The sequence below is a fragment of the Ochotona princeps genome, chromosome 11, assembly GCF_030435755.1.
Source record: "Ochotona princeps isolate mOchPri1 chromosome 11, mOchPri1.hap1, whole genome shotgun sequence".
NCBI classification, from domain to species: Eukaryota; Metazoa; Chordata; class Mammalia; order Lagomorpha; family Ochotonidae; genus Ochotona; species Ochotona princeps.
This window is the reverse complement of record NC_080842.1, coordinates 58,358,402-58,429,206: the sequence shown is the minus strand read 5'-3', so window position 1 is coordinate 58,429,206 and position 70,805 is coordinate 58,358,402. Positions and strand designations below refer to the sequence as shown.

General features: G+C 48.8%; 1 protein-coding gene across 2 annotated transcripts; it reads left to right on the top strand.

Annotated features, from left to right (window-relative positions):
• The first annotated feature begins 46,807 nt into the window (after positions 1–46,807).
• Positions 46,808–70,589, top strand: SLC34A2 (solute carrier family 34 member 2). Of its 2 annotated transcripts, none has more exons than XM_058670433.1 (13): positions 46,808–47,001; positions 56,860–56,968; positions 57,053–57,187; positions 58,133–58,261; positions 59,528–59,671; positions 60,900–61,011; positions 63,196–63,391; positions 64,040–64,135; positions 64,488–64,608; positions 65,451–65,618; positions 66,557–66,673; positions 66,768–66,892; positions 68,298–70,589. In XM_058670433.1, exons 1-13 carry the CDS (start codon positions 46,888–46,890, stop codon positions 68,901–68,903), a joined length of 2,172 nt encoding a protein of 723 aa, XP_058526416.1. In that variant the 5' UTR covers positions 46,808–46,887; the 3' UTR covers positions 68,904–70,589. The 2 variants fall into 2 exon arrangements, with proteins under 2 accessions (XP_058526416.1, XP_004579392.2); XM_004579335.2 differs by lacking the exon at positions 46,808–47,001 and adding an exon at positions 55,101–55,209.
• The last annotated feature ends 216 nt before the right edge of the window (positions 70,590–70,805 follow it).

The following is a 70,805-nucleotide window of genomic DNA, read 5'->3' as shown; positions in this document are numbered from 1 at the left end:
CTTAGAAAGGAGCAGAGCTGGGGTTTGTGTGTGCTTGACCACAAAGCAGTTCTCGTTTCTCTGTCCCCACAGCACTGTCCACAAAGTCCCAGAAAGTTTTGTGACTGCAATTGAATCATAACAAATGCAGTCCTATGATTCAGTAACTTTGAGTGACAAAGTAACTCACATTAAGCCCTAGTGGTTGATAAACTCCCCTGTATTGTTTGAGCTAACCTACGTGTTTCATCCGGAATTCCTGGCAGTGCTGTTGGATCAAGTCCATGATTGGTCAGCGAGCCCACAAACATCTTTCCTGAATGCAGGGGTGACCTGCGGTGGACCGGAAACCACTCATCCCTTTTTGATTTTTATTTCTTTGTAGTAATCTGATACTGTCTGTCAGGGGTCCATGTCTTGAGTGGCCTCAACAGAAAGTGAACAGTTTGGGGGACATCAGAGTGGTACCCTGGGCCGCTGCTGCTCTTGGGACAATGTGTGTTTAGTCAGAGCCCTGTCTTACTCTGGAGCTGTAGCTCCCTGGTCACATGACCACAGTCCCTGCTATCATTTTGAAGGATGGTTCACACATTTTTTTTGCTTGTCTGTCTAGAAACCTTTGAAATGCCAGCCCCTATGGGGCTCAGGAAGTTCAGCTGGGCCCCTTGTCCCAAGAGCAGAATAAACTCTCACCAGCCATGCATAAAACATATTCATACATGGAATAGGAGTCAACTTGAAATGACCGTGAATCGGTCCTGGCAACTCACAAGAGCATCATGCTGAGAACAAAGGTAAGGTGTAGAAGAAAGCAAAGAAAATCATGATCTGTTGGGTGTGGAACTGCTTGCAGGGTAAAAACATCAAGGAATACCAAGCATCTTGATAGGGTAGGGCCTGGGGAGGTGGGAGAGGATCAAACGGCAACAAGGAAGCAGAGCTTTATTTTGAACACCTTCTGTTTTAGCCTGGGTGCTGGATACCACCAGAGATGTCCTGTTACTATCTTTACTACTTTAAAATGTCTGATAATGCAGTGTGTCTTGGTCATGGTCATGCTTCTCACCCTTGCATGCTGTACTGGTGGTCAATGGCAGACATAACTTCCTAGCTGGTTCAGGCTGAAGGAGAGTTAATAGTGTTCATACAACCAGGAGAGCCAGTGTTGTGGCACAGGGTATTAAGCCTCTGCAGATGGTGATGTCATGCCATATCAGGGCAGTAATGCACCTAATAAACCAAGTCATGGATAGCCCAAGTTGTTGGGCCCCTGTCACCTGCATGGGAAGCCTGGAAGACATTTCTGGCTCTTGGCTTCAACCTGGCCCAAACCTTGCTATTGGGAAGTGAACCAGAAACTCTCTCTTTGTTTCTCTCTGTCCCTACCTCCTCTCTGCATTCTGTCTTTTAAATAAATAAAGAAAGAAATCCTTAAAAAGAAAAAAAGAACTAGGAGGCTGAAGGTGGTAGGTAGCCTGAGCTTTCCAGAACAGCGTTCCCTGCAGAACAAGTGTCAGGAAGCTATGGGATCACTACCTTGTACCACCGGGACATGCCACTTGAGCTGGGAAGATGCCATGGAGAGAAACCAGACTCCATGGCAACAGCACCTGCTAGGGGAAACTAGTGCCGCTGGAGGAGCTGCCTCTGCCCGCTGCTCCCTTCCAAGGGGTGAGCCGCAGGGGCCTCTGTAGACCCAGAACCTGGGAGCTGTCATTCGTCACATTCCAGACACGGGGTGGAGGAAGACAAGAGGTGCGCATGGAGATGCTGATGCCCACAGGTCTCAGAGATGCCTTGGGCTTTCATTAACCCTTCTCTTATGCTACATGCCACCTGGCCCAAACTTCTATCCCCACTTTAAACTCTCACCTCCTGCCCTTGTAATAAATAGGTGTTGGCCTGCCAGTTCTAATCCCGGCTTCTCCACTTTCAATCCAGCTCCCTGCTTGTGGCCTGGGAAAAGCAGTCGAGGATGGACCAAAGCCTTGGGCCTACACTTGCATGGGAGACTCTGAAGAAGCTCCTGGCTCCTGGCTTTGGATCAGCTCAGTTCCGGCCATTGCAACCACTTGGGGAGTGAACCAACAGATGGAAGATCTTCCTCTTCTCTGTCCTCCTTTCTGTTTGACTTTCCAATAAAAATAAATATATCTTTAAAAAGTAAAATAGATTGGGATTGGCAGTTCAAGGGACAAGTGAAATTTACATGCAATTCAGTAGGCCTGAACTGCAGGTTTTAAAATGGCATGCTGTTGCATGGGTGGAACAAATGAAGGTGATCCAGAAAAATATCAGAGGCCACAGTTCTGGAAACAGAACTGACCCAGCAGTTGCAACCAGCAGCATATGCGTAAGCTGGTTGGGGCAGTGGATTGGCAATGGGACCCTATACTGGCAAGCACACACAAGAAGCATTCTGGGATCACCTCAAATGAAAATCTCTGGAGATTCCTCCAACTGAACTGCTGAACTCAGAACCCCAACCACGAAGAGAAGTGCATGTTCATGGTCTGACCATGGAATGCATGTGTCAAGGCTGAACCTCCTCAGTGGCTCAGATGGAGCAGTGAACAGCATATTCAGGAGCGGATGGAGGATATGGCAGTCCATTGGGACCTGCAGAGGACACCTGGTACTACAACAGATGTCGGAGGGAAAAACAAACTGATCAACTACCCCAGCCATGTGCTGCCAGTGAAAATCTGGGCAAACAGAGACTCTAAGGTGGACTATGTCAGCCAGTGGATTCTGGAGAGATTTCATCCTGCTTGGAATGGAGAGATTGGCAGCAATTCAGAACTGTTGAACTATCAAAACCATTGGAACAGGACCCTCAGAGCATGCCCCACATTGGGGACCCTGGGATGGTTGGGAGGCTGGGTGTGTCTTCTCCCTTTGTCTCTCCCCTTTCCCCAGATACAGAAAAGAGAGAGAGAGAGAATATGGAAACAATGGTCTTACCCACTTTCCTGTAGCCCTTAGCCCTTTGTGCCTTAATCAACTATGTAAAGTTCACCAAAATAATAATAATAATTAAAAAAAAGATATCAGAGGCTGAGTAGATGAGTCGGTTAGTGGTCCCAGGGTAGGCAATAGCATTGGTTGGGAAAGGGCTTGACTCTGAGGGCCAGTGTTGTGGCACAACAGGTAAGGCCTCTGTCCGTGCATGTCCAGCATCCCGTATGACACCAGTTTGGGACCTGGCTCCACTTCGAATCCAGCTCCCTGCTAGTGCCTGAGAAGGCAGTGGAGGACGGCCCAAGGGTTTGGCCCCAGGTCGCATGTGGGAGATTTGGATGAAGCTTTTACCTAGCCCAGCTCTGGGGCTTGCAACTATCTGGGGACTGAGCCAATGGATGAAAGGTCTCTCTCTCAGTCTCTCTGTCTCTCATCTTTCATCTTCTTCATAAATCTGACTTTCACACTAAGTAAATACATAGAAATTATCTGCCTCAAGCCCTTTTTGAAGGTCTTTCCCCTTATCAGAGGCCGACCTTGGCTAAGTTCCTTAACTTTTCCTTTAGTTTTATTATGTGCAAAGTGGTGGTGCTGATGGTGATGATGGTGGTGGTGGTATCAGCCCCCTCTCCTGGCTAATGTGACGTGTTAAATAACAATAGCACACACAGCAGTGCTTGCCATTACCCAGGTACCACAAGGCAAGTAATGTATGAAGAACTTTCCCCCAAAATTTAAGAGTATTTGACCTGCTTAAAATAAATCCTTTTGGGGCCCGGTATAGTAGATTAGAGGCTAAAGTCCTCGCCTTGAACACGCCACCAAACTCCATATGGGCACAGATTCTAATCCCAGCAGCCCTGACTCCCATCTTGCTCCTTGCTTGTGGCCTGGAAAGGCAGTCGAGGACTGCCCAAGGCCTTGGGACCCTGCACCTGTGTGGGAGACCCAGAAGAGGCTCTGGGCTCCTGGCTTCGGATTGGCTCAGCTCTAGCCGTGCAGTCACTTGGGGAGTGAATCATCAGACGGAAGATTTCCCTCACTGTCTCTGCTCCTCTCTATATCTGACTTTGCAATAACAATAAATAATTTTTTTAAAAAAAATAACCTTTCCTCACCTGTTACAGCAGTACTCTAAGTTCATGCTAGAAAATTCTGGAAATATATCTATCCATTAGTACAACTCTGCCCCGAAATACTAACTATGTGGAAATTAACTCCTATTAATGTTTTGTTATTCCCCCTGTTTGGATGTGTTTATATGTCAATTATATAATTTAAACAAAACTGAGCTTATATTACATATGTTCTCTCACATAGTTCTCACTTAGCATTACATTGTGCACATTTTTTTAAAAGATTTTATTATTATTGGAAAGCTGGATATACAGAGAGGAGGAAAGACAGAAAGGAAGATCTTCCATCCGATATTTCACTCCCCAAGTGAGCCGCAATGGGCCAGTGCGCGCCAATCCTGATGCCGGGAACCAGGAACCTCCTCCAGGTCTTCCCACGCGGGTGCAGGGTCCCAAAGCTTTGGGCCGTCCTCCACTGCTTTCCCAGGCCACAAGCAGGGAGCTGGATGGGAAGTGGAGCTGCCGGGATTAGAACCGGCGCCCATATGGGATCCCGGGGCTTTCAAGGCGAGGACTTTAGTCGCTAGGCCATGCCGTCGGGCCCTGTGCACATTTTTTAAATGTACGTTCAAGGGACTGGTGTTGTGGCGTAATGGGTGCTGGTTCTTTTCCTCACTGCTCCACTTCTGATCCAGCTTCCTGCCAATGCCCTGGGAAAAGCAGTGGAAGATGACTCTTGGGCCCCTGCCACCCCTATGGGAGATCTGGAAGAAGCTCTTGGCTCCTGGCTATGACCTACTCCAGTTCTGGCCATTGAGGCCACCTGGGTGAACCAGCTGCTTGAAGAGTTCTCTCTGTTTTTCAATGAAACTGATAAATATGTCTTGGCCATAGGATGCTGAACTCTTTGCCATTGTCCATACCTACAATGTCAGGATACATTCAAATAGTAGAAGGATGGACTTAACACGTTTGAAGGACTATATTGTTTTATAATATAGGGGAAATCAGTGAGGATGAGGGGACTTGGGGAGCAGGAAAGAGGAAATCCCAGAGCCTACTGAATTGTATCATAAAACAATTAAAATAACTCTGACTTCCAAATAAACAAACTTAAAAAAAAAACCTGCATGGATGTTATAGTTTTTGCACCAGAATAAATGAATCTTCTAATTGCATTTTTTCCCACAAACTTCTAAAAGTTCCTTCACCTGCCCCAATTCACTTTGCTTCCACAGTGATGGAGATGGGTCCCTTTGTTCTATATCTTACAAATAAAAAGAATGAAGTTCAAAGCCAAGGCTCTGACTCTAGGCTCTACTCTTGATCACTCCCTGATGCTTCTCTAGGGGAGCTAGAAGTAATCCTTAGCTGTTCAAGCTAGGAGGAGCAGGGGTGGGGAGGAGAGCTGATAACAATATTCCGCACATTCAGAAGGCAAGCGTGTCTTGTTTACAGCCCAGGGGCTAGGGCATAGCTGGGCTGGGCTCCGGAAGGCAGGTGTGTTATCTGTGGTCAGGAATGTCATGGGAGCAGAGCTAGTGAAAGAAGGAAAAATCTACAGGGAAAATCAGCTTTGATTTTTATAACTCCTTAAGAGGGAAACTCCCTGTTTTAAGTAGCAACAGCCCAGCCTACTGCCCTAAATAGCAAACTAACCTATTGGGAATGGGGGTGGGGAGGGTTTGCACTGAGTAAATGCCAGAAAGTGTTCGCTGGGAAAATGGACAGGAGCAGCTGTGTGTGTGTGTGGTGGGAGGGGGGTGTTGGGGATAGGGGAAGCCGTTGGAATGAAACTCTGGAGGCCATGGCCTTGTCCTGTCCTTGACTTCTGCTGGAATCCATGGTCATGGTCCCTCTGGGAGTCACTCATGCCAACCCTTCGTATGCTAGGAAGGAGTGCCCAAGTAACCGTGCTTGCACGTGCCTGGCTCCTGGGTGGGGAAAGCAGGTGTGCAGTTCAGAGAGTTGCCCTTGCGGGGCATCTGGGCCTGTTTGCTTCTTTCTTCTGCTGACAGTGCCTGCCTGGCAAGTGCCAGGAAGTGTTAAGGACACGCTGGCACTCAAGCAGGACTTCCTTTTGCACAATATTTGTATGAGGGCACTTCAGAAAGTTTACAAGGAAATGGAATGAACAGATAAGTTTATTTTCATGCAAAAATTGCTTTTGAAAATCCAAGCCTTGGGCCCAGCACCATGGCCTAGTGGCTGAATCCTCATCTGTCATGCACCACTGGATCCCATATGGCCCCTGGTTCATGTCCCGGCTGCTCCACTTCCCTTCCAGCTCCTTGCTTGTGGCCTGGGAGGGAAGTGGAGGATGGCCCAGAGCCTTGGGACCCTGCACCCACATGGGAGACCCAGAAGAAGCTCCTCACTTCAAGCTTCAGATCAGCTTGATTCTGATGATTGTGGCCACTTGAGGGGTTGACCAGCAAATGGAGGATCTTTCTCTCTGTCTCTCCTTTTCTCTTTGGATCTGACTTTCCAAAAAATAAGTAAATAAATATGTGAAAAAAAAAAGGGAAAATCATTATTTAAAAAGAAATCCAAGCCCCCTCCCCCCTTTTTTTTCATAATATGCATTTCCATGAGCTTCTTGAAGAGCCGTGAAGCAATGACAAAATGCCATCTAGAATTCACGGATGCTTTTCGTCTAAATGAAGATATCCTTTAGATTTGAACGTTTTTATTTTTTATTTGAAAGACAGAGAAACAGAAACAGATGTACAGAGACAGGCCCAGAGAGAGAGAGAGCTCTATGTCCTGGGCACCTCCTACGTGTCCACAGCAGCCCACGGGTGCTGCTACAGTGCCAGGCTGAAGGCAGCAGCCAGGAACTCAGTCTGGGTCTGTCACACGGGAGGCGGGAGCCAAGCGCTTGTACAATCACCTGGTGCATTCCCAGGAACATTTTTGGAAGCTGAGTGAGCACCAGGGCTGGCAGGTGTTGTCACCTAGCCCGTGAGTGTGCCACCTGTAATGCTGGCATTTCCTCTGGGTACTGATTCAAGTGCATACTGCTCTGCCTCTGAACCAGCCCTCTGAAATGGCTTGGAAAAATCAGGGGGAGATGGGTCAATTGTCAGGGCACCTGCTGCCCACATGAAAGACCAAGATGAAGCTCCGGCTTCAGACCAACCCAGTCCTGGCTGTTGCGGCCATTCGGAGAGTGAGTCAGTGAATGGAAGATCTCTCTGTCTCTCCCTCTCCTTCTGTGACTCTGACTTTCAAATAAATAGGTAAATCTTTTTTTTTTAAGATTTATTTCTTTTTATTACAAAGTCAGACATACAGAGAGGAAGAGAGACAGAGAGGAAGATCTTCTGTCCAATGATTCACTCCCCAAGTGACCACAACAGACAGTACTGCGTCGATCCGAAGCCAATAGCCAGGAGCTTCCTCCCAGTCTCCCATGTGAGTGCAGAGTCCCAAGGCTTGGGGCTGTCCTCGACTGCTTTCCCAGGCCACACGCAGGGAGCTGGATGGGAAGTGGAGCAGCCGAAATTAGAACCGGCACCCATATGGGATCCCGGGGCGTTCAAGGCAAGGACTTTAGCTGCTACTCTATCGTGCCAGGCCCTAAATAAGTAAATCTTTATTTTATAAAGATTTATGTATTTTTATTGGGAAGACAGATATACATAGAGAAAGAGAGGCAGAGAGGAAAATCTTCCATCTGATGATTCACTCCCCAAGCTGTTGCAACAGCCAGAGCTGCGCTATCTGAAGCTAGGAGCCAGGAGCCTCTTCCGGGTCTCCTGTGTGGGTTCAGGGTCCCAAGACTTTGGGATATCCTCGACTGCTTTTCCCAGGCCACAAGCAGGAAGCTAGACAGGAAGCAGGGCTGCCCGGATTAGAACTGGTACTTATAAGGGATCCCAGCGTGTTCAAGGCAAGAACTTTGGCCACTAGGCTACCACACCGGGCCAATAAGCAAATCTTGGAAAAAAAAAAAGTGGGGCTGGGATGCAATCCCAGCCTCCCTGAGGTATTTCTTAACTAGTGTGTACAAGGTCCCTCCCAGAATTTATGGACTCTTGCTAATAAAGAGGTATTTGGTTAAATTTATCCATGACAATAAATTTGAAAAATATCAATAGATAATAAAAAGTATTCCTCAGTCTTCAGATAGTGAGTGCTTGGTGAACATACAAAAGAGGACAGGGACTGGTTTGTTTTTATTTTTATTTTAACATTTATTTTTTATGGATTGGAACGTCAGATTTACAGAGAGAAGGAGAGACAAAGATCTTCCATCCTCTAGTTAACTCCCCAAATAGCCACAACGGCTGGAGCTGAACTGATCCAAAGCCAGGAGCCAGGAGCTTCCTTTGGGTCTCCCACATGGGTCAGAGTCCCAAGGCTTTGGTCCATGCTTGACTGCTTTCCCAGGCCATAAGCAGTGAGCTGGATGGGAAGTGGAACAGCCGGGACATGAACCAGCACCCTTATGGGATCCAGTGGTGCTTGAAGGGAGAGATTTATCCAATCGAGCCATTGTGCTGGGCTCAGGGATTGTTTTGTCTTCATCTTGTTCCCATGAGGTAGGAACAAGGAAGGAAGACCTGAGCCATCAGCAGAGAGGGTTTGCCCCACAGGCAGTCTCTCTCCATCAGATTTGCAGGGCTCAGTGTAAAAGCAATGTGCAAGCTCCTGGTTAAAGATAGATGTAACAGTGAAGCATTAACCCAAGCGTGAGGACTTTCTGAGTGTGGGTCCTGTGTGACTGCACAGGTCGCACATACCTGAGGCTGGCCCTGCCACCAGGGATTTCCCCTACACAAGACAGAACTTCATGAGAACGGCCATGCTACCAAACCCCTTCTTCATTCCAAAAAGTCAGTGGTGCATGGCGATGCAATTTCCGTAGACCATGATAAATGGAGCCCCAAAACTTCCTACTCTCCTCCATGCGGGACACTGGATATGATGCTAATCTACCCTTCAAGATGCCTGCAGCCAAGTGAAGGAGCTGGGTTGCAAGCAGTCAAATGCAACATGAGTGCTGAAACCAGGCGATTCTAGGAAGCTTGCAGGTGGGAGAGTGGCTCCAACCGGGCCCAGGGAAGGCAAGAAAGAACCCTTTGTGGCCACTTCAAAGAGCGCTGACTTTGTAGATAGGGGTGGTTACAGGGAACCACAGGCTGGTCCAGGGAAGCCAGTTTTGGGTGCTGCTCCCTGCTCTGGAGAGGCAGGTGGGTACTGAACATCAGCATTGAAATTGGCATCTGGAGGATGGGTGAACTGTAGAGTGAGTTCCAAAATGGGATCCAGGTAGGTCAGTGACTGACTGGAAAGGGTGCAATTAGGTAGAAAGGGTGGAACTGAAGTTGAAAGGAGACTCTAAGGTGGCTGATTGGCTCTGATTCTGAGCAGACAAATGAATGGGGAGAAAGCTTGTTTGGAGGAAAAGACGATGCATGCTGTTAATAACTGTGGAAACTGCTGAAGATGCTGGGAGAGCCACAGCACACTAAATCCTTTGCCACATTCTCCACAGTGCCTCTCCTTCCGCACACAAGCAAAACCACAACGAGTCCCTCATATTTTAATAGAGACATGACTGAATCAGAAAACTAGAAAGAGAAGTAATATGAACAAACTGGTTATTTACCTCTGAAGCAATCACAATTGCTTATCTTGGGGGAAAGAAAGTTAGGATTTACAGTTATCCCTAGTTTTGTAGTCAAGGACAATCTTGGAATTTTTTTTTGTTGTTGTTGTTAAAGATTTATTGAGGGGTTGGTGTTGTGGTGTAGTAAGTTAAGCCTTCGCCTGCAAAGCCACTTATTGGCACTGGTTCAAGTTTCATCTGCTTCATTTTGAATCCAGCTCCCTGCTAATGGCCTGGGAAAACAGTGAAAGATGGCTTAGATGTTTGGGCCCTTGTATCCATGTGGGAGGCCCAGAGGATGGTCCTGGCTTTGACCTGGTCCAGCCCTGATCATTGCAGCCAGCTGGGGGGTGAAACTGCAGGTGGACGAGCTATTTATCTCTTTCTTTGCCTATTTATTTATTTGAAAGGTAGAGTTACAGAGAGATCTTCTATCCTCTGGTTTACTTCTTTTTTTTTTTTTTTTTTAAGATTTTATTATTATTGGAAAGCCGGATATACGGAGAGGAGGAGAGACAGAGAGGAAGATATTCCGTCCTATGTTTCACTCCCCAAGTGAGCCGCAACGGGCCGGTGCACGCCGATCCTGATGCCGGGAACCAGGAACCTCTTCCGGGTCTCCCACGCGGGTGCAGGGTCCCAAAGCTTTGGGCTGTCCTCAACTGCTTTCCCAGGCCACAAGCAGAGAGCTGGATGGGAAGTGGAGCTGCCGGGATTAGAACCGGCGCCCATCTGGGATCCCGGGGCTTTCAAGGCGAGGACTTTAGCCGCTAGGCCACGCTGCCGGGCCCGTTGCTGGGTTTACTTCTTAAATGGTTGTAATAGCCAGGAGCCAGGAACATCATTTTTAATCTATCCAGTGGGTAGCAGGGACCCAAGCACTTGGATCATCTTCCACAGCTTTTGCAAGCAATTAGCAGGAAACTAAATGAGAAATGCAGCAGCTGGGATTCGAACTGGTGCTCAAATAGGTAGCTACACAGGCGGTGGCTTAACCTGCCGTGCTACAATGCAAGCCCCAAGGAAGTTCGTTCTAATAACAAACTTTTTTTAATTTAATAAAAACAGTTTTCCTAGCTTTTGTCACCAGGCTATTTGGAAACTATTTTATTTACACCTTTAGCAGACTATAATACATGATTTCAGTTTGTTAAATTGAAAGGTGAGGGGGGCCTGGTGGCGTGGCCTAGCAGCTTAAGTCCTCGCCCTGAATGCGCCCTGGGATCCCATATGGGCGCCAGTTCTAATCCCGGCAGCTCCACTTCCCATCCAGCTCTCTGCTTGTGGCCTGGGAAAGCAGTTGAGGACGGCCCAAAGCCTTAGGATCCTGCACCCGTGTGGGAGACCTAGAAGAAGTTCCTGGTTCCCGGCTTCGGATCAGCACAGCACCGGCCATTGCGCTCACTTGGGGAGTGAATCATTGGATGGAAGATCTTCCTCTCTGTCTCTCCTCCTCTCTGTATATCTGACTTTGTAATAAAAATAAATAAATCTTTAAAAAAATTGTTAAAAAAAAAAAAAAAGGTGAGGGGAATGGTGGGAAAAGAAGATCCTTTTAAATTGCAGTTGATTCTTTAAAAAAAAAGTCCTGACCAGCCGAATCCCTTTATAGTCACCAGATACAAGTCCTTGTAGTGATTTACAGAAGAAAAATATGGGTGACAGCCTGTGGCATTCTCCTTATTTAGGAGGCCTTTTGGGCAGACTTCATAATGCAGTGTTAAAATAGTCACTAATCGGTTGCTGGTTTCAGGAACAGGGAGCCTATGGGAAGGCCCCGCCCCTCACCTGAGCAGTCATTAGCATTAAGCCATTCCCCATCCATTTCTCATTTCACACTTTATGGGCCCTTTAGTTCCAGCTCAGCAGTAATGGAAGGAAACTATTCAGATGCTCAGATATGCCAAATCACACCAGTTACAATCCTTGGGCGAAATAGCCCTTTGATAAAACTTAGTGAGGAAATTCTTGTACGCTGAAACACACACCTGTTTTCAGGCAATCCAAGTCCCGTCCTTTGCTCCCGGGCTGAACTGTGGGGCCCCTGCACCTTGCAGCATCAGCCCTCTAGCCGCGTGCTTTCCTGAGCTGGGCTGTGGCACCAGAGCTGCCTCAGCCACACCATTCTCTGGGCTGATTGCTTCTCCTTGTGCTGTTGGTGTGTAAAGACAGAGAGACTTTTCTATGCATCTGCTGTTGAATGCCGCCATCCTGCACCAGCAGCTCAGTGCATTTGCTTTTCAAGTCCTTGCAAGTGCGCCTTGGAGTGACTGGGAGGATGAATCCCACGGTGAGACCTGACGATATACACATTCGTCATTCTCTCCTCTCAGCCTTGGGAACCTTGGGTTTTGTCAGAGGCCAGCAGCAGTCTCATGGAGTGTGTGGTCTGAGCAGCCTTGAAGATTTCATGCCTCGGAATAACCATCCTTATTGCTTATGGGGGCACAGCCTGATGTGTTAGACCCTGCCACGCCAGACTGACCCCCGAAGACAGTGTTTCGTGCTTCCTGCTGCTGGGCCCTGCGCTAGGCACCGAAGAATAACCAGACAGAGGTGGCTTCTAGCATCTTAATCAAGCACCTTGGGAAATGAGATTACTCACATTCCTGTGACCTATGAAGCAAAACTGGAATCTATTGCAACTTTTTTTTTTTTTCTGGAGGCAGGTGGAGGTTTTATAACTGCCTTTAGGGGAAGATGCCAAATATTCAGATTTTGGAGAGGTTCTGGAGCAGTAGGAAGGGGTGGATGGGGACACAGACTGTACTTTGGAGCCAAGGCGGGACAGTTGTGTCCCCAAGAGCAATCATTGAGGGACTAGAAGAGGCTCCCCTCCAGGAAACTGTGCATGACTGAGTATTAAGCACCTTGGGACTAAAGAGCAGCCGAGCTGCTGACAGCACAATGTGGTTATTCGCTCTCCTGTGGAAAGACAGAACTATGTTACTAAAGCCCAGAGCACAGAAGGGCTTTCTCCCCTTAGGCTTTCCCCTGATGCTGATAGGGTTTCCGGGTCCTGCCCAGCCTGCACAGGGGTTGTGGCTCTTCCACCTGCTGGAACTTCCTCCTACAAGCCAAGCCTCCTGAGCTCTCACACAAAGTAATGTGGTTGTGTTTTCTTTCTTCTCCCTGGCTCAGGGAAGCTGTGAATGGCTTTCTAGAATCTTCCAGCACAAAAGAGGCACTTTTAGGATCCAGAAGGAAGAAATGGGAGTTCTGGAAGTAGGGAAGGCAATGACCTTCAATGTCTCTTTGTCAGTAAGGCCTTTTGTGATCTGGTCTAGTCATCCCTGACCGTAGGCACCCTCCACCACAGTGTTGTGATGTATGTCCATATATATTATAATATTTATTGCTATCTAAAAGTACCTTGCTCTTTAAATGTTTCTTTTTGTTTTTATTTTCTTTTTTAAATTTTCGTGTGTGTGTGTGTTTCCTTCCTATTAAATGTCTCTTACTTGTAGTCTGCCTCATCTGCAATGTGAACCCTGAGACTCACAGTGGAATTGTTCACCCTCCAGCCTCAGCACCGAGGGCAGCGCCTATCCCACAGTGGGACCTCCATTCACTTTTGTTGAGAAAATGAAGGAGTATAGCAATCCTCTGAGTGTGAACTTTCTACAGAGCCTCATACTTTAAAAATACAGACATTTGGGTTAGAGATTACTAGTGTAAGTTATTCCATTTCATACCATCTGCAGACAGAAGATAATCAGAAAATTAATCTCACTCTGTATGAATCAGAGGCATTGTCATGACACTGGCTATAATACTGGGCTATCATTTAGTTCGATTGAATCCAGGAAGTTTTTTTTTTCCTCTATAAAAATCACTGTGATTGTTCAAGCTTTGGTCCTTTCTGCCTTTTGTGTCATTTTTGCTCTCCATTTGGCTATTCTATCAGCTCTTTCCTTGCCAGCATCAAAGCACCTATGCAGCTGTCCTATTCATTGATGACCTTAAGGGATGCTGCACAGTTGATCAAATTTCTGAGAGATTAATCTAAATGCAAATTAAGTTGAAACTTGTGAGCCCGGTGCAGTAGTCTAGTGGCTAAAGTCCTCGCCTTGCACATTCTGGGATCTCATACGGGTGCCAGTTCAAATCCTGGTGCTCCACTTTCCGTCCAGCTCCCTGCTTGTGGCCCGGGAAAGCAGTCAAGGATGGCCTTTGGACCCTACACCCATGTGAGAGACCTGGAAGAAGTTCCTGGCTCCTGGCTTCTCCATTGTGGCCACTTGGAGAGTGAGTCAGCAGACAGAAGGTCTTCCTTTCTGTCTCTCCCCTTTGTATATTTACAATATAAATAAATAAACAAATCCTTAAAAAGAGTACTTGAAGCTTGGGGAAGAGGGGGTTCTGTTCACCATCTGTGTGTGCAGGAATGCTGTGACATCGCAGCAGCATTTACTGACTTAATCCAGAGCTTTTCTTTGCCCACCTCTAGTTCATGAAGGACAAGTTATGATTCTAGAAACTGATGCTGATTAGCTCAAAAAGGAGGGCTAGCTTTTGTTTAAGCCCTGTGGGAGAGTGCCTGGATTAGAAGGGTTTCTGTGTCACCCAGAAATTTACAGTCAACAACAGAAAGTTGAATAAAATCAGTTAGGGACAGTAAGAGCAGAGGCATCATCACGTTTTCCATTGAATTTTCATGTTCTTCATACAACATTTAATGAGATAGGGAGTCTGAGTGAGGGATCCTTCCCGCTGGACAGTTATTATTGAACTTTTAAAAGTAAGATGGAGTCTAAGGGGACCTATACTTCCTCTAAGGGTATTAGGATGGTATAAAAAAAAAAAAAGCCCAGGAAATAGTATAAACAGAAGAAAGGGACAAGACCCTATGCAATATTTGCAAGGGCAAATAAGTAAATCAGACCAGAGTGGAAGTTTTCCCGACAGGAGTAATGGGAGGCAGAGTTGGAAGGTAGGTCAGATCACATTAGATGGGATTATGCACATAGGGTAAGGACTTGGCGTGACAGTCACCACTGAGCAATGGACAAAATGGGACAGAGCGGTGCACTTAACCAACATTTGGGGTCTTTCTATAGGCTGAAGTGGTGACTTGCCTCTGCATCCCTTAAAATGACCCTGGACAAGTTGGCCTTGATTTCTTCCTCAGAATTCCGAAATCATATTGGAAACCTGTTATCCAGAAGTCCTACACCAAGGCATCAGCAGGGCTGGCTCCTTAGAGGCCTCTCTGTTGGCTGGCAGATGCCATTTTCATGCAATCTTCTCTCTGTCCAAGTGTCCTTTCATTTCAAGGACACCAGTCATACTTGATTAGGAGACACCCGGTGACTTCGTTGTAATCTAATGACCTCTCCGAGGCACAGTCACATTCCAAGGTATTAGGGGTTGGGACTGAGGTAGACACCTGTCAGCCCATAACAAACTGTGTCCTTCCTAGCACAATAGCAATGTTTGGCATGTGATTGGGGCCCAATAAATGCTTGTTGTGTTGTGGGGTGCAAAAGAGATCATGCCAGACACAAGTGTAAGATGCACCAAGGAGTCTTTATTAGCCAAGATTGATGATGGCAGTGTCCGCTACTCTAGGAACCACCAGCATGCTGGAAGATGCACCTTTCTAATTACTAGCGGCAGGTACTAGGCAAACATTCATTGGATGATAACAGAAATGAGCAAATGACAAGTCACCATGGCAATCCAGTCTGAATAGAAACCCTGAGAGGAAGAAAGCTCCCTGCTTATGGCCTGGGAAAGCAGTAGAGGACAGTTCAAGGCTTGGGGACCCTGTACCCTTGTGGCAGAACCAAAAGAAGCTCCTGGCCCCTGGCTTCAGATTGGCTTAGCTCCAGCTATAGAGGCCATTTAAGGAATGAAGTAGCAGATGGAAGCTCTTTCTCTTTGTCACATCTTCTCTCCGTAAATATGCCTTTCCATTAAAAATAAATAAATCTTTAAAAAGAAAAAGCTTGTAGTCTTAGGTGAAAACCAGAATAAGCTCAGATTCATTCATTCATTGTTTGGAAATGTCTTTCATGTGGCAAGGTATTGGGGTTGGGAAGGTAATAGATAAGAAATGAAGAAAGAACTAATGCTCGCTCCCAGGGCGCTGGCAGGAAAGGGAGCCTTGCCTTATAGAAAGGTGGGTGTTTTTTGTAAAGGTAGGTACTGCAGGAAAGCACGGGGAGGGACTTCCTTGAGAATTTCCATGAGAAATGGCTAATGTAAGTTGAGAAGTCAAAGAGGAAAAGGAGTTAACCATTCCAGTGTAGACATCCTAGGGGCAGATGTCCAGTGTGTTTTATCGTCATTCTAGTGCCTGACGGAAATAGTGACTTTTTAAAAAAAGATTTATTTCGTCTCTATTGCAAAGTCAGATATACAAAGAGGAGAAGAGACAGAGAGAAAAATCTTCTGTCCATTGGCTCACTCCCCAAGCCGCCGCAATGGCCAGAGCTGAGCTGATTCGAAGAAGTCAGGAGCCAGGAGCTCTTCCTCCAGGTCTCCCAAGTAGGTACAGAGTCCCAAGGCTTTGGGCCATCCTCAACTGCTTTCCCAGGCCACACGCAGGGAGCTGGATGGGAAGTGGAGCTGCCGGGATTAGAACTGGCACTCATGTGGGATCTTGGAGCATGCAAAGTGAGGACTTCAGCTTCTAAGCTACTGCGCCAGACCTGAGACAGTGAATTTTTTGTTGAATGAAACAAATTGAGGCTGGGGTGCCGAGGCCATGGACCTGGAGATGCCCAACAGGCAGTTGGCTGTTGCACAGGAGCTGCGGGGACAAGCTTGAACTGGAGGTAGCAACTGAAAGGGCTCTGAGGAGCAGCAGAAAGGACAGCTGGAGCCAGGAGTGGCGAGACCCTGGAAGAAAGTGCCCTGGGGAGACAGACAGCTCATGTTTGCCAACTGCTTTGGCTGCAGTCAATTAGCCAGGGTTGTGATGAGGCCCTCCCGGCTCCCCTTCACCTGGAGAATGCTACCACATCATAAATTGACTTTGTGGATTTATCAGATTGTTTTGTTTATTTATGTGTCTGAGAGATCGAATGAGAACTCCCATCTGTTGGTTCTTTCTCAAAATGCCAGCAACAGCCAGGCAGGGCTGGGTCGGCACCAGGAAGCAGAAGCTTGGCGGGTCTCCGACAAGGCTGACAGGAACCCAGTTCGTTGGGCTGTCATCATTGCTTCTTAGGGTTTGTACTGGTGAGAAGCTGGAGTCAGGAGCTAGTGGCAGCTCTTAAACCCAGGCCCTACAGTATATATACAGGGATCCCAGCCACCAGGACAAATGCCCATCTGTGTCATAACTTTTGATGAACAGAAATAATAAGCAGTCTTGATTAGAAGTAGTGGAAATTAGAAATTCATTGAGGCTTGCTTAAGACAGACAGACCAGGGCGCTGCACGGTAGCCTAGTGGCTGAAGTCCTCGCTTTACAAACGCAAGGATCCCATATGGTTGCTCTGCTTCGCATCCAGCTCCCTGCTTGTGGTCTGGGAAAGCAGTCAAGGACAACCCAAAGCCTTGGGACCCTGTATCCATGTGGGAGACCTGGAAGAGGTTCTGGCTCCTGGCTTTGGATAAGCTCAGCTCAAGCTATTGTGGACACTTGGGGAGTGAATCATCGGATGGAAGATATTCCTCTCTGTTTCTCTTTCTCTCTGTGAAGCTGATTTTTCAATTAAAAGAAAAGGAAGGAAGGAAGGAAGGAAGGAAAGAAAAAGGAAAGAAAAAGAGAAAGAAAGAGAGAAAGAAAGAGAGAAAGAGAGGAAGAAAGAAAGAAAGAAAAGAAAGAAAGAAAGAAAGAGAGACCCAGAGCTATCCCATGAACACAGGCTCCTGATACAGTTGTATGTGTTAGTCAGGATATCTGAGCTGAAAGGAAGAAAAACCTGGCCTGGCACAGTAGCCTCGTGACTAAAGTCCTCACCCTGCATGGGCCAGGATTCTATATGGGGGACGGTTTTAATCCTAGCTGCTCCACTTCCCATCCAACTCCCTGCTTGTGGCCTGGGAAAGCAGTGAAGGATGGCCCAAAATCTTGGGACCCTGCACCCACAAGGGAGACCCAGAAGAAGCTCCTGGCTCCTGGCTTCTGATTGGCTCAGCCCTGGCTGTTTGGTCACTTGTGTAGTGAACCAATCACTTGAGAAATGAATCAACTGACAGAAGATCTTTCTCTCTGTCTCTCTTCTCTCCATAAATCTGACTTTCTAATAAAAATAAAAAAATATTGAGAAAAAAAGAAAAGAAGAAAAACCAACTCTGGTTTTACCAAACATGAGGAAACTTAAAGATAGAAGATGGGACAGGTAGAAACTTAAAGGTACAAGAAGGAAGGTGTGGGGCTCGGCGGCGTGGCCTAGTGGCTAAGGTCCTCGCCTTGATCCCATATGGCCGCTGGTTCTAATCCTGGCAGCTCCACTTCCTTTCTATCTCTCCTTCTCTCAGTATATCTGACTTTGTAATAAAAATAAAAATAAATCTTTAAAAAAAAAAAAAAAAAGAAGGAAGGTGTGGAAGGGCCTATAGCCTTTCTGAGGACAACCAGAGAGCCAGCACGGACAGTCCAGGTGGCAGCCTCCGCCTTGCTGCTGAGGTGAGCTACTCCCCTCAAAGCTTCGAACAGTCACTTGCCTGGGAATTACATCCTAGCAGGTTCAAGACATGAGCCCACGTGTAGTGGTCCCATGGGGTGATGGGTAGGGTTGAGCTGCCCCAGCACAGTGAGAGGCCGGTGTCTGGGATGACTCCTGTTTGAAGGATGACTCACAGTCTTAGTGTACTCAGGCTACAGTTACGAAGCACCATGGACCAGGCATCTTATAGACAACAGAAATTTACTTCTCATAGTCTTGGAAGCTAGAAGTCCAAGACAAAGGCAAGGACAGATTTGGCATCTGGTGAGTGCCTGCTTCTGTCCACCGTGCTCACATGGCAAAAGGCCCAGGGCAGCTCCCTGGAACCTAGTCTTGTAAGGACACTCATGCCATGTATGATGGCTCCACCCTCAGGACCTGTCACTCCCACCTCCTGATACTGTCACACTGGGGATTAGGATGGCAACATCTACTCTGGGTGTGGGGGTCATAAACATTGAGAACACAACATTCCTCTTGGAAAAGGAGCATGATTTGGGAGGTGATGCGTGCTGAACCGCCAAAGCCACACAAGCTTGTATGTCACCAGGCCTGGGAAACAGACTGAGCAGGGCTGGGAATGTCCACATGACTGTCTCCGATTTGGGTTTTCTTTGCATGTCTGCTCCTTTCTCATTTCCTGAAAACTGCCCTTGCTTGTATGCTAGTTCTCAGGGTAGAAGAGGGCTGTCCCAGGCCTTCGGTTTCTTGGCTGTGGAGCTATGGTAGCATGGAGAGCTGTCTGTACAAGACAGCATTTAAGGCATTCAAGGCATAGGGCTCACTTACGTGTCTGGGCCTGGTGCGATGGCTTAGTGGCTAAAGTCCTTGCCTTGAACGCACCACTGGATCCCATATGGGGCCGGTTCTAATCCCAGCTGCTCCACTTCCCATCCAGCTCCGTGCTTGTGGCCTGGGAAAGAAGTCCAGGATGGCCCAAAGCCTTGGGACCCTACACCCATGTGGGAGATCTGGAGGAGGTTCCTGGCTCCTTGCTTTGGATCAGCGCAGCACCGGCCATTGTGGTCAATTGGGGAGTGAGCCAGTGGATGGAAGATCTTCCTCTCTGTCTCTCCTCCTCTCTGTATATCTGACTTTGCAATAAAAATAAATAAATCTTAAAGGGTGGGGGGGCTCGCTTGCATGTCTTCTGGTGCTGTCAGCTGAGGGCAGGAGGGTGCAGACAGAACACTGCCAGTGTGGGCTGGGGCAGGAGAGCACTTCTCATGGGATACTGGCCACATTTGTAAGCCCCTGCTGGTACTGCTCTGCCTCTCCACTGAAGTTCAAGGCTCTAAGGGCTGTAGACCAATCTTAGGGGAGCCAGCTAGCCTGGGGTCTCCTCTGGTGTCTAAGGTCTCAACAGGGTGGAGATATTTGTTGTTGTGAGGCGGGAGCTGCAAGGAATTTACCAGTCAAGGTAGTCCCAGAGACTCTGGGCCGGAGGGTGAGCGAGGGGGAGGCTATGAGTGCAGGGCTAGGGGCTGTATGTTCTCTGGGAAGGCACTCAGAGGACAGGGCAGTGACAGGCCCTGCTACCTGGCAGTGACTCTAGCTCTTGGGGTTTAAGACTGAGTCTAGGGAAGGAGGAGGGGTGGGAGGACAGCCCAGGAGGAGCGTATCTGCCCACCTCCTTCCCCCAGTTCATAGATACAGAGGATCAGCGAAGTGAAGCTTGAGCTGACGCCCCCAGATGGGGCCAAGTGGGAGTCTCCTCTAGGGCCCCGGGGTTCCTGCTCTGGGCATTCCCTGCCACATGGCATCATTCCCTGGGATTTTAGAACAAAGCCTCATTCTGAGTCTGGTGGCACAGCCGGGAGAGAGGAAGCAGCTTCCTCAGGGTGCCTGAGCTTTGGGTGTCGTCTTGCATCCCGTAGCTGATCCTGAATGTGCACCGTGGCCAATGATTCTCCCTCTTTTCCTCTCCAGTGGACTGAGAGAGGGCTAAGGGCTAGCTGATCAGCCCACTCCCATGTCATTAGCCTGTTCTTGGGACCAGACCACTTCGGGCCCCAAGAGAAACTTTATGTTGCTTCCAGCCCAAGTGGGATTAGTGGGAAGTCATATAGCCAGGTGCAAGGGGTTTATGAACCCCACCAACCCAGGGGCCACCCCATGATTTAGAAGGAACCAACCATATTGTGTGAGTAATCCACTCCAAAGTTCTCCTGAGGTTAATTTGTAAGTTTTTCCTGTTCTTTTTGAAAGTTTAAACTTCAGTGTCAGCATTTACTTTGGATAGGTAATAAATACATTCAGATGTCTCCAAGTTCAAAAATGTGAGTGAAAGTCCCCCTCCCAGCCCAGGTCCCCTGCCAAGGCAGTTAGTGATGGGTGGCAGGTTGGGGCCCAGGCTTCCTCTGGCTGGGGGAGAGCCTGCCTGATGAGCACAGGTTAGGACAGTGCAAGGGATTTCCTGAAGCAACCTGCCAACTGCAGGTAATTCTTCGCGAATCCTAGCCAGGCTGGGCACATTCCAGAACCGCTGAGACCATGGGCAGAAGCTCAACTCTGAGAACTGGTGTGGGACATGGCATCTGAGTCTGATTCCCTCTGGTATCCCAGACAAGATACAGCCTGTTTCTGAGGGGCCTCACCTGCCAGCCAGGAGGAGAAGTGAAGCAACTCTCTTTGCAGCTGGCCGAGGCCTGATTAGGGTGATCATGATAAGGTTTGAAATCTGAAAGTCAAATCTCGGAAGGACACACTGGAGGGTTCCAAGCTAGGATGGAGTGAGTCCCTTGCTTTGGGTACCAAAGCTAGGGAAAATGCAAAGATCTCAATGTTCAAGGGGAAACGATATGTTAATGCAATATTTACAAAATAACACAAATTAATGCAAAAATCTGAAGAGGGCAGAAACAGTGAGGGGAGAGTGTATGAGAGCTGAAGGGCATCAGGCACCGGAAGGAGAAAGCCCTGTGAAAGAGAGGGAACAGACGGAGCTGGAACTGCGGTGCGGAGTCTGCGTGCATCTTGAATTAAACTTGCCACTATGGCAAGTGACAGAGGGTGGGATCTGTCACAGCATGGCCCGGAAGCCAGGGAAGTGGAGCTGTCCTTTTTCCAGGAAGAAGGGCTCCATTGTGACTGTCAGTGCACAATTACTAGACTCCATGGGACAGTCCCAAACCCTATCAAGTCACCACAGATGTGTTTCCTGGCTTTTTTTTTTTAGGATGTATTTATTTTTATTAGAAAGGCAGATTTACAGAGAGAAAGAGTAAGAAAGATCTTCTATTAACTAGTTCACTCCCCAAATGGCCACTATGGCCAAGGTGAGCCAATCAGAAGCTAGGAGCCAGAAGCTTCTTCCAGATCTCTCGTGCAGCTACAGGATGTCGAGGCTTTTAGACCATTCTGTACTGCTTCCCCAGGTCATAAACATGAAGCTGAATTGGAAGTGGAGGAGCTGGGACATGAACCAGTGGCGAAATGGGATGGCAATGCTTACAGGTGGAGGATTAACCAAAGGAGCCAGAACATCAGCCTCTATATGTGTTTCCTCTTCTCCCTTCCCACCTATCAGTGAGTAAGTCAGGCTTGGCTTCCAGCCTTGGTAACCTAGGGTGACAGAACATCCAGACAGCCCCATGTTAACATATCCCAGGGAGCGCCTTAGTCCCAAACTGCTGCTGTTGGTCATCCCAATCGTCCCTGGCCATGTCACCACTCCATACCCTCTTGTTGGCCTCTCTGCGTTCCTCTGTACTCACAGCAATCTCCATGTAGCAGCAGAGCCAGTTGGTGGACAGGTGGATCAGAACAACACCCTCTGCCTGAGGCTATGAGATGCACTTGAACCCCCACCCCTCAGGAGCCCTCAGCACATCCAGTGTGATTAGCTTGACCTTGTACTTCCTCTTTGACTCAACCAGAGCAACCCTGCAACATGCCAAGTCCTCTCATCTTCAGGCTACCTATGCTGGCCCTCTTGCCCTGGTGCAGTGTCCCAGGGTCTCCACCTGGGCCCTGTTACTTGTTATTCCCCATGCAAGTATTGTCATCTCAGGAAAGACCTCCCAAATCTGACAGCCTGCCTCCTGCTTTAGTGAGGGCTAAAGTGGATGAGTAATTGGGACTCCATTGCCCTCTTTGTCCCATAATTCGATTTGCCTTTTTGATGTCTTGTCACATACTGCATCATGATGTTTGTCGCCAGTGGCCTGCATATGTGACGATGGCTTTGCAGGTTTATAAGGAAGTTGAAAACTTCGTAATCATGGTGACATCACATTGCTTACGGCTGCTGGTGATGGTAGGGCACACACCTCCTGCACTATAATCATAAATGTTTAGCCTAGGGGCCAGTGTGGCCAGAGCTAGGCTTCTGCTTGCCAAGCTGATGTTCCATGTCACAGCACCTGGAGTCACAACTGCTCTGTTTCTGCTCAGCAACCTGCTAATGTGCCTGACAGAGCAGTGGTTGATGGCCTGACTACTGGGACCCTTGCCATCAATGTGGAAGACCTAGATGGAGTTCCAGGATCCTTGCTTCGGGCCCGGCAGCGTGGCCTAGCGGCTAAAGTCCTCGCCTTGAACGCCCTGGGATCCCATATGGGCGCCGGTTCTAATCCCGGCAGCTCCACTTCCCATCCAGCTCCCTGCTTGTGGCCTGGGAAAGCAGTCGAGGACAGCCCAATGCATTGGGACCCTGCACCCGCGTGGGAGACCCGGAAGAGGTTCCAGGTTCCCAGCTTCTGATCAGTGCGCATCGGCCCGTTGCGGCTCACTTGGGGAGTGAATCATCGGACAGAAGATCTTCCTCTCTGTCTCTCCTCCTTTGTGTATATCTGGCTGTAATAAAATGAATAAATCTTTAAAAAAAAAAAAAGATCCTTGCTTCAGCCTGGTCAAGCACTGGCCATTGTGACCATTTGGGGTGTGAAATAGTGGGTGGAAGATCTCCCTCTCTGTCATTCTGCCTTTTGGATAATAAATCTGGAAAAAGGAAAAACTTAGCACTTCTTCTGTACAATGTATAATGCTGATGATGGCAATAGGCAACCGTGCACCTGATTGCTTCATTTAGCACGCTACACTTTTTCTCACTCTTTTACTGTGCTCTCCTTCTGTTTATTAAGAAGTTTCCTGTGAAGCTGTTGGCTGTGTTACGTGGGCAGTCTCTCCCGTCTCTTTACTGATTGGCGCAAGAGGCTGTGATCAGCGATTGGCCTAGATCTGCTCACACAACGGCAGGGTCACCTAAGGATGTCCCTGTCAGAGGCACTCTCTGTTGCTAGACAACAGGTAACTGGGTCACTACTAAAACAGTTGTGTGTATTTTGTCTGTCCGTGGCCCTGCATCCCCTCTTGGCCTTCTCTGGAATGTGAACATCTCCAAAGAGGGACTGTTCCTTGTCTCTCTCTGCTCATCCTCTAGGACCTGGAGTGGTGCCTGATGCACAGTGGCTGACCCCTCCCTGAATTAGGGGAAGGAAGCAGCACCTGCTTTCACTGGGGTCCAAACTGTACAGGAACAGAAGCTCCCATTCTCCCCCTCATAAGCAGTTTTGAGTACCTTGGGACCAGAGGACAGACACAGCAGAAGAGGACATGTAATGAGGGGCCAAGGGAAGCCCCCTGAGTCTCCCTGGATCTGGTGGGTCCTGAAGGAATATGGGGTGTCCATTGGCAAAGTGAAGGGTTCCTCAAGGACATTTCCCCTGCATGCAAGGTTGGGGACTGGGATGAGCAAGGCGCATAGGCATGTCCTGGTATAGCTTGCAGAGCTTGAATCAGGCCATCAATGCCTGGGGGATGGAATGGGCCGTGGAAGCAGTGGGGAGCCACTGAGTGTTGCTTTGGGACTGGGACAACACATCCAAGTGGCAGTTGGGGAAAAGTCATCCATCACACAGGGCCTGTGTCAGTGCAGGTGTGAGGGATACAGGGAAGAAGGGAGGATTGGGCGACACAGCACAAGACATGGGATGAAGAATTGCTAGAGCTTGAGTCACTTTGGATCTTTGTGTTAAAGGAGAATGAAGCTTTGAACCAATTCTTTAATTTTAGGAATTGCCAATAGAATCAGTAGAATAGATCAATAAATTCGAGTAATGTTAGAAATCAACAGAACTAAGAAAGATCAGTAGAGGAATGGCTGTTTGACTCAGCTCTGAAGCATGCTCCTGCAATGCCTTATCCAATGTCAGAGGGCCTGGGTCTGAGTGCCAGATCCCCTTCTGATTGGAGCTTGCTGCTGATTAACCCTAAAAAGCAGCAGGAGATAGCTCAAGGGCTTGGGGCTCTGCCCTCCAGACTGAGTCCTGGCCTCTGCCTTTGGCCTGGCCTTACCCCAGCTGTTGAGGTCATGTGTGGAGTAAACCAGTACATGAAAGAGCTCTCTCTCTCTCTCTCTCTCTCTCTGTGTCTTTCAAGTAAATAATGATAAATTAATATTTTAAAAATTCACAAGTCTAAATCAAATGTTTACCAATTTAAATAATAAATGGTAATGAAATAAGTGGGTCTACTCACTATAAATACTAATATGTTGACTTGTCCTTAGTATTTCAAGAAATGGAAATAGTATACCTATATTGATTATAAAAATGTTGACATTCGATATGGGAAAAACCAGTTGGGGGTGTGAATGAAGTTGGTGGGAATGAAGGGGGGACCCCAGACTCTACAGAATTATACCATAAAATTCAAAATTTTAAATAAAAATAAAAAAATCAGTATGTCAAAAAAAAATGTTGACATTCTAGGCCTGACTTAGCTGTACTTCTAAATTTCCCCTAGGATTATTTTCCTTCTTGAGGAGTAAAAACCACAACACACGGGCTCCATGCTCTAAAACAGATAGGCTCTGAATTACTTACCAAAGTCTACATCTCCTTCAGGCTGCTAGCTTTTAAAATTGTATTTTCATCCTTTTTGAAGAGCTTGGATTTGATTTTGTGGGCTTTGTCTTCTTAAGTTATTTTTACCAGTCTTTTTTGTCTAACCCCAAAGACCTTGAACTTCATGGAATTTTTTTCTTCCTTTGTGTTGCTCACATCTGGTGGAACCCTACAAGAGAGACAACACAATAATGTCTAATTGGATCTCCCCAGACTGTGGCCGAGTTCCTGGTCCCGTCTGTCTCAGCATGCCAGGAACAGCAGAGGCTCGGGAGAGGTCCACCGACTCCAAGTTATGCACCCCTAGTTGTGTTAACAGCTGAACTTGGAGCAAGAAGGAGGCGTGTTCAAAGCGGGTGATGGCATCAATCGATCACGAACAGCACAAATGGAGCCCAGGGCTGGGAGGGAATCAGAACAATGCAATGTCACGGAAGGTGAGGGCGAAAGGAGTTTCCAGACAGAAGCATTTGTCAGCAATGTCAAACCCCCACGAGTCTGAGACGGATGAAGGCTTGTGAGAGGCCGAAGTCATTGGGACTACAGATGTGTCAGCTTGTCTGAGGTCACAGAGGCCAACGCCCTCTCACAGAGGGCCGTCTCCGTGCTTCCTGTGGAAGTCAAAAGATGAAAAGGAGCCTATTGGGAAAGCTTATTCTGACTTACACTTTTGGAGGTTCCCAGTTCAAGATCGGGTGGCCCCCTTGGTTCCAGCATCTGGTAAGGCTAAAGTCTGGCACAGGAACCCTCCCTAGGCAAGCTGGGGGATTAGAGAGGGCACTCTTGTGGATCTCTCCCTACAAAGCCATCATGGTCCAATCATGGACACTAACTATCAAGTCCAATAACCTTCTGAAGGCCCCACCCTCAACACCAAAACAGGCTAAGTCTGTTAGCAAAGGACTGAGGGTTTAAACCTCTGTGTGACGTTAGGGGGCCACATATTTGGCATCCCCAGTACTATATAAGGGTATTGGTCCACTGTGTCTTTCCACCTGGGCTCCATGTTGTCCAAAGAGATATTTCAAACTTCTGTTAAGCTTGCTGCATCTGCTACTGATGATTGCACTTCACTGAAGGAAGTGTAGTAGCCTCTCTGGTCTCTGTTTGCTAGAGGCCAACAGCACCCTGCTCCTTACTGGGACACCCAGCATTATCTCCAGATAGACCCTGGGACTAAAATGCTCCTAAGGGAGACCCTGTCCTCCTTGCCTGGTTCTAGCCATTTTATGCTGGAGGGGGTGCAATTCAAGGAATGAGCGGGGCTTTCAGTACCCCACTGGCTGGGTGCAGACACCGAACTGGCCACCCTGGCCCTGCCACCACGGCCTCACCACTGGGGTTCCCTGTCATTGCTTTTCCCAGAAAAGGGAGCCCCTCGAAGTCCTTGACAATCCCACAGCCTCTGAAAGGCTTGGATCTGGCAACATTGTTAGGTAGACCTGTCTCTACTTCCAGCTCTGGCATCCACAACCACAGGGTCTTGGATACGAAATTAGTTTCTTGGAGCCCTGGTTTCCTCGCCTTTGACATGATGACTGGTAGCTAGTTGAACCAACTGTGTAATTTTCTGTCTCCCCCAATATTGGGCATGGTGCATATCCATCGGATCTTAAGAAAGGCTATTGTGAGGACTGAACAGTAAATGCAGTCTAAGTACTTGTCACTGTGTCTAATTTAGCCATGCGCAACCTGCCTAGACATTTTCCCTCTGTTTCTTTCCTTCTTTCTCTTTCTTCTTCTCCTCCTCCTTCAATTATTTTTTATTTGAAAGTCAAACTTAAAGGGGGGGGGAGAATTTTCTATCTACTGTAACCAGGAACCTGCAACTCCATCTGGCTCTCCCACATGGGGTGGCAGCGGTCCAAGCAGTTGCAAACATGCTCTGCTGCATTCCCAGGCACATTAACATGGAACTGGATTGGAAATGGAGCAGCTGGGGTGCAAACTAGAGATCATATGGAGGTAAGCATCACAGTAAGTGGATTAACCTACTGTGCTACAGTGCTAATTCCAGTTTTTCTCCTTCCCAAGATGAAGTGATGGTTTATGCAAAGAATGAGTCCAGTGAGGTACACGGTAAGCAAGCAATAATCGAAGCTATTAGTAGTATCTAACATTAATAATACCTAGCAATGTGAACCATCTTGTTAGTAGTATAAGCTTGAAGATGCTTCGTGCAGTCGGGGGATCACTGCTGTGCCTCCTCTGCTGGGTGACAGGGCTGGTATGAAATGGGAATGCCTGTAGTGGAGAAGCCAGTCTAGAGAAACTGGGGAGTGCCATTGTTCATCTTGCAACGTGTAACGCTGTTCTTTGTACAGACTAGATCGCGTTTTGTCCATGGAAGATAAAAACTGAGAAGTTACACAGAACCTCCGTGTTTTTAAACTTTGAACAGGAATGAATGACTATATTATGATGCCTAAAATTTGACAGCAACCACCCCCCATCCTGGATTTTTATCTGTCTTACACTTCTTGAAAAAGTCCTATTTGCAGGGGCATAGCAGGTTAAGTAACTGCCGGAAACTCTGGTATCCCATAGGAGAGCCCTGGAACTCCACTTGTGAGCCAGCTTGCTGTTTGCGGACTAGGAAAAGCAGTAGAAGATGACCCAAGTGCTGAGGTCCCTGCCATCCATGTGGGAGACCCAGGTGAAGTTCCAGGCTCCTGGCTTTGGCCTGGCCCAGCCCCCTTCATTGAGGCCATTTGGGAAGTGAACCAGTGGATGTAAAATATCTCCCTCTCTGTCATTCTGCCTTTCAAGTAAGTAAAGCAAATCATGAAGATGGGATGATCTGGCTTCTGCTGGCCCGGCATTCCTTACATATCCCACCTCCGGGCTGTGGGAAAGGGCAGTGATGCTTCCATGTGCATTTCCGGCTCCACCCTGTTGATCTTGACCCTTTCCTGTCTTCAGTTTTTTGTGGCATTTTATTTTTTGCTTCTGTTTGTCTTTCCATTGAAAATATAAGAGTCAGGCCTGGCGCATTAACCTAGCGGCTAAAGTCCTCGCCTTGCATGTGTTAGGAACCCATATAGGCGCCAGTTCTAATCCCGGTTGCTCCCCTTCCCATCCAGCTCCCTGCTTGTGGCCTGGGAAAGCAGTTGAGGACAGCCCAAAGCCTTGGGATCCTGTACCCATATGAGAGACCCGGAAGAGGCCCCTGGCACAGCTCTGGCCGTTGCAGCCACTTGGGGAGTGAATCATCGGACAGAAGATCTTCCTCCCTGTCTCTCCTCTTCTCAGTATGTCTGACTTTCTAATAAAAATAAAATAAATGTTAAAAAAAATATGAGAGTTCCCCAAAAACTATGTGGAAAATTGGAATTGAAAAAAAAGGGTGTAGGTGGACATTTGGTCTAGTCATGAAGAAGCTTCCGACCAACGTCAACAGTGCCTGGCTTCAGTCCCTGGCTCCAGCTCCTGCCTCCAGAGGCTGTGGAGTGCATGTGGTCCATGTCATTGGGTTCCTGCCACCTGAATGTGAGACCTGGGCTGTGTTCTTACATCCTGGCTTCAGTCCCAGCCTCGCCATTGTAGGGGTTTGAGAAGTCAGCCAGTAAATGGAATCTTTCTCTCTCTTCCCCCCTGCCTCTCAAATCAATAAAAATAAAACTTACAAAACAGCTAAGTTTATTTTGGTGCCCAAAGTCTTAAAATCTACACATAGCTTTTCTCACAATATGCCTTTTCCATGAAATTTTTTTTTAAAGATTTATTTTTATTACAAAGTCAGATATACAGAGAGGAGGAGAGACAGAGAGGAAGATCTTCCATCCGATGATTCACTCCCCAAGTGAGCCGCAATGGGCCGGTGCGCGCCGATCCTGGTGCCGGGAATCAGGAACCTCTTCCAGGTCTCCCACACGGGTGCAGGGTCCCAATGCATTGGGCCGTCCTCGACTGCTTTCCCAGGCCACAAGCAGGGAGCTGGATGGGAAGTGGAGCCGCCGGGATTAGAACCAGCGCCTGAATTTTTTTTAAAGATTTATTTATTTTTATTGAAAAAGTAGATTTACAGAAGAGGATAGGCAGAGAGGAAGATCCTCCATTTAACGATTCACTCCCCAAGTAGCCGCAATGGCCAGAACTGAGCTGATCTGAAGCCAGGAGCCAGGAGTCAGGAGCTTCTTTCAAGTCTCCCAGGTGGGTGCAGGGGCCCAAGGCTTTGGGCCATCCTCCACTGTCTTCCCAGGCCATAAGCAGGGAGTTGGATGGGAACTGGAGCAGCTGGAACACTAGCTGGCACCCATATAGGATCCCAGAATGTAAAATGTGAGGACCTCAGCCACTGGGCTACTGCCCCAGCCCATGAACTTCTTTAAAAAACTGTATTTGTTTCAAAGACAAGAATTCTTCCATTGGCACTTAAAAAAAAAGATTTGTTTATTTTTATTGGAAAGGCAGATATACAGAGAGGAGGAGAGACAGGAAGATTTTCTGTCTGATGGTTTGCTGCCCAAGTGGCTGCAACAGCCAGAGCTGAGCTGATCCAAACCCAGGAGTCAGGAGCTTCTTTTGGGTCTCTCATACGGGTGCAGGGTCCCAAGGTGTTGGGCCTTCCTCAACCTCCCTCCCAGGCCACAAGCGGGGAGTTGGATGGAAAGCAGGACCTCCAGAATATGAACTGGCACCTGTATGGGATCCTGGCACATGCAAGGTAAGAACCGATGCCACTAGGTTACTGCGCCAGGCCCTCCAGTGGCACTTTCACTCCCCAGCATGCCTGTGACAACTAGGGCTATGTCGCAGCCAAGAGTCTAGAATTCAGTCTCCTATGCTGTCCCCCTCCCCCACCACGATTCACATTAGCACATTAGAATTAAAAGCAGGCGTCCTAAATGCTGTGCCAAACACCCATATAGTTTCCTCTGTGAATTTGGTAATATCCCCATTTATCAGATGAGAAGTTTTACAGTATCTTGGTTCAAGAAAACACTGTCAGAGAGAAAACACAAACTATTTCTGAAATTCCTCTGAATCCTTGCACTCTGAAGGTGTATTTTATCATTTTTGCTTTGTCATCTTTTTTCTTTTGTCTCCTCTATTTTTTTTTCTTCTTACCACATGGTTAATTCATTAAGGCATCTAATAGCGAAAGATGATAGAGCAGGTGTCTTCTAAGCAGAAGTTTGTTTTTCATGATTCTGGGTGCTGGAGGCCCCCATGCATACTGCCGGCAGCTCATGGGTGGGTGGGGCCTACTATCTGGTGTCATCCAGTGGCTGTGTCCTAAGGTGACTGAAGTGGCAAGGAGTTTCTCCAGCGCCTGTTTTCTGAAGCCTGGAGCTCCTTCTGGGTCCCCCAGGCCAGTGCAGGGAGCACCTGGGCTCTCTTCTGCTACTTTCCCAGGCTCATTAGCAAGCAGCTGGATCAGAAGAGGAGTGGCTGAAACTGGAACTTACGACCCTCTGGGTTGCTGGCATTGTGGGTAATGATTTAGCCTGCTGCGACACAATGCCAGTCGTCCAGTCTGAAACGTGTTTTCAGTCTGTCTCCAATGTAGGTTTCTGAGAGTATATTTACTAGGTCAAAAAAAAAAAAAATGACTCTTCATAAATGTATATTTTCACTTTTTCCCAAAGATGATACTGAGATGAATTTCTGACAATACAGATGTATTTCAATGCTCCTTGGTGATCATAAGATGTTAATATTTCAAGCAACTTGTCTGGGAGGGAGAAATGTCCTCTTGACAGTTTTAATAGGTACTTCAAAAAATATGTTGACATTTATCAGGATTGAATTAGTAAGCTAGAGTCTTTTGTGTCGGAATTTCTGATTACTCCTTTTATTTATAGAGGTCTTCATGTTTGGCTTACTAATTTCAACAGGCTACACGTAGAGAAGATCTCCACTTGCTGTCTCCCAGATTCAGTGGGGATGCTTTGGTACTTTTGTTTAGTTTTACTTGACCATAAAGTCAAATCTATAACTCCTTTTGTCTCTCATCCACGATTTTTCTGGCTTTTAAAGCCTATCTCCAGGGGCTGGTAACTTGGCATAGTAGCTAAGCCTCCACCTGCGGTGCAATCATTCCATCTGGGTGCTAGTTCGAGTCCTAGTTGCGCCACCTTGTGATCCAGCTCTCCGGTAGAATATGTGTGAAAGCAGAGGAGGATGGCACGAAGCCTTAACCTCTGCACCCACACGGGAGAGCTGCAGGAAGCTCTGGGTTCTTGGCTTCAGACCAGCTCAGTTCTGGCTACTGGGGTCATTTTGGGTGGGTGAAACAGCAGATGGAAGATCTCTCTGCCTTTGAAGTAAGAATAAGTAAATATTTTTTAAAAATTAAGTCTGTTCCTAGAATTAATTTTGACATATGATGGATTCCCAATCCTCCACCAGTTCCTAATTGTATCTCCTGGAGTAGCCTTTGAAGTTTAGGATTTGTTTATGATGCCTTCTTTATCAGGAGCTGGTGGGGCGTCCTTTCTTGTCCATTTTACCTGAGAGTTCATCTTGATGATCTGTGTGACATCTATTTGAATAGTGATCTTCCGTTCCTGTGCTTTATCTTCTTACAGAACCAGTTTCATCTCATTTCTTTTGCAGTTTAGCTTGCTTATCTTTTCTACTCTTCTACATGAGTTTTTGTTTTATTATTTTTAAGGTTTCCTTATTTATATTGCACAGTTAAATTTACAGAGACAACGTTCTTCTGTCTGCTGGCCCACTCCCCAAGTGGCTGCCATGGTGATCAGAAGCCAGGAGCTTCTTCCAGGTCTCCACGTGGGTGCAGTGTCCTAAGGTTTGGGCCATCCTCCACTGCTTTCCCAGGCCACAAGCAGGGAGCTGGATGGGAAGTAAAGCATCTTGGATACGAATTGGAGCCCATGTGGGATCCCGGTGCATACAAGGCTAGGACTTTAGCCACTAGGCTACCATGCCAGGCCCTGTTTTGCTTCTTTATTAATTTGAAATACAGAGTCACAGAAAAAGAGTGAGAGAGAGAGAGAGAGAGAGAGAGAGAGAGAGAAATTCCATCTGCTGGTTTATTCCCCAAACAGCTGGGCTGGTTCAAGCCAAAGCCAGAAGCACGGAATTCCATCAGGGTCTTCTGTGTGTGGCAGGGTCCTACATTTTTGGACCATCTTCTGCTGTCTCAGGCTCATTATCAGGGAACTGGATTATAATTTACCCACTGTGCCACAACACCAACCTTCACGTGAATTTTAGGGTTGTCTTACCAATGCTGTATCTTTTCTCCTGGCTGGGGTTACCCCGACGGACTGGCTCATGTGTTTTTTTCTCTGTAGCCCCCTGACAGGTCAATAGGACAAGTAGCTCAGATGAATAGGAGGGAACCAGCCAGGAGAGGATTAAGCCAGCACCAGGGAGTGAGCTGCATTCAATCAGTTTAGGGAGGCTGCTGTCCTCCCCAGGGCTGGTTGATGGCAAGGTGGAGCTGGGTCGAGCAGATTAGGGAGGCTGGAGGCCTGGGTGGGGTTGCCTGTGCTCCTCCTGCTCTGTCTCTATAAAGCCAGGGCCTTGCCTTCCTTCCCCCGGCAGCATCCTGGAGTTTCCAGTTGTTTCTCGGAGCCTTCAGACTCAGGTAGGCGGACTACTGCGGGGGTGCTGAAGGACCTAGAATGTTTGCCACAGTGTACTTTGTTTCCCCAAGTTGTGGGTGGACAGAGGTAGCCGCTGGGGAGAGAGTGGGGTCATGTGTGACATGCGTGGGCTGTGAGCAGAGGCGCCACAGATTCTGTTTGTGCTAGCATAGAGCGAGCGGTACCATCTCCAGGCCTGCTGCGGTGGATATCAAGCTTTGTGTAACTGAGCTGTCTGTGACACTAGAGAACTTTATTAAAATCTTCTATAAGCTATCTCATTACCATATGTGGTGGTGTCCAGACACAGGGCATACTTTTGCAAGTGTGTGGGAAAGGATATGTTGACTTTGGTGCAAAAATGTTTGTGATTCCTTTATGGTTCTTTTAGAAAATGCATTTTTTCTTTGGTATTTTTGATTATTCAGGAAACTTCGATGGCAGGGTCACCAGCCCTGGACCGGGTTGATGTGATCCACTGGCTCAGTTGTCTCAGTTGACAGAGGGTGATATGGGAATAGAAAGTTCCACTGACTGGAGTTAAATGTTGGCTTGCCCTTGTGGACATTAATCTTAGCAAAGGCAGTTCCAATTCCAAGTAGAGAAATGCCTGTAAATGTGCCATTCAGTTGGGTGGGAGTTTCCTCCAGCCCTGTGTATCTCCAGGTACCCCAGCTAGGCAAGTATGCCTCGATGGTGTAGCTTGCCACATGCTTTGCTGTGGCACATGGCCACTCTAAGGTCTCTTAAAAAGAATGCTTCTCCCAGGTCAAAAGGCAATGCCTGGATTATGTTCAGAGTTAGAGCAATAACCCCGACCAGCCAACTGAAGTTTTGAGACTCAGATTTCCAAGTTGTCTGCTGGTGGTCTCAAAGATTCTTCTCAGCTCTAACGTTCCACCAGTGGTTGCAGTCAGTCGCCATATCCCCACCACTCCATATTGGTCACCTTTGGGATGATTCAGGTTGTACGAATGCAGTGGTATTTTGGGTTAGTTTTTTTGCATGTGAACTTGGAACGTTTTAGGGCATTCTTACGACTCTGCCTAAATCCTCACTAAAGCCTATCAGTTATCATCTGGCCTTGAAGATCTTGACTGATTGGACTCCCAGCATTGGAATTTGATCTATTTTGTTGATAAATATTCATGAAGTATTATGTATCAGGTGCTGGCTTGCTAGATCCTGTGCATAAGACAAAAGCCCCTTTAGGGGGATGATGGAAAAAAATGAAAAATACCCCTAAGACATGTTCTATAGTGATCAGTTTGCTCAGAGTAAGGGGCAAGATGCCCCAAGAGTGGTCAGGGGGAAGCTCTCTGAAGGTGTCATTTGAGCAAGTAGTGCAATCACCAGTGGCCTCATGGGGAGAGAAAGGGCGGAAGGCTCCGGAGCCAGAACACACTTGCTGAGTTTGAGGAACAGCAGGAAGCCCGATAGCATGGAGAGGTTAGAGATGAGGTTAGAGTGGGCTTGCTTGATTTTAGGAAGACTTCAGTTTGTGTTGCAAGTGGGAAGGGGATACGCAGAGGTTTTGAGTAGAAACGACCCAACCTAGTTTATGAGCACGAGCATACTGGCTCTTGTGTGAGAGAAGAGGCTGGAGAGGGGTTGGATTGGAGGCAGAGAGCTTTGGTCATCCTTGGAAAGGTTCAGAGAGCATTGAGTGAGCAGAGGTTGCCTTCAGGGCTCCTGTGAGGATAGAGCGATGGGGAAGAATTTTCTGATGTGTTAGATGTGAGGTGAGAAAAGAAGCCAGGGGAAACAAATGCGGGCTCTACGGTTTTCCCTTGGAGTGCCTGGAAGAGTCCTTGCTGATTGGGGGAGGCTGGGGGAAAGCTGGGAGTGGCCCTAGGGACAGGTCAGATTTGAAAAGCTGAAGGGGCTTCCCTGTGAAGCCCCCAGGGTAGCTGCCCAGTAGGTAGTTGGAGGTTCTGGGCAAAGCTCTGGCATAGGCTGGTGCTGACACATTAGGATGTTGTCAACTTATAGGAGGCATCTCTAGGAGCCAGCCTTGAGGCTCAGTGAGTTAAGCCAGTCTCTGGAGTGCCAGCATCCCAGATGAGCCCCAGCTGGAATTCTGGATATACCACTTCTCATTAAGGTCCTTGCTAATACACCTACAAAAAGTGCTTGGGTCCATGCCACCCTATGGGAGATTTGGATGGAGTTCCACACTCTGGATTCCATCTGGCACATCAGCTGTTGGGGAAATGAGTCAAAGAATGATAGATCTGCTTCCTGTTCTGTCTCCTCTGTAACCCTCCTCTCAAACAAATCACTGAGTAAATTTAATTTTTTTTTTTAGATTTACTCATTTTTATTGGAAAGGTAGATTTACAGAGGAGGAGAGACAGAGAGAAAGATCTCCATCCACTGGTTCACTCCCCAAATGGCCACAACAGCTGGAGCTGAGCCGATCTGAAGCCAGGAGCTTCTTACAGGTCTCCCACACAGGTGCAGGGTCCTAAAGCTTTAGGCCATCCTCTGGTGTTTTCCCAGGGCATAAGCAGGGAGCTGGACAGGAAGTGGAGCAGCCAGAACAGGAACCAGAGCCTATATGGAATCCCAGTGCTTGGAACCAGAAGATTAGCTAATTGAGCCATCACACTGGACCCAAACTTAAATTTTTTAAAAAAGAGGCACTTGAAAGCATTTGGAGACTAAGCCTGTGTTTTTCTGTTCATTTTTTTTTTAAAGATTTATTTACTTTTATTGGAAAGTCAGACGTAGAGAGGAGAGAGTCAGGGGCTTCCTCCAGGTGTCCCACATGGGTGCAGTGTCTCAAGGCTTTGGGCCATCCTAAACTGCTTTCCCAGGCCACAAGCAGGGAGCTGGACGGGAAGCAGGGCCGCAGGGATTAGAAACTTTATTAAGCAGCCCATGACTATCCCAACACCACAAACTCAGGCTTTGGTAGGGATTAGGGAGATGCCCTGACTCGGTGGGCCTCAGCCTCAGTTCTATTTCTTCCTTCCTTCCTTCCTTCCTTCCTTCCTTCCTTCCTTCCTTCCTTTCTTATTTTCCTCTTCCTTCTTTTTATGATTTATTTGTTTTCACTTGAAAGTCAGAAATGCAGAGACAGAGAGATCTTCCATCTACTCTCAAAATGGTCATGTTTTCCCAAACTCAACAGGTCCAAAGCTGAGAGACAGGAGCTTCCTCTCTGTCTCCCATGTCAGTGTAGGGACCCAAGGCTTTGAGCCATCCTCCTCTGCTTTCCCAGGTGCATTAGCAGGGAGCTGGATCAGAAGTAGAGCAGCTGGGACTCAAACCGATGCTTATATGGGATGTTGGTGCCTCAGGCAAAGGATTCGCTTGCTCTGCCACTACCACGGGCCTTAGCCCCAGTTAATGCAGTTACCTCTAAACCCTTCTGCAGAGAAAAACATAAATTGCAAACCAGAAGGAAATGTACCCTAACTGAAATAGTAGCTGCCCCCTGTGGCTGTAGTAACTGCTCCTCTTCTGGAAATGTCATAGTTTCCACGATGATTAGATGTCTATCCAAAGTATGCACTTGAGCTGTCTTCCCATCAATCCAAGGATTGGATCAGACTGTCCCAGAGTTCCCTCCCATTCCACACCCAGCGCAGCTGCTCCAGGCTGATTCAGGGCAGGAAGGGAGTCAGGGAGAAGACAAAGGGTCGGGGGCAGGAGGCTTGGGTCAAGCCACTCAGCTTCCATTGTGCTGAGAAAACCACCAGGCTGCATGACTTCTAAGGCTCGTCTTACTGTGCCTCTGTGTTACCTAGGTGAATCATGGACTTGACTGTAGCACTAGTACAGTGATGGTTTCCTTAGAATCAACACAGAATGTCACCTCACATGCCTGGGGGAGAAGCATGTGTGCTCTGACAGGTGAGAGGGAAATTGGATATCACAGCCCTTAGAGGAGAAGGGATTGCTCTAGAAGTTTCTGGAAAGAAATGAAATTCAATCAGCTTGACTGTAAAGGGGAGGGACTACGTGACTTTTACAGTGACCACAAATTGGGAGAGGTCCACTTCCTGAAATGAGATCGGCTTGTTCCCATGTGTGACTCAAGGATCCTATTGGAAAGCATGAAGTATAGCAGTTGGCAGGAGTGATGAACAATTGAGGGCCTCTTTGGCCTTTCTCAGGGGATAAAAGCGTCCAGGCAGGTAAGGAAGAGATCTCAGCTTTCCTGAGTTCCTTGAAGGTCCCAGAGCTTGCAGTGCCCAGCTACAGGATGGGAGTAACAGGTGGGCCTCGAGGCCCATCGTCTGATGTCTGTGTCTGCTGAGCCGCAGTGCCATTGCGAAATAGCTCAGCGCTGCCTCCATGCTGCGGGTGTAGGTCCGTGTGAGCCGGCACAGAACAGTGGCCAAGTTCTGGATCTCAAGTGATAGGCAAGGTGTCACCACACTTCTGCAGGGATATACCACCCTGCTGACTTCTTCTTCGTGGTGGCAGCCGCAGCTTTGGCTGATTGCCTGCCTCCAGCAGTTGGGGCAGATCTTGCCATTTCTCTCACATTTCTGAAGTCAGCTGTGGAGACATGTAGGTGAAATTTCAAAACTTTTTAAGTGTAGGTTCAGGGTTTTGGGAAAGTACTCTCAAATGCAGCACCACCCATGGAAACAGAAGACCAGGGGGTTGCTAAACATTCATGGAAAATCGAATTTTTCTTAAAAGATTTATTTTGATTGCAAAGTCAGATATACAGAGAGGAGGAGAGACAGAGAGGAAGATCTTCTGTCTGCTGATTGACTCCCTAAGCAGCTGCAAAGGCTGGAGCTGAGCCAATCCGAAGCCAAGAGCCCGGAGTTCTTCCAGGTCTCCCACGCGGGTGCAGGGTCCCAAGGCTTTGGGCCATCCTCGACTGCTTTCCCAGGCCACAAGCAGGGAGCTGGATGGGAAGCGGGGCTGTGGGATTAGAACCGATGGGTTCCTGGCACATGCAAAGCAAGGACTTTAGCCGCTAAGCTATCATGCCGGGCCCACAAAATAAAATTTAAAAATAAATATTTGGGTACAAGGTAGATAGAAAGGTGTGCAGTGAGAGGTTCATGGAAAATGTGCATCGTGAAAACTGCAGCCCTTCACTCCATTTCCGAGCACGTTCTCCAGTGCCTTGAAGAGACTGCATGAGGACAGGATGTGTGTCCTCAGGAACACACTCACTACACATGTGTTTTTCTGCATCAAAGTTAACAATTCCATTTTTCCATGAGCTTTTTGAAGTCCTATTGTGAAGTAGCTAGCAGTAACATGACTATTTAGTGTTCGCTGTGTGCTGAACCTCTGGCACCTCTATCAGTTCAAACTGCATGACAGACTGCTGGGTTCAAGTTTTCAGCTCCTCCCCCATGCAGACATAGGAACTGGTGGACCCAGTAGGTGCTCAATGAAAGCGTTTTGACCAGTTACTGCGGGAGGATCTTGGGCTGCTTGGCCAGGGAGAAGGGACAGGGAGATACAACCACAGGGGAGGCTGCAAGAGGAATTGGTCATCATGATTAGCTGCAGTGAAAGAAAGGCAAGCAGGTGATTGTAGGGGAACATTTACAATCGAAAAAAAAAAATTTATTTCAGAGCAGGAGGTATTTGTCCTAGCACTTAGAATATCTTTTTTAAAAAGATGTTTTTATTTTTTGTTGGAAAGACAGATTTACAGAGGAACAGAGAGACAGAAACACCCGCTGGTTCATTCCCCAAATGGCCACAATGGCAGGAGCTAATTCAATCTGAAGCCAGGAGCCAGGAGACTCTTCCAGGTTTTCTACGCAGGTGCAAGATTCCAAGGCTTTGGGCCATGTCCACTGCTTTTCTAGGTACAAGCAGGGAACTGGGTGGGAAGAGGAGCAACCGGGATACAAACTGAGGCCAGCACCTGCAGGAGAGGATTAGCCAGTTGAGCCATTATGCCAGCCCTACATAGAAAGCTCCTGGGTGCAGCTTCCCAGGTACTGTGGCCCCACTTCATGGAACAGATAAGTAGTGGGTACATAGGCATAGCAGGAAGGCTTGTGGGCAAGAAAGGCTTGAAGTTAAGGTTCTGTATGTGCCTCTAGTGGTAACAGTCCCATAATAAGAAAAGCTTGATAGCATTTACTGAGCTCCTACTATGCATCTGACATTGTGAGAACGCTTGATATTCATGAACTTGCCAAATCACCTATAAGTTATGCCAAGTTCTTCACATGTTATTCTCAGGACACTGTCGTCATAACTAGTCTGAATAACAGATTCAGTGCCAGGCTCTTCACCCTGACTGTCATCACTCATCATCACCAAGCTCATAACAAATGGTTTTGCTCTGTCTATCAGTCTATAGGGTATATTAAGAAGCGCCAGTGTAGTGTTTGACTAATGCAAGTATTCAGTCAATGGTCCCTTTCCCACTTGGAAAGTTTCTTGGTTACTTCAAGAGAACAGTCACATCTGAATACTCAGAACCACATGCACGGGGGTGGAGCAGGGAGTATCCCATCTCCAAATCTGTAAGACTCAGGACTCAAGGTCAGCATGAGTTACTTCAAAATTTCTCTAATTGCAAAAAAGAAAAAGTCGAGGAAAATATAGCAGGAAAGTTTTGCACATCTATTTTATTTTTACCTGATAGACATATTTTGTTTTATAAACTGGTCTTATTTTTCTGTTGATGATTAGAAAGTTAAAAGCCAAGGTTGACTTAATTCCAGCAGCAGCAGTTGACCCCTGGGAAGCTGGCCAGAAGTTACCTCCATGGTTTCACCTGATATGTAGCTTTGGCCTCCATCTCCTGTTCCTGCATCGCTCGCTCTTTGTCTTACTTTGTCTCTTTGTTTTTCCTGAATCAATTGTACTTGGTCCATTTGCAAACTACTTTCTTTCCATTTCAGATTAGCTTATAAAAATAGAAAAGTGCAGTTTTCTCTTTCCTACTGTCAGGGTAACCACTCCACATCAAGCATTTTGTTATATTGCTTCCCGGTATTCTCTGCACATTTATAAATGTAGTTTATATTCTTATTTGAGAGATGTAGATGGTTTCCATTAGTTCCCTCCACAATAAGCCCTCTTCCCATCACACAGGATTGGACAGGGATGGATCCCAGAGCCATGAACACAACGCAAGCCTCCATAGGAGGCAAGAACTAAGTTGTCCGAGCCATCACAGCTACCTCCATGGTTCGCATGGGTGAGAGACTGGAGACCCAGAGCCAGGCACTCCAATTTTGAGAATCGAGTATCTCTACTGCTAGGTTAAATGTCCACCTCAATATTCATATTTAAGTGAGATTGAAACTAACCTGTAATTATGTTAGTCCTATGTTGTATTTCTTGAGCATTCCTCCATTTGAACCTGGTTCTTTGAAGTCTATACTGCTTTCTTGTGACAATGTAACACATTATTAAACATGTCTTGGGTTCTGGCCGACAGCAAGGGGCTAGATTTCCTGTTAGATGGGCTTGACTGAGCAATTCTTAAATTATAATGCTGCCAGAGGGCCTTGAGGAGCCCTCATGAATGCAGGAGTTCAAAGCCGTTTTGTTCAGGTGTTATTTTTGGAGCCGCTTTCTTGGGCTTTCATGCGGCAAGGTGCACTTTGCCTCCTTACTTGCGCCAGCTACATACAGCCCAGAGGAAAAGCACCGGCAAGCAGCACAGTCACTTCTGGCCTTGGGGGGTGGGGAACCCTGGGCAAGCAGGTCTAGGGCGCAGCAGCCCGCCCCTCCGCTCCTCTGGCTTCAGTAGCTGCCTCTGAGCAGGGAAAGGCAAGAGTTTTCCCATCAGGTTGAATGAATGCTGTGACTCAGCGGGTGGGGCTGGGAGCCCAGGGAGAGAACAGTGAGCCCTGGGTGCCTTTCTCCCAGCCGGGACAGTCACTTCCCTGCAAGAGCGTCATCCCTCATTCCTCTTGAGGAGCAGCTGGCTATGACAGACATTTTCTTTCGGCATCATGGCAGGCCCTTTGCCTGCCACCTGCCTGCCTCCTCCAGGCAGTGGGTCTGGCTCCACATCTCAGGAGGAGGACACATGGCTGAGTTTCCCCAAGGCAATAGCAGGCCTGTTTCTTTTCCTGTTGCTTACCACGATCACCAAAGGCAGCAACACTAATAGAGGCTAACTCTCTTAGACTGCTGGATTTCCAGAAAATGATAGATTTTTTTTAAGTATTTATTTTTATTGGAAAGTCAGATTTGTGAAGAGAAAGAGAGACAGAAAGATCTTCCATCTGTTGGTTTACCCCTTAAGGGCAACTGTCCAAGCCAAGCAGAGCCAATCAAAAGCCACAAACCAGGAGCCTCTTCTGGGTATCCCATGTGGGTGAAGTTTCCCGAGTCTTTGGGCTGTCCTTCGTTGCTTTCCCAGGCCACAAGCAGGGAGCTGGATGGGAAGTGGAGCAGCTAGGACACAAATCAGTGCCCATATGGGATCTCAGTGCTTGCAAAGGGAGGATTTGACCATTGGGCCATCATGCTGGGAGCATGGTAAACCTTTAAGGGAGGAGACAGAGGGGACACTTTACATGGCATGAAGTCGCAAAGATTTCCTCCTTAGCTGGGGGGTGAAAGGTTGCTGACAAAAAGCATTTTCCCGGAAGGAGAGTGATGGGGCAGCACATCTCTGTCACAGGCCATGCTTCCCTTCACCTGGATGCGCATCAGTGCATCACATGCTACCTAGAAGATGGACCACCATTGTCCCAGGTACTCAACCTAAGGGTGCACATGTACGCAGAGTATGTCGATGAAGCCAACTAGCATATACCCTTGCAATTCTTTACACTTGGGCCCGGTGCCGTGGCCTAGCGGCTAAAGTCCTCGCCCTGAACGCACCGGGATCCCATATGGGCACCGGTTCTAATCCTGGCAGCTCCACTTCCCATCCAGCTCCCTGCTTGTGGCCGGGGAAAACAGTCGAGGACGGCCCAAAGCCTTGGGTTCCTGCACCCGAGTGGGAGACCCGGAGGAGGTTCCAAGTTCCTGGCTTCGGATTGGCACGCATCGGCCCGTTGCGGCTCACTTGGGGAGTGAATCATCGGATGGAAGATCTTCCTCTCTGTCTCTCCTCCTCTATATATATCCGCCTTTCCAATAAAAATAATAAATCTTTTAAAAAAAATTCTTTACACTTACAAATTCCTTTCAATAGGTGTCTTCCAGCATTTTCTCACCTGTGTATGAGTTAAGTAAGGTGAGGGTGAACCTTGTCCCTATCTAACAGGTGAGAAAATTGAAATCAGGCGAAGTGGCTTCCTTTGCCCAGCAGTAACAGAACTAAATGGATGGGTGGGTGGAAAATGCCTTTAAGCCTCTTGTTATGACTCCAAAATTGGTGCACATGAACCTTTGCACTAATATAGTGAGCATAACATGTACATATAACATAACATAACAATGAAATATTTCATCTTTGGGTCATCCTTGTTGATGTTGGTACCTGTCTTCTAATTTTAAAAAATGTTATTTACTTGACAGGATTGTAGAAAGAGGGAGAGGCAGGCATGGAGAGTGAGAGTATTCTCCATACAGCCATTATGGCTGATGCTGGGCCACGCCACAGCCAGGAGCATAGAACTCCACCCAGATCTCTGACATGGGTACAAGGTCCCAAACACTTGGGTCATTTTCCACTGCTTTCCCAAGTGCATTAACAAGGAGCCCGATGAAATATGGAGCAGCTAGAACTTGAATTGGTATTCATATAGGATGCCACATCATGGGCATCCTCAATCCGTAGCACCACAATGCTGGCCTCAACTTTTTTTTTAAATCTGTAAAACCTATGGCTCTGGTCTTTTTCAGTGGTTCTCATTGTCTCATGATTGCCTTAATACAAGGGTTCATTATTACTACTTAAGAATAGTAAATACATGACTTGCCCCACTCTCTTAATCCTTTCTCTGTTGCTATAACACAGTTCTACACACTGGATAAGGCTCAAAGAGGCTTATTTCGGCTCAGTCTGGCCCGGAGTAAGAAGGGCTGCACTTGCTGATAACCTTCTTGCTGTGGAGTCCTGAAGCCGGGCAGGAGTCAGCTGGGCAGAGACAAGGAGCCCCGCAGAGTAAGGCTGCCAAGTCTTAGCTTGTTACATGTTCATTTCTGTTTCCAACTGTTTCCCTCCTACCTCTTAAACATTAGCAGCATCTAATACAGCATAGCTTTGCAGCAGGGTCACTGGGAGCTGTGGGAGCTGAGATGGAGTGGGAGCGGGGTTAGTGACGTCACACATTCATCCCCACCTCTCATTTCTCACAGCTCCTTCCAGACTGAGTGCTAGCATTTTGCTTGGTCATACAGGAGGCAGTGGGAGTAGGTGCCTGTGATGGGAGTCAGTGCTGTCCGTTCTGACACCAGAGGGTCAAGACTCAAAGAACAGGAGGGCGGATGGCTTGGAGTTGTGTGTTCCTCCTGCACTTGAAATTATCTTATAGATAAGATTAATTTTATTCACTTATGAACTAACTTTAGATAGCATGATAAAAAGCTACAGTGTCTGCTTTTTTATCTCTGTGGTTAAAATTGTCTTAAGAAAGCGAAATGGGGGAGGAGAAGAGGGGGCGGTGAAGGAGGCTCTGATGATGACTCAATTGGCTAATCCTCTCCCTTGCAAGCACTGGCATCTCATGGGTGCTGGTTCATGTTCCAGCTGCTCCACTTCCGTTCCAGCTCCCTGCCTGTGGCCTGGGAAAGCAGTGGAGGATGGTCCAAGAGCTTAGGTCTTTTTGGGGGAGACCCGAAAGAGGCTCCTGGCTCCTGGTTTTGGATCAATTCAGCTCTGACTATTGTGGTCACTTAGGAAGTGAACTAGCAGATAGAAGATCTTTCTCTCCTTCTCTCTGTAAATATTTCCAATAAAAATAAATTTTTTAAAAAGGTAAAAAGAATATTCAGGGAGCAACACTGATACCCTAGCAGCTTTTTGCAGTGGTCTGTTATGGGAAATAAAAGTCACATCATAATTTATGAATGGAATGAAAATGAAATGACAGTGCCTGCGGAAGTGCTTGGTGAATGTTCTAGAGAGGACAACCCTGGGGTGGGGACAGGCGTTGGAAACTAAATGATGGGCCAGAGAAGCTACCCCTTTCTGTCCTCAACTCCTGGTCACCACCCAGGCTGTGAGCAAACACAAGGTGCAACATGGGCTATCTCGGGTCTTCTCTAAGACATAAGGCCGTCAGTCTTGTTGTATTGTGGCAAGCACATGGAACCTAGCCCCATAGCATATAGGAGTAATCAGCCTCTGATTATCAAAAGCAGGTGTTATTAAGGCCAGGTGGTAAAAGAAAGGATGAGATAAATTGATCCAGTGGTCCAAGGCTGACTTACTCTTTCTTTACACAGTCAGTTAAGGGGTGGATAAAGAGACAAACTCTTTTCCTAATCCACAATAAATGATAAATTGCAGAAACAATACTGGAGATGAATGATAAAGCAAGGGAGATGATTGTTCCCTATAGATCAGGTCATAATTCAAGTGCCTGTGACACTTACACCAAGGGAAGAATAGAAAAAAAATGCTTTAAAAAGGTGGCAGAAAACATTCATGAGCACACACACACACACACACACACACACACACACACACACGGGAACCTCAAAAAGTTAATGGAAAAGGGAAGAGATCTAAGTGTATTTTCATGAACAATTTCAATCTGGGTATACAGGGATCCTCAAGCTATGGAGAACACACATGCTGAGAATGCTGTTCCTCGATGTCAAAAACTCGACACCATATACATTTTTAATTTCATTTTTGCAAACTTTCTGAAGCACTCATCTGGTATATACATAAAGAAAATGTGGTATGCCTATGTAGGACATTAGCACAACAGCCCAGAGTCGCTATCAGAATTAGGGTCCCTCAATCATTCTGGGTCATCAGGATGTTGCTTCCAGCAGGAAAACATGTCTCTGCTTTTTATCACATCATTGGTTAAACATTTATGTGACACATAAAAATTCTACTTAGGGCCCGGCGGCGTGGCCTAGCGGCTAAAGTCCTCGCCTTGAACGCCCCGGGATCCCAGATGGGCGCCAGTTCTGGTCCTGGCAGCTCCACTTCCCATCCAGCTCCCTGCTTGTGGCCTAGGAAAGCAGTCGAGGACGGCCCAAGGATTTGGGACCCTGCACCCGCGTGGGAAGACCTGGAGGAGGTTCCTGGTTCCTGGCTTCGGATCGGTGCACACCGGCCCGTTGTGGCTCACTTGGGGAGTGAATCATCGGACGGAAGATCTTCCTCTCTGTCTCTCCTCCTCTCTGTATATCTGACTTTGTAATGAAAATAAACTTAAAAAAAAATCCTACTTAATCTAGAGGACTATTGGCAGATTTAGCAAAAGAGCATAGATTTTCGTTAAGGACAGATGTTACACCCACTGAGCTGGATTATGCCACTTACTAGCTTGTGCCCTTGTATAAAATAATTCATCTCTTTATCAATTATATCATCACATCAATCAAATGGAGATAGAAAATTTATCTTGCAGGAATAGATGAGTCAAACCCTGAAAGGCACTTACAACAGTATTGGCACAGGACAAGCAAAACTTAAGTGGTATCTGTCGTGGTCAGATCAAAGCCTTCGTGTTACAGTAAGCAGTTCATACCGACTGGCTTCAACCGGTTTCAAACTCAGGCTAATACCCCATAGCACAGCTGCCTTCTTGGTTGTCTCCTTCCCTCTGTATATGGTTCAATTTTTAAAACTTTCTCATTGTGAGGAGTTTGTTCTTTTAAAGATTTAGAGAGAAAGATCATCCACTGCTGGTTCACTCCCTAAATGACCGCAATGGCCAGAGCTGAGCCAAACCCAAAGTTAGGAGTCAGGAACTTCTTCAGGTCTCCCATGTGGGTGCAGTGTCCCAAGTCTTTGGACCACCCTTCACTGCTTTCCCAGGCCACAAGCAGGGAGCTGGAAGGGAAGTGGAGCAGCTGGGACATGAACCAAGCACCAGAAGTCCCAGCACCCAGTCATCTCTGTAAGAACAACTAGATGGATTCTGTTTTGCCATTGCCCATCCTGCAAGCCCCGTCTTCTGGCGGTGGCTTGATGTGGACAGTACCCCCGCCTGTGGATGAATCCAACAGGTTTCCCACTAACCTCCCGACCCCAGAATTTCCCTGTGAAAACCAGAAGCACTCAACACATGCTCAGTACAGTTCTATGTGCTTTAGCTATTCTTTCATTTTACTTTAACAGGGACCACCGTTCTTCCCATTTTACGCATGAGCAAATGGAGGCAGGAAAGCAAAGGGGGCAGAACGTGAAATTCTCGTCAGTTTGACCCCAGAGTCAGGGTGCATAGCTCTCCACCCTTCGACCCACAGCCAGCCAGACTTTGTATTTCCCCGAAGCAGGGCTCCAGGTGCCAGATCCTGCCCCTTGGAAAGAGCCCTTGGTTTTGGAATGAAATCAACCAGGTCCAGCAGGGCACTTGCACTCCTAGTTGCAACAGGTGGATAACTGGGCATTGCTTAGCTATTAAAACCAGAGCAGATTAGCACAGGAAAGGGGTCTGGGTTTGGGAGTGAAGCTGGTGGGCCCTCCCTTGCTCAGCAAATCCTGGGTTATCCTGGGTCCATGTTCCCTGAACTCTCTAACCTCAGTCAGAAAGTTTAGCTGGGGCCCCAGGCAAGGCTGGACACGCCCACTGGAAACTTTGCCAGCCCAACAGTACTGACCATGTAACCCCCCTGTCCTGGCACTCATGCTTGGGACACAGAGAGCTGGGCAAGAAGAGAAGTCACAGCAGAGTTTGACAAACCCAGTTCACTCTCCTGGAAGGAGTGTTCACTGCAGCCCATCGTCTTTCCTTTGCTCTGCTACCCGGCCCTTTTCCCAGAGACTCAGGGCCAGGGGTCTAACAAACAAGCAAGCCCAGAACAATCTTGGCATTGCTGGGGGTAGAGGGGTGCAGGTCTGGCTTTTTAATTCCCACTGGCTTTCTGTCTCTGTGTCTGAGACTGGGGTAACCCTTCCTCCTCTCCCCTAGCCTCAGAGGCGCTAGGCTGAGGCTAGGGGAGAGCGCCCTGCACCTGTTTGTGTGCTCCGCCTGCCGCCAGGTGGAGGGCGCGCGGCGCGTTCGGGGCGGTTCGGCGGGTAGGCCGTCTGAAGTTTCTTCCCGCAGCCCGCAGCCCTACCGGCCGCCGCGCTCTCTTCCACAGCGGGCGACGTCGCGATGGGCTCATTAAGGCGGCAGGTAGGCAGTGTCCCGGCCGCGGCGGCGGCGGCAGGCGGGCCTGGAATGTGCGAGGGGCGTGATGACAGCGACTGCCGCCGGCCTCTTTGCGCAACACCTTGGCTATATATACCCGGGGCGCCGCGCCACCGTACCTGGTGCCTCCTCCAGTCCCTTACCTGCGAAGGGAGCGCTGGTGAGTAGCAGCCGGGGCGAGGGCGCTCCCTGAAAACTTTTCACTGACTTTTTCATTCTTTTAGTTGTCCTTCGATGCTGGTCTGGCTAGCTGTGGACTGCAGAAGACAGAGGAAAAAAAAAAGAAAACATGATAAACCCTTCTGAAATTATCAGCTTTATTTTCCTTCTAAACATAACTGCTCGCTGTTAGGACGACTCCTGCTGCTGGGTGGTGCTGGCCAGCCACACCTGGGCGTTCCAGGGTGAGGGATGTTTGGGGATCATGGTCAGAGGAGGAACACAACCCGGCTGGCGACTAACTAGCAGTCTGGCTCAGTGCGGGGGCGCTGTGAGCCCCTGGGTTGCCTTTCCCCTAACAAGAAGGAGAACGGGATGGGTCAGGCTTGCCTGTCCGTAAAAGGTAGTGATGGCCAGGTGATAGGATCCCCCCAGTGTGAATTGCACGTGCCCCAGGGGAGTTGTTTGCAGAGCTATTTATCTAAGGACTAAGGGACAGACCTGGCTGCTGGAGTTCCCATGGGGCAGGTGCGTCCCAGCATAGGGCTTGTTGGGAGGACAGAGCTCATGGGTTGAGAGTTTTCCCAGCCACAGCGTATCGTGCAGGAACACGTGTGTGCAGAGGGTTAGCCTAGGGGACTGGGCATCTTCAGGCCAGAAAGAGGAGGGGGTGAGTGCTCTGGGGTCAACTGATGTGGCTGACACTGGACTTGAAATCTCACCTTTTGCCCTTGGTGAGGAGGTCTGTGCTAGACTGCCTGGGGGCACAGTCACAGGGGACCCATCCCCTCTTCCTGCTGCTCAGGTTGCTCAGGGGAATTCTGTCTTGAGGCTCCTTGCTCCCTACCTGATCTGGCTGCTTGCCCGCCCCCCCCCCCAGCCCCTGCCTGGAGCTCTTTGGCTTGCTCAGTGTTGGGGATTGGGAAAGCAGTGCCTCCTGGAACCGACCATTGTTTCACTGTTCAAAGACTGGCTCTTTTGTTGTCCCCTGACAGTTGATAATGATCTTGTGTCTACTTTGTGTCATTTGGTACATGGGTGGCAAGAAGGGCACACTTTGTGACTGTTTCTCTCAGTTGCTTAACAAATTGTCCCCTTCCTTCTGAGTCCTCGTTCCACCCCACCCCCATCCCCCACCCCTGCCAAAGGATCACTCAGCCATCTCATCAGAACAAGTCCCTAGGGATCGGAGGGTAGGCGTCAGGTTAGTGCTAGGAGATGCAAAGTGGCCATAAAAATAGCCGGTCTTCCATTGGATGAGCAAAATAGCCCTGGAAGTCAGAGTGATGTGGAATTAACTGGAATCTAAACTTATTTTCTGCCTTTTTGGCCTCCACCCTCCCACCCCACCCTGCTGTCCTGACCCCATCCCCACCTCCATTCCAGAGACAGGATGAGGGGAGCAGCTGTAGGCAGGCGAGCAGGCTAGGAGGATAAATTTGAAAGTGCCACAAAGCTGGCAGGACATTAGGTGCTTATGCTGACACATTTAACTCTTGTGACCCCTCTGATACAATGCCAAATAACTGATAAAGCGGCAAGTAAGTGATTTGGGTTTCTTTTAAAGTTTATAGACAAATTGTGAGTGCACCAGGATGTTGTGTTTGGTCATCAGGCTCAAGTTGAAAGTGACTGGACAGTGTCTTTAAGACTGAGAACATCTCAAAATCTAAACCAGAGCCACTCACCTGTGTCTCAGGCCACTGTCCTTCCTTGTCTTCTCCATCTGACATGCCTCTTCCCTCTGTCACTACCAGCACCATGGCCTTGGAGGCATTCCCCTGGGGTGGCTAGTGGAAGCTGTGGGAGGGACATCATTGCCCTCTTGGGAAAGGCTAAAGGCTTGAGCTCTTGCACACCTTGAGAACCCGGATAGCATTGGTTAGAGTTCTCTGGAAAAGTATAGCATCAGTGTAACTTTTTTTTAAAAAAAGATTTTTATTTATTTTTATTGGGAAGGCAGATTTGCTGAAAGAGAGACAGAGAAAGGCCTTTCATCTGTTGGTGCACTCCCCAAATGGCTGCAACAGCCAGAATTGAGCCAATCTAAAGACAGGAACCTCTTCCAGGTCTCCTGTGTGGGTACAGGGTCCCAAGGCTTTGGACCATCCTTTGCTGCTTTCTCAGGCCATAAGCAGGAAGGTGGATGAGAAGTGGAGCAGCTGGGACATGAAACGGCACTCATATGTAATACCATCTTGCATGTGGAGGATTAGCCAATTGAGCCATCGTGTTGGCCCTGTTGGTATGACAATTCCTGTGCCTATGTCTCTGTTTCCCTTTCTACAGAGTGGAGATCATGTGAACTCTGAAGGCTGGGTGTATGGCTGTGAGATTAAGGAGGCTCATGTGTGCACGGGACTGCCCCGAGGCAATGGCAGCTGCCCCAGTGCTCCCTGGGAGTGCTCTGTTGGCTACTGTGCGGCGGACGTATAGTATATATGTCACCCCCGTGCACTTGGGAGGTCCGGTCCTCGGAGGAGAACTAATGTGGCTCAACCTCACTGCATCAGCGCTGCCCCAGGCCTCCCCATTTCTCTGCCTCCGAGAGCCTTGGCCTAAGTGCAGGCCGTCCCGGCATAGGCCCTGCTTGGAGGGGCCCAACGGAAGCCAGCTCCTGGAGTTGGGGGAGGAGTCCTGAGATCCTCTTGGCATGGTATACATGCGGGCAGAGAAAGTGGCATCAAGGGAAGCGGGGAGAGGAAGTAGAGTCAGAGGGAGTGAGGGTGCAGCCAGCTTGGTTGTAGAACAGTGGTGGGCAGCTGGGGGCAGGAATGGGGCACTGACAGCTTTCGAGGTCCAGTCACAGCCTGGTCTCATTGCTGCATTTAGCACACTGCAGCCCCTAGGGATGGCTGTCTGCCTCCTTCTAGTGGCCCGGGAAGGCAGGGAAGAGCTGGGTAACCGTGACATGAGACAAGACTAGTGCCATAGCCTGTACTCACCATGCTTCATACCATGTCTCCAGCCCAGTGGAAGCTGGTGACAGGCCTGGGCCTTGGTGGATGCTAGCCTCTGGGGTGTCACAAACCTTTGGGGGGGACCCGACAGCCTGTTATTACAGCGTTCTTGACCGTTTAGATGCCGAGACATGGGTGAATCCTGCAGCCTCTGCAAGCTGGCCGGTTCCCCTGGGACAGGCCCAAGCCTCACCAAGCCACCATGGAGGTCCCAGGACGCCCTGTACTTGGGTTGGGGCTGCAGACCTCTTGCCCTCCCCTCCCCCAGTGTCTGGCTGTGAGGGCCGTGGAGAGGCTTCCAACTTGGGGACCAGTAGTCCTGGGATCTCAATTCTGCCTCAGCTGTGTGACTTCTTCTGGTGTCTTAACTTCTCTGTGCTTTGGTGGGCCTGCCTGAATCCCTTCAGGTTGTAAGAGATCACAAACCACATGGGAAAACCCGTGCCACAGAGCAGATCCTGGCACCTTTCTCTCACTTGCTTACAGTTTGTTTATTTAACAAATATGCAACAGCTTACTCCTAGGCTGGGTGCCTGGGTTGATGAGCTTCTGGTGCAGGGCAAAGTGGGATTCGAAGTCCTCTTGGCTCCGGATGCAATGTACTCACCTGCACTGGATGTTGCCTCTGCCAGCACTGCACATGGCACCCGCAGCAGCTCCCCTGGGCAGATGAATCAACCTGTTTGAAATGATGCTGATGTTTGGGATCCCTAACAGTGAGGGTCAGGTCTCTGCAGAGCCATGGCGTGGTTCTTTCTCCTTCCCATGACTCCAGTGATCGTCTGGTCCTGGGGCAACCAGAAGCCCTGTGGCTCCACATGGGCCTGCAGGGCAGCCCAGGGCATTTGCTGGTAAAGGCATGGTGGCAGGGGCCTGAGGTACAGAGTGTAGTGCCCACACAGCTGCCAAATGTCCTACATTTCCCACTTAGTTCCCTGGAGGCGTGGCGGGAGCGGTATGGGTGGGAAGGGGCAGGAAGGAAGTGGCTGGCACTTTCAGAGAGCTCCGGGCTGCCTGCTTGAGAGGAGACAGGGCCAAGGAGTGTGCACCTGCTGTTCGTTTCTTCACCCACCGACATCCAGCCCATAGTGAGAGTTGGTGGAGGAGACGAAAGCACTTGTAAACCAAAGTGCTGGCTAAGGGGAAGTCATGGCTTCATCACAGAAGTGTCCGTTCAGAGGAAACCTGGAGCCTGCAGGTGAATGTGGCCATCCCAGGCCTTGCCCCAGCAGGCAGCCAGCCTTGGGAACTGATGGGAGCGCGGCCACCATTATGTCCTCATTGTGTGTGAGGACTTCCCAGAGGGAAAGCAGTGCATTCGTCACCAACTCGCACGTTGGTACATGGCCTGTGTGTTTGTTTAGTGTTTGAAAGTATGGTTCTGACCAGCCATGGACAATCCAATTGCAGAAGACATGATTGTTTTTTCAATTTAATATTCTGTTTCTCTCTTTTTTTTTTTTTTTTTTGAGATAATATTTTTGCTTTGCGTTGAAGTCAGGCTTAGTGAATCTGCAAAATAAAGAGCCAAATAAATATAAGACCATTATGCAGCAATGAAATAGGCGACTGTAAACAAGAATCAAATGAGATGCCCAACTTCACTCATAAGTAAATTTGACAATACTCAACAAAATCGTTAAATGCAATCCCCATTACTTGATTTGACAAAGGCTCTGTTTGACAATAATCTATTTTTCAGAAAAAGTGGTAGTATATGGGTATTCCTTTTTCTTTGAAATTTTTTTGCAGTATTTGTGGTATTTGTCTGGCTTATCTCACAGAAGACACAATTGAGCATAAGTTGAGTAGTCATGCATCTTACATCTGACTGCCTACGGATTTCCCGAATGGGACTGTAGTCTCTTGCTATAGTTGCTCAGGCCAAGCAATCTGACCAACTCAACCTGCCTGTGTCTGTGAGGGGCAAGCCACCTGCCAGAGACTCAGGCCTGAATTGCCACACACTTAGGGTTAAAATGAGCCAAGTGCATTCCTTCACTGAACTTCCTATGGCAATTTGCCTATTGTACATTCTCCTAAGGGATACATGGAAATGACTAAGTGATACCTCCTGCCCTCTAAGAACTTCAGTTCTATTTGGAAAGGCAGTATAAGTATGCCTAAAAACTAGGAAAAGAATTTTAGATTTAAAAAAAGATTTATGTATTTTGATTTGAAAGGCAGATATTCAGTGAGAAGGAGGAACAGAGAAAGAATTTTCATCTCCTGAGACATTCCCCCAAGTGGCCACAATGGTCGGGGCTGAGCTGATCTGAGACCAAGAGTCAGGAGCTTTTTCTGGGTATTCCATGTGGGTGCAGCATCCCAAGGCTTTGAGCCATTCGGCACTGCTTTCCCAGGCCACTAGCAGGGAGCTGGATAGGAAGTGGAGCAGCCAGGACTCAAACCAGTGCTCAGATGGGATTGCAAGACTGAAGATTAGCTTGTTGAGCCACTGTTTTTTTTTAAGGGGGGGGCAGCTTTCTCTGCTTTCCCTGGCTCATTAACAGGGAACTGATAGAGAAATGGGACAGGGCCTGACACGGTAGTTTATTGGCTAAAATGCTTGCCTTGCATGTACCAGGATTCCATACAGGTGCCGGTTCTGATCCTGGCAGCTCCACTTCCCATCGAGCTCCTTGCTTGTTGTCTGGGAAAGCAGCTGAGGATGGCCCAAAGCCTTGGGACCCTGCACCCACATGGGAGACCCATAGGAAGCTCCTGGTTCCTAGCTTCAGATCGGCGCCATTCTGGCCGTTATGGCTACTTGGGGAGTGAGCCAATGGATCTAAGATCTTTCTCTCTGTCTCTCCTCTCTGTAATTCTGACTTCCCAATAAAAATAGATATATCTTAAACAAACAAACAAACAAACAAATAAATAAATAAGAAAGACAGACAGCTGGGGCATGAACTGGTGCCCACATGGGATAACCAGCAACACTGGACGTGGCTTTACACACAATGTCACAATGCCGGTCCCTCTGAGAACTAACATATAACGCATTTAATCATCACAATGATCCTTCAAAAACATCATCCTTGTTTTCCCTGTGGAGAAACTGAGGCAAAGGAACACTTGCACTAGTCCAAAGCCACGGGGATGCAGTCGCGACTTGAGCCCAGGCAGAATCGCTCAGCCTCTGGGACAGTGGCTCCCAGCCCCCACGGGATATTTGGTGAGATCTGGACACAGCATTGGTTGTGGGTTAGGGGAGAGCTGGCGGCCTGTGGGCAGCAGAGGCCAGGGATGCTGCCACGGATCCTTCAGGCACAGGATGGCCACACCCAGCCCGGAACCACCTGCAGATGCCAGCGGAACATTCTGTCAAGATCCTATCACAAATGTAAATCATCTACCAGTCCAATGACTGACATTTCCTTCCCCAATAAGATGGGTAAAATCTGGTGATCCGAGAGGACAGGTCATGGCTATGTCACAGCCCAGGGTTCCAGCTTCAGCAACAGGCCGAACTACGTTTACAGCAGGCCTGTGGCTCACCTGCTGCACTGCCGTGTGGGAGCGGACTTCGCCCCTCAGGGCCCCAGGCTTTCCTGTTGGTTAGTAGGTTTGGTTGTGATCCCTTTCTTGCATAAAGATGGGGTGAGATAATGGAAGTCAGACACCAGCCCAGTATCTGGCTCCTCTCGGAGTGGAGTCTCATTAAGTGGCAGTTGCCGTTGTTTTTAGAAACAATTAAAAGCTGTCACAGTGGTGTGTGATGGAATGGCAGGTGAGTCACAGGAGCAGCTCATGCAGGGAGTGTGGAGGAGGGCGAGGCCCTTGAAGCCATGGACAGGGAGGAAAGAGGACAGGCAGAGAGGAATGAGATGGGGCTGCGCCCCAGGGTGGGGACAGAATGGTGGGATGAGAGTGTGGACCATTGGAGGGCAGAGATTAGGCTCCTGGGAAGTGACCAGGGGTTCCAGGTTGGAAATGTTAGTGGAGAGGAATGATCATTCAGGGAGCTATGGACAAGAAAGGATAGTCAGATTCCATCCACAGCACAGTCATGGATCAGGAAAGTTAACCCAGGAGAGACCTTGGAGCGATCAGTTCAACAGGCCTTACTCTGGTTAGAGTCAATGAAGCCTGGGCCAAGGAGGTGGGACCAACATTGAGGACTCACGAGAGCCACACAGTGGTGGAAACCACAGGTCCAGGTGCTAGCTGGAACTGGGGGAGGCCAGAGTTGACTGAGGTTCTGGGGTGGTGATGGAGGAATTGCAGAGTTGTACATATGGAGAATAGCTGGGTGATGGCAAATGATGTGTTAGGGTTTGAAATGATGGCTGCAGGGTGTGGTTTTTGGGCACTGAGGCTTAGAGAGCATGAGTTGTATGGAAGCCAGATGTGCTGCACATGGCACATGTGTCTGGGGCGGGAGCCGGGGCTGAGGACACTCCGGTCTCCCTCGCTTCCCATGGCTTCAATGCAGCGTCTTCATGTTTGCCCAGTTTTAATGCCTTCTCATTTTTGTTTCTGTTAATTCATGACTCAGTCGTTTCTGATATTTCATTCGTTCAAATGTTTCCTAGTGAGGTACTGAGAGACAAACATAGAATCTGCTGTCAGAAAAACTACAATGTGCCTGTGTCCTGGAGCCAAGTAACTTACCCCTCAGGGTGGCTCAGTTTTCTCATCCATAAAATGGGAGTCACAGCACCCCATCACAAGGTTTCTAGGAGAAGTGACCTAAGCCAATGAATCCAACAGATGACTGGTCTAAGCTCTTCATTCAAATTGACATGAAAGGCATTGTGATCAAACTTATTTTCTTATGGGACATAGAGGCACAAAGCAGGGTGAAGTGGTGAAGCTCTGTGGCAGAGTCAGCCTTGCACTGCACTCCTGGGGCAGTTCACTCTTTGTGATCAGAAAATGGGAAAGCAGCTCTGCCCCTGGACCCCCGGAAGCAAAGGGGAAAACCCTCAAGAAGTCATCAAACCCATCTGGGTCCAAGGCTCAAGCCACTGTGGGGGTCCTTGGAAGCATCTCCTTAACTGCCATACTACGGGAGAGTAATTGGCAGGCCCTCCCTGTGTGAGTGGCCCTGAGTCCGTGTGTGGCACAGCCTGGCTCAGTAACAGCTGTTAGGTCAGAAAACATATTGTGGCATAGGGTGCACTGGGTGTGTCTTCAACTGAAATGCAAGCCCTACATGGTTCCCGTGTGGAAGCTGGTTACTAGAGGATACTCCTGGTGTTGCACCGTGTTCATGGCACCTGCTTGGGTTAAACAGCTTGGTGAGAGGAGAGAGCAGGCGACCTCGCGGTCTGCCTTGTGTTCATTCTATCAAGACGGATTCATTGTGTGTTGTTCATGTGCCAGGCAGAGCTCCAGGCCCCAGGGATGCAACAAAGGGCAAGACAGAGCCTCCTTCTGGTAGCACTTGCATTCCGGGAGGCAGGAAAGAGAGTTAAGAGAAAGAGAAAGGCAAAGGCGTAGAACAGATGCAGGTTCTTGGAAGAACAGGAGCAGAGCGAGACAGTTAGTTCCTAACACATCTAGCATTCTTAGATTCTGATTTCCTAGAAGTGGACTTCCTGGGTCACAGATGGGCGACAGGCATCTTAGACACCTTACCACTTGCTTTCAAAAGTTTTTAGCAGTGGTAATCTCAGAGCATATTATGGTGGTAAAGTTTTTTTTGGGGGGGGCACCTTGCAAGTTGTTTTGATTTGCATATCTTAGCTTGCTAATGAGGCCAAACTCATTTTTAACCATTGTACTCTGCTTTTCTAGGAATGTTATGTTCTGTCACTTGAATTGCTTTGTGTTCTGCACATCCAAGGCAAGGGCTGCCAGGTGTACACTTCCAGGTGTGCCAAGTACCTGAAAAAGGCTTTGTGGAGAAAATGAGTTACAAGGAAGTCTCTATTGAAGGCTAGAAACAGTGTGCTTCTGACAAAGGGTCATTAATCGGATAGCGTGACATGGCAAGAGTTGCCACAATTAATCAGAGGCCTGCTGCATGCCAGGAACTTTCCAGACCTCCATCTCATCAACCCGTATCAGTTAGTCTCACGGCCCATGGGAGGTATGAGGAATTGCCCAGTTTTGTAGACAGGGAAGCTGATACTTGATGCTCAGGGAATAAATAAAGGGACTAGACTAAATAGGCTCCCAGCAGTGAGTGGCACTGCTGGAGTTGAAAGCAGGTGTATAATGCACTGTAGAAACCCAAACGGCAGGTAAGGCAGGCAGAAGTCCACCGGTATATTTGTGCATGTTAAGCCACATGGAAGACCAGCAGAGGGTTTGTAGTCGATCCTGTCTCATATAGCAAACAGATAGGGCTCCCCTGGAGGATTGGGAGGCCTTGGCATAGCATGAGATGTTGAAGGAGGGGAAACTTGCATCACCAACACAGAGGTTAAGACAGAAGTTGAAGGGTGCACAACAAGGTGCCTGGATTCGAGACTTGAGTGGAAAAGCCTTGTAAGAAGTCATTTCATTTGATGACAATGTGGGGACAGGGTTGAGGGAGTAGACGAGGGCACTGGGACCCACCGGTGCAAGGAGTGAGCAGGACACCCTCCCTGCCTTCTCCTCTCCCAGGCAGCCTTGCTGTCTTCCTCTCTTGGCAACAGGGCCACCTCCTCTCATTGGCTGCTGATGTTTTATTTTATTTGAGAAGAGTGACAGACACAGAAGGGTCTTCCATTGACGGGTTCACTTCCCAAATGGCCGCAGAGCCAGAACCTGGAGCCTGGAATTCCATCGTTGTGGGGGCAGGAGCTCCCAGGAAACCACACCTCCCCAGGCGCATCCGCAGGAAGCTGGATCCGAAGTGGAGGCAGAACTGCAACCCAGGCACTCCTAAATAGGACCTACTATGCCACAATTCTGGCCTACAGTAGCTGTTTCTGAAACTGTGTTTTTCCGATCCACAGATCATGGCTCCTTGGCCTGAGTCGGAAAATGCCCAGTCTGACCCCAACAAGTATATCGAGGGGGTTGCAGATCAGCAGCCTGCTCCTCCAGCCAAAGACAAAGACAAAAGTAAGTACTCTGAACATGGCTGCAGACAAGCCCCCAGGAGCTGCAGGCCTGGCTTCTCATGGCCTTTGTTGCTTGCTTGAGCAGGTGATAGCAATGCTGCCGTAACCAAGATCGAGCTCTTGCCATCCTACTCCACTGTGGCACTGATAGAAGAGCCTGCCGAGGTCAATGACCCCTGGAACCTGCCTGAGCTCCAAGATACGGGGATCAAGTGGTCAGGTGAGCAGGGGACGAGCTGTCTTGTACCCAGTGTCCCCCTCCTTTCTTTATTACTTTCGATACCCTAAGCACCAAGATCATGGCTAGGGATGCCACCTCTGGTTTTGAGGCTTGATATCCAAGCACAGAGTGGGCTGGAGAGGGGGTGAATCTTTTGTTCCTTCTGTCATCCAATGGAGGTGCCAGACACCAGGGCTGCTCACTGCATGCTGACCAGGTCCTGGGTATTGTGGAAGATACAGTGGATTCAGCTGGGAACAGACAAGGTCCACTCACAGCTGCTCAGGCGATTCTCTCATCTTACCCTGGGCACGCAGGAAAGCAAACATTGAGCATTCAGAACAGCCGGGGGGCGGCAAGGGTGACAATCTCGAATACAAGGCAGAAAGTCTATCTGGAGATGAGCCAAGCTCAGCTGGGGGAAAATGAGGGTGGGAGTCAGGGAAGGAGCTGGGAGAAGGGAGAAGGTGAAACGCCCTTTACCAGTGCGTGAGCACGCAGCAGCCCAGGAAATCTGAGGCCCCAAGCCTGGCACAAATTGAGGCTGTGATTGTTACCAGGCAGCCACATTCTAGAAAATTGCCTGAGCTCTTGTGAAGGGGCTTTTGAGGGCCATTATTTCTGACCTTGCACTTGGCAGGTGCTGAGAGCTCTTACCCGGCTACCACCCTCACTCACCCCCTCTGTGACAGCCTGGTACAGCCAGTCAAGCTTCCAACCCAGACCACAGGGCTCCCTCCTGCCTACAAATCCTTTTAGAAGCTCCCCAGGGCTTTCAGCTAAATGGTTTGAAGCCAGAAGGATCCTAAGTGCTGCCGGCTAGCAGCTTGCTGGCCTAGCCTGGCCCGGCCTCACCTATGGGACCCACGAAGGGCAAAGGGTGAATAGGAACTATCACCAATGTTTTGCTCAAACTCTTTATGTCTTTACTCCCACCCCTCACAGACCGAGACACCAAAGGGAAGATTTTCTGTGTCCTCCAAGGAATTGGGAAGTTCCTTATGCTCCTGGGATTTCTCTACTTGTTCGTGTGCTCCCTGGATGTCCTCAGCAGTGCCTTCCAGCTGGTTGGAGGTAGGCGGCGCAAGGCCCAACCCTTTGGGGCTGAAGCTAGGACAGTGAGCTTGGTGGGCAGGGACTAAGTCAGCAAGCGCCTTCAGTGGCAGCTTCTAGAGACTTTTAGGACTCAGGCCCCCTGGCAGATCGTCCTGTGACTGCTACGCCCCCATTGTAGAGAGAAGAAAACTGAGGTCCATAAAAGAGCTCTGATTGGCTCCAAATGCTCAGGCCAGGGCTGGGGCTGATTCCAAACCATCAGCTCCTGATGTGTGTCAGCTAAGCCCCAGGCAGGAAGTTCTTTGATATGAAGAGTTATCTGAGGAATTCCTGCCACCGTTGGCCTCCCTACCCTAGGACACTGTGGAAGAACAAAGAATATTTCTCTGAGGCCAAAGTCAGGGCAAACCTCAAAGCTGGACAGGTCAGACAGAGTGGCTCTGAGGTCACTAGAGTGACCCGCCCTTTCCCCTAGCATCACATGGAGGCCACAGGAAGAGGCTGCGCCGTGAGTGGGACATTCTCAGCGCTCTGTTGCCAACATTTGCAGAGGAGTGGGACCCACCTGAGGCTTCTTCATAGTCTGGATTCAGTCTTGGATCAGGGCCATGGGCTTCTGCCTCCCATCTTTGGAAGATGTGGGTGTGGGGTACTGCTGATTCCCTGGTTCCCGAGCAGCGGCAGCCGGTGGCTTTATGCTCGGATTCTTCCTGGATGAGCCACCTTGCATCTGTTGGCCTTGTCTGTAACGGACTGACAGTGAATTGGCTGTCTCTGAGACATGTTCTCAAACTTGACTCTCGGCATCCAGCTCCAGGATGAGCCTGGACTGAAGCTGCAGCTGGGGGAGGATGCAGAGGAAGACAGGTCCGTTGCTGGAGGATAAACTGCCCTGGGAATACATCCCAGAGGGTGAGGACTTGGGAACTCAGGTGACTCCCTGGTACACATTAACCCAGCTTACAACTGTAAGAGAAGGCTGGAGAAGGTTGGGAGCTGGGAGGGTTGCAGGGTGTACTGACTAGCAGCCTCTCAGGGACACGGGGTCGGGGTGGGGGAAGCTAGATCAGAGAGATGGTAATGAGAGGTACATGTGAACGGCCGGATCTCCCCTGGCATGGGATGGTGCCAGAAGAAGCCACGCGGAAGTCAGATCCCATAGGCAGCAGCAAGAAAGGAGCTATCTGCCCCCAGCCCCCGCCCCGCAGTCACCTGACCTCGGACAAAGGCTTGGTTTCTTATTGGCCAAATCTGCCCCGTCATGGCCATGGGTTTGTTTTTCAGGAAAGGTGGCCGGGCAGTTCTTCAGCAACAACTCCATCATGTCTAACCCCTTGACGGGGCTGGTGATCGGCGTGCTGGTGACTGTCTTGGTGCAGAGTTCCAGTACCTCCACGTCCGTCGTTGTCAGCATGGTGTCTTCTTCCCGTGAGTGACAGTCTTCTTCTTCGCCGCAGGTGGCAGGCGGGGGCAGTCTGGAACTGACTCTGGATCTGCTCAGCCCTTGCCAGCACTGCCGTCCTAACTCTCCCGTCAAGCAAATGTGGGTCCAGTTTCCATTCTGATGGCCAGCTCAGGAAACACATCTGGATCCTCTAGTACTCTGCACATGTGGCTGATTCATTGTAATGACCCTCAATTAGGCTTGAAATAAAATAATTCTTTTTCTCAGCTATAGGAGCCACATTTCAAGTACTCAACAGCCACCTTAGAGCTAACCTAGTCCAAAGACAGGAGCCAGGAGCTTCTGGGTCTCTCCTGTATGGGTACAGGGACCCAAGACTTTGGACCGTCCTCTGCTGCTTTCCAAGGCCATTAGCAGGAAGCTGGATTGGAAGTGGAGCAGCTGAGGCTAGAACCACTGCTCATAAGCGAGCTTGCACTGCAGGCAGAGGCTTACCTTGCTGTATGCCACCGCAGCAACCCCAGAACATTATCATCAATGCAAAAAAGGGGATCATTTGCAATGCTCATCTGATGACATCACATATTAGCTTGCACACAACTGGCCTTGGAGATAACATTCAAAACTTGTACCTGCCTGATACATTTGCTCTACCTAAGTTGGAATACACCATCTGGGGAAGGCTAGATAGAACTGATCAGTTGCTTTTCTTTGTAAATCAGCATTTTAGCCTGGATTTGCCAGAACTTTCCCACATCCATGATAGAAGTAAATCTTATTGCTTCTGTTTCTTTCATGTGTCAGAAAATGGCAGCAGGACACTGATTTTTGTTCGAGAAAGAAATGATCCTGCTAGGAACTGGGCTCATAAATGCACAAACGTTTGATGTCTGGCTTGCATACGACGCCTTCTAAAAGCAGATACTTTGTGCCGTGTCTGGCTGACTCAGTTGTACCTGTGGGGCCTGGAGCGTCTTCGCTTCCCCACTGGTTGCTTTCTGCTTTCTTTCAAGCTGGCCTTGCACCAGTAATAGAAAGGAGAGAGGAATTCAGACAGGTTCCTGGCAGGGCTTCAGAGAGTTTAGGGGTTGGCATGTGCCTGGATTGGGGTGGCTGTCCCAAGCTTTCATTCTATTTCTGCTGAGGCCCATGAGCTCGCGGAGGCTCAGAGGATGAGGATCACCACATGGGATAGTCAGAACATGGAGGCCATCTTACTGAGCTTGCTAACGGCTCTGTCCCTCTCGCCAGTGTTGACCGTGCAGGCCGCCATTCCCATCATCATGGGGGCCAACATCGGGACCTCCATCACCAACACCATCGTGGCGCTCATGCAGGCAGGAGACCGGAGCGAGTTCAGAAGGTAGGCAGAGGCCCTGAGCTAGCCTTGGCTACCCTCAGGCCTTAAACTGGCTGGGAAGACGTGGTTGTCAGGCTCACTGCTTGTGCTCCTAAGAGAAGCCATGGTGGGGAGAAGGCAATGGGGGCTGCGATCACTTCCATACCAATGGATTGAACTCAAGCCTGTTTGATGGAGTCCATGAGCATCTGCCAGGTGGATGGCAGGGAATCAAGTACTTGAGCCATCATCCACTGCTTTCCCAAGCATATTATTAGCACAGAGCTGGACTACAAGCAGGACACATACCAGGGTTCATGAGGTCCTGATATTCCAGACAGTGGCTTAGCTTGCTGGGCCACAACACTGACCCCCATTATCTGTGTCATCTTAAGGATTAAATACAATTGTGTAGTTAAGTGTTGAGCAAAATACCTGGCATGTGGTCAAGGCTTGCTAAAGGTGAGCTCTGACTGGAAACTTCAAACCTGTTGGCTGGGGGAATTGAAACTAGGCCAGTTAGGGTCAGATTGACTGTCTCACCTAATCATAAATAATTATAACTTCCTGAAACTTCCATTTTGAGCCAATTTAGTGTTATTTTTTTTCTTCTTTGTTCCTCGCTTCCATGCCAATAAAAGGCAAATTGTAGGTTTGGTGGATGTGAAAGACCTGAGAGTTGGGCAGGTTGAATGTAAACAAAGGGAAGACTGTTCTCCCACTATGAGGGTTCCTGTGACAGTCTTCCCCAGTTCACGAAGGGCGCTTCCTGAGCTGACTAGGACATGGGGACAGTTCCCAGCTTGTCTCTGTGGTGTGGCCACCATGCGGTCAGGCAGGTGGCAGCCAACAGGCTGGGGAGGCAGCCAACGTCATCCCTATCTGCTGATGAGCTGGCCAAGTCAGTGGACATCCTTAGCTGCAGCCCTTCATTTGGGTTCCTGAAGAAACAAGAACTTTAGTGGGGCGATTGCATGACTCCACTCACCCCCTGCTGGGGGTATTTCAATATGTTTTCAACATATTGTTTTGTCAGTTTTGATAAGTCTTTAAAAATGTGCATATATATATATATATATATATTTTTTTTTTTTTTTTTTTTTTTTTACTGAAAGGCAGATTCCATCTGTTGGTTCACTCCCCAAGTGGCCATAATGACCCGAGCTAAACCAATCTGAAACCAGGAGTCAGGATCTTCCCCTGGGTCTTCTATACGGGTGCAGGATCCTAAGGTCTTGGGCAATCCTCCACTGCTTTCCCAGGCCACAAACAGGGAGCTGATGGGAAGTAGAGCAGCTGGGACATGAACTGACACCCATATGGGATCCTGGCACTTGCAAGGCGAAGATTTAGCCACTGAACCATCATGCTGGGCCCTGTATAACATCTTTGAGAGTGTATCTTTCTCTCCCAATTGTTGGGATCATATTCTTAGATTCTTAGAGTAGTAATTACTGTATCAAATATTTATAAAACACTTTAAAAACATCTTGCCATACTACTAAGTAATATTTACTTTCTACCGTGTCAGTGGGATATGAAAGTGTTCTTTAATTTAGCTCAAATAATAGAGAAAAACTTGTTCTTACCAATAAATTTCTTTTATGAGTCAAGTTAAACATTTGCCCTACATGTGGATTATTAACTGGTGTTGACCATTCACACCCCATATCCAATTGGGTATTGAGCGGCTTGGAGACGCAGAAGTTCTTTGAAGGAGTTTTTCTTGCAGAAAACAGAGCTAACGTCAAGTAGCAAGGTTTGTTACCATGGGGTTTGGAAGGAATTCAGAAGGAGTCTTTGAGCTTTCCCAGATGGATGTGGACTGTGATGTTCAAGCTTTGTAGACACTGTTCATGACCTTCACCATGGTCTCCAGGAGACTAAGGATTCACTTACATGGATGCCTTTGGCTATGACCTGCCTTCTGCCTTCCCAAAGGAAGACTGCCTTCACTACACAGCAGTCGTGAGCAGTCCTTCCAAGTAGTGCTAAGCTGAGCAGACCAACTGGCTCTCAGTTCCTGCATCTTTTGAATGGGACTATTACTGCTACCCACCTTGGGGACTGCCATGAGAATAAAATGAGATTTGCACACCTGCCGTGTGCACAGACAGGTAACACCTTCTCAGCCAGTGACAGGAGACACAGGTACATGACTCTCGCTTGTTGACTTACCCGGATGTCGGGGTTCTAATTGGGCTGCAGGGCTTTTGCTGGGGCCACCGTCCATGACTTCTTCAACTGGCTCTCAGTGCTCGTTCTTCTGCCACTGGAAGTCGTCAGCCATTACTTGGAGAATCTGACCAGCGTGGTGGTGGAGAGCTTCCACTTCCAGAATGGAGAAGACGCCCCAGCACTTCTGAAAGTTATCACGGATCCCTTCACGAAACTCATTGTCCAGGTACCCCAGCCGCCCAGAGCAGAAGGAGCTAACTGTCTGCCCCTCTGGCCCCCACCCTACTGAGTCTAACCAGGTGGGGGATGTATGGGCACCTCCAAGGATGGTTAAACCTCAGTGTGTCTGGCCTTGATGCCCTCACATGTGCCACCTTTTTGGGGCTGAGGCGGGAGAGTGCTGCGTACTTACCAAGGATTCTCCACTGGGCTCCTGGCACTACCTTCTCACTACTCCCCCTACACCACTGATGCTCACAGTGTCCCACTCAACCAAAAAGAAGACCCAGGAGCTGTCTCTGTACCCTGGTTCCTGGGGTTTGTCCATATTATGCATAGGAAAGGTTTGGGAGATGTTTTTGTCTTGGGATCTTGTACACCCACTCTTACATCCAGTTTTTTCCTGTCAATCAGTCAACCCATACTGCCTGGCCCTTAGTCCCCAGAGCTTTTGTGCATGGAACCATTCATTCACCAAGCACCTGCTGATCTGTGGGTACTGTGCCCCACCCTGGGGTGCAGCTAGATGAATCCCAGTTCACTTCTGTAGGGGCTCAGGATTAAAAGTCCATCTCCTTAAAGTCCTTCCAGAGTGGCCTCCGACACTCCCACCCTACATCATCTGTAACTTTCTTCTCTCCATTGCCTCTCTCAGTTGGACAAAAAAATTATCAATCAAATTGCGATGAATGACGAATCAGCCATAAACAAGAGTATGATCAAGATTTGGTGCCAAACTTTAACCAATGTGGTAAGTGTCCTTGAACATTCATGAGGCTGGGGTGGGAGTAGCGCTGGAAAGCACACACATTCTTGCCCTCGTGCAATTAGGTCATTATCAAGCCTGCTTTGTAGCAGGTCTGTGGCTCACCCTGCCTCACAGGTCTTTGATCTTCTTGGGCTACCAAAGGCTAACGGTTGATGCTGTTCGTGGTTATTCCATGAGCTTTTCCCATTGAGAGGAATAAGCAGTTCTGCAGAGAGAAAACATAGTGTGGAGCCATTGCACATGCCAGTGTGTGTCACCTCCTGTGCCAGTGCCTGGGTGCCATTCCCATGGAAAGAACACACAAGTTTTGGACATTCTTGTGTTTGTCATTCAGACTGAGATGAATATCACTGTGCCCTCACCTGTCAACTGCACTTCCCCTTCCCTCTGCTGGACTGATGGAGTTGACACCTGGACCTTGAAGAACGTCACCCACAAGGAAAACATTGCCAAGTGTGAGTGCCATTGATGTTTTGGTGCTTTTTTATGAATTGAATTTCTATTTATGTTCATTTTATTTGAGGGAAAAGGTGGAGATTAAACTTGCATTTACTGATTCACTTCCCAAATGCCTGCAACAGCCAAGGCTGTACCAGACCCAAGGAGTCTTGCCAAGGCGTCTTGCTGGGTGAGAGGCAGCCAAACACCTGAGCCATCCTCCCCTGCCTCTGAGGGTGCTCATTAGGACGCAGCTGGATGAGAAGTAGAGAGCATGGGAGGAGAGACTCAACCACTGTGCCAGATGCCTGCTCCGTTCCTTCCAACAAGCTGCAACACAACCCCTGTGATCTTTGCCCCTAAGATCTTTTACCTTTTCTGTTCACTGTATTATTCCCTTGTGTGTACCTCTGCAATTTACCCTCCAGAATCAAGTGAACCTAGTACCTCCTGTATCCTGGGTGCTATATAACTGGAGTCTGCTGAAATTATGAGGGCATACCTGGATTTTGAAAACCAGGAGGTTTTTAAATTAGCAAAATCACCCACTCTAACTTGCCCTTACTGCCCTAGGCAGGATGTAGAGGTAGCAGAATTGGGTAGGAGGGTTGACTTGCTGGGCAATTTTAGGAGCTCATTGTTTCCCAGTTTTACGAGGTCCACTGGGCAGAACCATGCTTAGGCTACACTTAGCTGCAAGGGAGGCTGGGAAACATCATGGCCAATTCTGGGATGCAACGTGTTTGGTCACTAATGGCCAAGATGCTGTTACTATGAGGAGCAGGATGATGGGGACTAAGTCTGTGCTGGGGCCGTGATGGCTGTCTGTACCCTGACGAGGCTGCTTGTGATCTTTCAGGCCAGCACATCTTTGTGAATTTCAACCTCCCGGATACGGCTGTGGGTTCCATCCTGCTGATCATCTCTCTGATGGTTCTCTGTGGCTGCCTGATCATGATCGTCAAGCTCCTGGGCTCCGTGCTGAAGGGACAGGTGGCTGTTGTCATCAAGAAGACCATCAACACTGGTAGGTTGTGCTGCCCTTTCCACTGCCAGCTCTGGACATCACCAGGGCCACCCTGGGAGCTTCTTTTTCTATCTGGCAATGGCTTCGCATAGAGCTCCTGTCTTGTGTGCAGTACATAAGTGAAGATGTCATTTGTCCTGGGAATTTTCCTTGGTGTCCTGAATGATGTAAGGGTGCAGCCTCAGATTTTCTTGCCAAGACCCTTGGAATCTTAACTCCAGAGAGCTGGGAGTTTGGTTTCCCTGGGAGGTTTTGGATAGCCCCAGGACTTTCTGAGGGAGAAAGAAAGCAGGTATCCACCCTCATGTTCACTTCCCTTTAATCTGGGGAAGGATGTATGGTTCTGGATAACTACATCAGCACCCCAAGGCAACTAGTGAGAGCCGAACAAGCCATTGACATTGGCAGTCCATGAAATCTCAGAGCGATGCATCCAAGAGACCCTGTCTCCCCAATTTGTGGGCAGAATGAACTGGGGAGCCCTGGACACTGGCCAGCAAGCATGGGCCTGCAGGGTTGTTCCATTTGCTTGGTGTTTCTTGAGGTGGAAGGAAAAGAGGAAAACAAGAATTGATAGGGAAACCAAGATGGGAGCTGGCATGGAAGCCTGCCTGTAGAAGGAGGATGGTTAGTCTGACTGTGTTAGCCTCTCTCACCTGGTCTCCAGTGAATGTTTATGTCTTCCTAATACTCCCCTGTGTCCTTGACTTCATGCTCTGCATGTACAGGGTGAAAGACAACAGCAAAGGAGACTGGTTTTTAGCAATCTAGTCTCTAGCCGTCTCAGACCTTGGCTGGGGTGAGCAGCAGGGTGGGTGAGTACCTGGACGACCCCATGCCCAGGCCAGCTGCTGCCCCCAGGTTACTGAGCACCAGCCTGCAGCCACCTGGCTTTCCCTGTGGGCTTGTGGATGATCTCCTGTCCTTCTCTCTTGCAGATTTCCCCTACCCCTTTTCCTGGCTGACTGGCTACCTGGCCATCCTCGTCGGGGCAGGCATGACCTTCATCGTGCAGAGCAGCTCCGTGTTCACGTCCGCCATGACCCCGCTGATCGGTAAGTTCCTCACTGGCATCTCGCTTTGGCTACCCTTGCCATGTCCTGTTGGATGCCAGAGTGAACGTCATGTGCTTCTGTGTTTCTTCCCCAGGTATTGGAGTCATAAGCATTGACAGGGCCTACCCACTCACGCTAGGTGCCAACATCGGCACCACCACCACCGCCATTCTGGCTGCCTTGGCCAGCCCGGGCAATACATTGAAGAGCTCGCTCCAGGTCAGAGCATGGCATGGGTCAGGGGACTCTGTGGGTATGAGCAGATTTCAACCTTATCTGTGTGGCTGCAAACTGATTTTCTAATGAGGTCCATGCTTGTCTGTTCTATTCAGAGGTCGGAACTAAGGTGCAGGGGTTGGAACCCTTTAGTTCCATGTGTGAACAGTCAAGGCTACCTGTACCCTTTCCTAGTGTGGTCCACCTCCCAGCTGCCAGCAGTTGTTCAAACCAGGGTGGGTGGCCACTCGACAGACAAAAAGTGTGTTTTTACGATGTCCAGACAAGACAGCACTTTCCATATCCTCGCCCTGTCTTGGGGAATTGTGGCTAGGCAGTAGCCAGAGAGGACATCTGTGGTGAGAGCCTGGTGTTACACTGGGCCTGGCCTGGATTGACAAGTTAATCTTTAAGTAGACCTTACAAAAAAAAAAAAAGAAAAGAAAAGAAAACCTTTTTATCTTATTTTGAAGGCATGACAGAGAGAGAAAAAGAGAGTTATCTTCGATTTGCTGGTTCATTCCCAAATGCCTAGAGAAAACAGGCCAGAGCCAGGAGCCTGGAAGTTACTCCAGGTTTGTTGTGCATGACAGGGACATGGTATTTAAGCCATCACTGCTGCCTGTCAGGGCGTGTGCATTAGCAGGAAGCTGGATCAGAAACAGAAGAGCTAGGATTTGAAGCCTGCTAGGGTTTGAACTGACATTTTATGAGGGCATAGCATCATATGAGGAGACTCATTTTAATAATGAATCCATCATCATATCAACATGCAATAAAAAATATCTATATTATATCTATATATTTCTTTCACGATGAGATCCAGGAATTATGGCTGAGTCTTCCAAATCCACCTGCTAGCACATCCCAAGGGGGTATAATAGCCCCACTTGTGTCTGATGGCTACCCTACTGGACAAGGGTCCAGTGGAGCCCTGAGCATGGGAAAGTGGCCAAGTTCTTGGCCTCCATCTGTAATAATGGCTGCCACTTGACAGATGTCGTGGAGAACTGTGTTTATTTGGGTGAGGTACCCATAGCCTGTGTCCTCATTGGTTGCTGTTGTGTTTTTCCTGACTCTAGCCATCCCTTCCTCCCCCTCCCAGTGCTGACTAAGAATGAACCATTGAGCAGAGAAATCCAAGGATCCAGTGAACTTCCCTTCTGCTTGCCAGAGGAAGGAAGCAGGGATAAGGCATCTTGGGGTAACAGTAGGCAAAGCCACTGCTGGTGCCTAATGGTCTTCAGGGCCTGAAAGCTGATCTGGGATTGTGCCTCCTCTAGTCTCCCCAGGCGCATAGTAGGGCCTTGGGGAATATGTAGGTCCCACTGTGTGCTGAGATGGAGAAACAAGGAAGCCCTGTGCCTGCCTCCCATGCCCACTCACCTGTCTCCCTCCTGTCTTGTAGATCGCCCTGTGCCACTTCTTCTTCAACGTCTCTGGCATCCTGTTGTGGTACCCAATCCCGTTCACCCGTCTGCCCATCCGCCTGGCCAAGTGGCTAGGCAACACCTCAGCCAAGTATCGCTGGTTCGCCATCGTGTACATAGTCTTCTTTTTCTTCCTGATCCCACTGATGGTATTCGGCCTCACGCTGGTCGGCTGGCCAGTGCTGTTGGGGGTGGGGGTGCCCGTCATCCTGGTGCTGCTCCTGGTCTTGTGCCTCCGGCTCCTGCAGCTCCGCTGTCCACGCATCCTGCCCAAGAAGCTCCAGAACTGGAACTTCCTGCCCCTGTGGATGCACTCGCTGAAGCCCTGGGACCACCTCATCACGCTGCTCACTGGCTGCTGCCAGCAGCGCTGCTGTTGCTGTCGTGTGTGCTGCCGCCTGTGCTGCCTGCTGTGTGGCTGCAAGTGCTGCCGCTGCAGCAAGTGCTGCGAGGACTTGGAGGAAGGCCACGAGAGCCAGGACATCCCCATCAAGGCCTCCCAGGACACGGCCACGAGCAAGGAGGCCCAGGGCGAGACCAAGCTCTCCATCGATACCCTGGTCACAAAGAGCACGGCTTTCTAAGGGACCCAATCCAAGCTCCAGGGGTCGTCACATTGGATGTGCTCTGTCCCCTTTGTTTCTCAGTAACCCCCTCTTCCAACTCCTGGGGCTGTGGTCCCCACAGGTAGCAAGTGCACCTTGGGCCTGACGCTCACCTCCGGGGCCCAGGCTGTCAGCCCTGTTCTCTGCGTCTTCCCGCACAAAGGACACTCATGTGGCACCTGGCTAGACAGCTGATGCCTCTCCTTCCACATGGCAGCTGCCCTAGGATATGCGTGCCCACTCCGACCACCCTCCAGGGAAGGAAAGGGGGATCTAAGGTTGGGGGTGGTTACAGAGGTTCTCTAGGGTGCAGAGGTCATTGTGAATGTTCTGTTTGTGCAGACATCCTTCACTCTGACAAACCCAGCAACTGTCTCTTCCCAACCCCCCAACCTCCTCCCTGTAGTGAAACCAAGAGCAACTACTGGTATCCTTTCCTGTCTTGGCCCAGGTCCGGAGAGTGAGTGTAATGGCTTGGAGACCTGGAGAAGTCCATATGTGTGACTTTGCCACATCCAGTGCTCCCCAAATCCCCTGCCAGGGCTTCCTCAACTGGGCAGGTATGGCTAGTCCAAGCAGTTTACCTGTGGTATCCTAGTTCCCAGGTTTCTTGGAAGGCAGTCGCACCTGCAGTCCAGAGGGAGGTTCAGGTTACTACCCACCTGTAATTCCCACCTTCCCGAGCACAAGGGAGTCCTGTTCCCGAGCCAGGTCAATGATGGAGGATGACAGTATGGGATGGGCAGCATTTGGCAGGGCTGCTGTTTATTTGCCAAGGAGGGGCCTCAGGTTCTTCACTGGGCTAATTTAGAAGCCACATTGCAGCTGTCACCTGATGCCCTTCTCTTGGTCAGATAACAGTCATCCCTGTCAAATCTTCTGGATTAAGAAATGAGAATTCTGGAAGCCCCCTTCCTCCTCCGTTGTCCACCTTGAACTTCAGGAAGTGTTGTGTGTGGATGGCTTCCACTTTCTGCCTCTTCTTTACTTCCCGGGCCATCTTTCCTCCCAGCCATCTATCCACTGGGACCTTTTTCCTACCATTTTCCAGTGAGCTTTGTTTCCCTCCTTCTCCCTGTGAATGCAAAGCTCCACAATTTTCTCCCAGGGCGAGGAACCCAAAGCATGGCTGGGGTGTCCTCAGGGCTGGGGCCCAGGATGGTGGGGCCCACCTGTGCTCATCCTAGATTCTCTTCCTGTGTGAGTCATACTCCTGCTCTTCCTCCCCGTCCCAGTGCTCCTAGGCAAGTTTCAGCTTCTCTAGGACAGAGAGTTGGTACAGGTGCATGCCAAGGTCCTGTGGCCCACCCTGCTCCTATTCCCAGCCTCTCATAGGTTAGGACACTGCTGAGCCCTCCCCAGATACCCCTGTATGGATAGCAGTTCCCAACAGAGATCTTTATATTTATAGCCGTGCTCCATGTACAGCATTTTTCATAAGTTATATGGTAAATAGCGCCTGTGGTTTGTGTTTTGCAGTGCTCTCCTTCGGAAATGAGGAAGGGTTCTCTCTATGACATGTAAAGAAAAGGCTACCTTTGTACATTTTGTTACACACACTACCTTCTGAGTGTGCCCTTGCAGCCCCGCCCATGCTACACCCTCTGTAAATATGTACGCTAAACCAGACAGCGGCTCAGGTCGACTTTGCGTTCTGACTTTTAAAGATTGGATGCTCGTACCTGTGTTGATTGCATTTTTTCTTCTTTTTTTTTTTACTGGTTGTGGGAAGGAAGGAATAAAAGACAATCAAACCCCAAAGTGGTGTGGTTTTCATTTACAGAGATACAGGAGTCTTCTTGGGGCAGAGGTGAGGGGGTTGCTGGTCCCTCACTGTGCATTATCTGTCCCTAGCACCCGCCAGCAGGGGCAGCTATGCAA

Excerpts from the sequence above, each read along its gene's own strand:
- SLC34A2 (XM_058670433.1), top strand. The coding sequence starts at position 46,888 with ATGACAGCGACTGCCGCCGGCCTCTTTGCGCAACACCTTGGCTATATA. Across the intron at positions 57,188-58,132 it reads TACGGGGATCAAGTGGTCAG|ACCGAGACACCAAAGGGAAG; the intron begins GTGAGCAGGGGA and ends CACCCCTCACAG. Across the intron at positions 58,262-59,527 it reads TGCCTTCCAGCTGGTTGGAG|GAAAGGTGGCCGGGCAGTTC; the intron begins GTAGGCGGCGCA and ends TTTGTTTTTCAG.